At 44.5% G+C, this 60,948-nt stretch overlaps 1 protein-coding gene across 2 annotated transcripts; it reads left to right on the top strand.

The window, feature by feature from the left end:
• The first annotated feature begins 16,060 nt into the window (after positions 1-16,060).
• Positions 16,061-59,059, top strand: LOC137384057 (26S proteasome non-ATPase regulatory subunit 13-like). Of its 2 annotated transcripts, XM_068057619.1 has the most exons (13): positions 16,061-16,235; positions 18,730-18,808; positions 20,541-20,575; positions 23,576-23,631; positions 27,604-27,647; positions 28,704-28,790; positions 34,286-34,457; positions 38,502-38,581; positions 43,888-44,013; positions 46,858-46,920; positions 55,412-55,492; positions 56,425-56,541; positions 58,804-59,059. In XM_068057619.1, the coding sequence occupies exons 1-13, from the start codon at positions 16,138-16,140 to the stop codon at positions 58,897-58,899; spliced, it is 1,134 nt and encodes a 377-aa protein (XP_067913720.1). In that variant the 5' UTR covers positions 16,061-16,137; the 3' UTR covers positions 58,900-59,059. The 2 variants fall into 2 exon arrangements, with proteins under 2 accessions (XP_067913720.1, XP_067913721.1); XM_068057620.1 differs by lacking the exon at positions 55,412-55,492.
• The last annotated feature ends 1,889 nt before the right edge of the window (positions 59,060-60,948 follow it).

Raw genomic sequence — 60,948 nt, 5'->3', positions numbered from 1 at the left:
TAGAGAAATCTCCAAGCCTGTTTGTGAAGAAGACACTGAGACTAGGATGCTTTGGTGTAGATTGTTTATTGCTTGTCACAGAGCTTACTTCTACTCTTCAAACAACACCACCAGCCTGTGTTGGCTGGCTCTTCTTTATATATACACAGTTGAATACAATTAACTAATTGACACCCAACACCTGATCACCCTATTATCTTGACCTACCAGGTATTTACCATCCATTAACAGAACTTCAGACCTTAACATCACATAGGTCAATGCTCAGTATCCTGGCAGCAGTCAAGATGCCTTCATTCCACTGTGCCAGCTGCATTCCAGCTACTACAGTAAACCAAAGGATGGCTACTGGGTGACAAGAGCTATCCACTGAGAATATGGCTCATGACTCTGGTTTGCAACCCAAGCATGCACGTGCACAGCAGTATACAATGGGAGAAATCTAATTCTGCTCGCTGCCTGGACTGCTCAGGAGAAACCCAGCTGTACTTGGCTGAGCATGTCTCAAGATTTGCAGTGGTATGCTGCATGCTGCACAACCTCGCCATCATGAGGGAACAACCCACGCCAGCATCTATCAGGCGAGAAGCTGATGAGCAGGGACATGAGGAAGAGGAGGAGTAGGAAGAGGAGGCTGATGAAGAGGAGAAATGAAAGAGGACAAACAGGAAGGGAGGCTGCAACCTAGACAACCCCTTTCTGCCCAGGCTGGACATGAGGAACTAATTCAAGTGTGATACCAGCAACATCAACTGCAATTCCCCTTCATCAACAGTCTCACACTCCTTACCTTCCCTCTGTCAGTGACCATCACATCGTCCTCTTGGCCACAATGAAAAAATCAAACCCAACCTAAAGTACACATTTCAAACTAAATTTATAAATTAAATCGTGTCATATTGCCTACAAAATTAAACTAATCACCCTTGTTCCCTCAGTGCCCATCTTCCATGTGCTCTTGTTTGCTCCTACGAGGTGCTATGCCAGTGGCTGCAGTTTGGCTGGTGGAAGCAGTTGGTTTTAAGTAGTGGAGACTGCAGATGGCCTTGGAAGACAACCTTGAGCACCTCTAGGCCTAGAAGGCCCAGTTACAGGCCCAGCTATCTTGGCATGGGTGGCAGCAGTCTGGGTTGGCTGACTGAGAGGCAACAAGAAGGGCAATGGTAGCGTGGCAGATGTGAATACAACTGCTGTCATCCTGAGAGACAACAGCAGGTTTGTGCTCCATGGAGCCACTGTCACTTTCCTGGGGTGCTGCCTCAGGAAACCTTGTAATCTGTTGGAGGACAGATTACTGGACTGCTGTGAGACCCAACAGGTCCCTTTGTACACTGGTATCCACGGCCATGATAGCAGCAGTCTGAGCTTCCACTGCAGCACTCAGCAGACTGCTGCTAGTGCTAAAATGAACATACGAACATACGAATTAGGAGCAGGAGTAGGCCACTCGGCCCCTCGAGTCTGCTCTGCCATTCAACAAGATCATGGCTGATCTGATTGTAACCTCAACTCCACATTCCCGTCTACCCTCAATAACCTTTCACCCCCTTGTTTATCACGAATCTGTCTACCCCTGCCTTAAAAATATTCAAAGACTCTGCTTCCGCCTTTTGAGGAAGAGAATTCCAAAGACTCATGACCGTCTGAGAGAAAAAATTTCTCCTCATCTCTGTCTTAAATGGGCGACCCCTTATTTTTAAACAGTGACCCCTAGTTCTAGATTCTCCCACAAGAGGAAACATCCTTTCCATAACAACCCTGTCAAGACCCCTCAGGATCTTATATGTTTCAATCAAGTCACCTCTTACTCTTCTAAACTCCAGTGGATACAAGCTTAGCCTGTCCAACCTTTCTTCATCAGACAACCTGCCCATTCCAGGTATTAGTCTAGTAAACCTTCTCTAACCTGCTTCCAATGCATTTACATCCTTCCTTAAATATGGAGACCAACACTGTTCACAGTACTCCAGATGTGGTCTCACCAATGCCCTGTATAGGTGAAGCATAACCTCCCTACTTCTGTATTCAATTCTCCTCACAAGACATAACATTCTATTAGCTTTCCTAATTACTTGCTGTACCCGCATACTAACCTTTTGTAATTCATGCACCAAGACATCCAGATCCCTCTGCATTTCACAGCTCTGCAATCTCTCACCATTTAGATAATATGCTTCTTTTTTATTCTTCCTGCCAAAATGGACAATTTCACATTTTCCCACATTATAATGCCCACTCACTTAACCTATCTATATCCCTTTGTAGCCTCCTTATGTCCTCTTCACAGCTTACTTTCCAACCTATCTTTGTGTCATCAGAAAATTTAACAACCATACCTTTGGTCCCTTCATCCAAGTCATTTATATAAAATGTAAAAAGTTGAGGTCCCAGCACTGATCGCTGTGGCACACCACTCATTACATCTTGCCAACCAGAAAACTACCTATTTATCCCTACTCTCTGTTTCTTGTTTTTTTTATATATTTTAGAGAGACAGCACCGAAACAGGCCCTTCGGCCCACCGAGTCCGTGCCGACCATCAACCACCCATTTATACCAATCCTACATTAATCCCATATTCCCTCCATTCTCCTACCACCTACCTATACTAGGGGCAATTTATAATGGCCAATTTACCTATGAACCTGCAAGTCTTTGGCTGTGGGAGGAAACCAGAGCACCCAGCAAAAACCCACGCGGTCACAGGGAGAACTTGCAAACTCCGCACAGGCAGTACCCAGAATCAAACCTGGGTCGCTGGAGCTGTGAGGCTGCGGTGCTAACCACTGCGCCACACTTCTATCTTCTATCCATGCCAAAATGGATCCCCTACACCATGAGCTTTTATTTTCCGCAATAACCTTTGATGTGGCACCTTATCAAATGTCTTCACCAGCTCCCCTTTATCCACAGCACATGTTACTTCTTCAAAGAACTGTAATAAATTGGTTAAACATGATTTCCCTTTCACAAAACCATGTTGACTCTGCCTGATTACCTTGAATTTTTCTAAATACCCTGCTATAATGTCTTTAATAATAGTTTCTGACATTTTCCCTAAGATAGATGTTAAGCTAACTGGCCTGTAGTTTCCTGCTTTCTGTCTCCCTCCCTTTTTGAATAAAGGTGTTACATTCGTTATTTTCCAATCTAATGGAACCTTCCCCGAATCTAGGGAATTTTGGAAAATTAAAATCAATGCAGCAACTATCTCAGTAGCCACTTCTTTTAAGACCCTAGGATGAAGTCCATCAGGATCCGGAGACTTGTCAGCCCACAGCTCCAACAATTTACTCGGTACCACTTCCCTGGTGTTTCTAATTTTCTTGTGTTCCTCCCTCCCTTCCATTTCCTGATTTACAGCTATTTCTGGGATGGTACTAGTATCCTCTATGGTGAAGACTGTTGCAAAATATCTGTTCAATTCATTCCTTATTTTCCATTATTAATTCCCCAGAATCACTTTCTAAAGGGCCAACGCTTACCTTGTTAACTCTTTTCTTTTTTAAATAGCTATAGAAACTCTTACTATTTTTATATTTCTCGCCAGCTTTCTCTCGTACTCTAATTTTTCCCTCCTTATTAATCTTTTAGACGTTATTTGCTGCTTTTTATATTCTGTCCAATCTTCTGACCTGCCACCCATCTTTGCGCAATTATATGCTTTGTCTTTAAGTTTGATACTATCTTTAACTTTTTTAGTTAACCACGGATGGTGGTTAAGGTGATGAAGCTATTGGCCATCGGATGCTGCACCATGGTTGCTTCCACTAGTGCTGCCATGGAGTTGGTCACTTGTTCCATGCTGGAAAGGATGGGCTCTAAGCTCTGTGAAAAACCCTGTGCTAAATTGGTGTCGGATTCCTTGACGCTCCTTGATATTGAACGCAGGCTTTTTGGCAGGCTTGCCAATGCACCAAGCATTTCGGTATGCACACCCTTCAGCCTCCTTCTGTAGTCTGGGCTTTGGAAGTCCTCATCTGAGTTCTCTGCAACAGAACTCGAGTGCAACCTCTCCCTATGGTGATCTGGCACCTGCGTTATCCTTTCCCACTTCCCTGACTCTAGCATACTTGTGCCCGGGGTCTCAATACGTGCAGATCTCGCCTCTATACTATCCCCTAAAATACACACATTGTCAGTATCTCAATTGGTGGTTGCAAGTGTGAAATTAAGTGGCATTGAGTCTTCATCATCAGACTATTTCTGTTCTTCCTTCACTGCAGTTCTTGGGTCTCAAATGAAAAAGGGACAAGGGTTGGTTCAGGGTGAGGGGAGAGGAGAAACTTTAAAGTGCATGTTTACATCATCTGCAGCTTGTAAGTGAGAAGAGAGTGAGGGATGAGAGAGAAGGGGGATGTGAGAAAAAGGATTAGGATACAATCATGTTTATTGGATTCAGCACAGCTGCTGGCTATGGCCATGGCCACAGCAATGGCTGTTTCCATAATGGCCAGCACCATGGGGATTAGAATATGCAGGCAAACCTGTCTCCCAGTTAGCACCTGCCGCCTCCACTTGTTCACCTGGGGAGGTGGTGGCATAGTGGTGATGTCACTTGACTGGCAATCCAGAGGCCCAGGCTAATGCTCTGGGGGCACAGGTTCAAATCCCACCATGGTAGCTGGTGGAATATAAATTCAATTAATAAATTTGGAATTGAAAAAGCTAATCTCAGTAATGGTGACTATACAACTATTGTCGATTGTTGTAAAAACCCATCTGGTTCACCAATGTTCTTTAGGGAAGGAACACTTCTGTCCTTAATAAAAACAAGAAATGCTGGAAATACTCAGAGTTCAGATGAAAGGACATTGATCTGAAACGTTAACTCTGCTTCTCTCTCCACAAATGCTGCCAGACCTGCTGAGTATTTCCAGCATTTCTTATTTTTATTTCAGATTTCCAGCATCTGCAGTATTTTTCTTTTATTTTAGTGCTTAAACCTCTGTCCTTACCTGCTCTGGCCTACATGTGACTCCAGGCCCATGGCAATGTGGTTGACTCTTAAATGCTCCCTGAAATGGCTTAGCAAGCTACTCAGTGGTACCAAACCACTAGAGAAAAGTCAAAAAGAAATGAAACTGGACAGACCACCCGGCATTGACCTAGGCACCGGAAACAACAATGGCACACCCAGCCCTTTCGACCCTGCAAAGTACTCCTTACTGGGGGCTTGTGCCAAAATTGGGAGAGCTGTCCTATAGATTAGTCAAGCAACAGGCTGATATAGTCATACTCACAGAATCATACCTTGCAGACAATGCCCAGCTGCCACCATCAACATCCCTGGGTATGTCCTGTCCCATCAACAGGACAGAGACAACAGAGGTGGTGGTACAGTGGTATACAGTAGTGAGGGAGTTTTCCTGGGAGTCCTCAATATTGGCTCTGGACCCAATGAAGTCTCATGGCATCAGGTCAAACATGGACACAGAAACCTCCTGCTGATTACCACCTACCGCCCTCCCTCAGCTGATAAATCGGTACTCCTCCATGTTGAACACCACTTGGAAGAAGCACTGAGGGTAGCAAGGGCACAGAATATACTCTGGGTGGGGGACTTCAATTGGGAGAGCTGTCCTACAGACTAGTCAAGCAACATTGTCAGGTTGTTGAAGAAATTTGATTGTCAAAGAAATTCTCCGGACTCAGACCTTGAGCATTAACAAATTTTATTGCATGATATCATGGGGATCACACCTTTCCTAATCACGGTCCGGTGCTACTCCAAAGCGCTCCAGATCTCCGCGGATTTATATAGTACAACAGATGCCGAGCTGACAGTTTCCCAATTAGTTACAAAACCACAAGATAAGCACAGGACGGCCTGCGTGACTATACACCATGCAGAATCCGAGGTCAGCTTCGCATAAGGCTGTACAGAACAAGCTATTATTTTCCTTAAGTCAATGCATACTCCAGATACCACATTCGCCCGTTGATAACATCTGTGTGGGTTGCGGTTTTGCTTAGCAGGTTGCTGCAGACAAACGAGTCATTAAATCAAAGAACTGTAGACCCCAATGTCAGCAAAACTGCTACCACAATCACTCCTTTTTGATCATAAGATCAAAGGAGCAGGTCCTGGGGAATTATCCGGCGGTGGAGGCTTGGAATCAGAAGGGTAGTCCTCAGGGTCTGATTGGGGCACTGCCTTGTCATCCTCTCCTCAAGCAGTTTCTTATTCCCCTATCTCCCTGGGAACGTTAGGCTGAGCCACCCACGGACAAGGGGCGTGGGTTTGCCTGGTCAGTATGTTTCTCACACTAACTGTTCCTTAGGAATGTGTCATGTCTGGGTGATGAGATAAGAAGAGTGTTGCTGAAGCACAATGTCTCTCTCTGCTATTGCGCTGTACCAGCTGCAAGGCCAAGTTGCCTCTGCAGCCCTGAAGTTATGAAGTCATTTCTGATAAGCTGTCCCTCCCTGCAGCACTGAAGCTAGCTTGTTAGCAATACATGATTGATTAATTATTTCATCTTAAATGTCCCCATAAAATTCTGTTCTTAAAATTCTGTTCTCACAGTCCCCCCTTTGATTCTTCAAAATACTTTTAAGAATCCTTCCCTTGATCCCACCTAGGTGCCTTTGATGGTCTCTATTTGTCTAGAAACAGCCTTCAACATCCGGAGGGGTCGCACTCAATACGTTGCCTGCTTGTGCCACAAGAGGGGCCTGCGGGAACTCTGTAAAGGCATAAGTTTTGCAGGGGCTTCAATTACTTGTTTACAACATAAAAGGTGGTACACTTGTACAATTACAATTTCATTTAAGCATCACTGTTACATAATCGATTGTACAAACATAATACAATTCCACTCTTAGAGTACATTGATCATTCATTAATTCATTTTAAGTATATATGAAAAGGTTATACAATTACCCTTTTATGGCATAACTAATTGTCCCCCCTTTGACAAGTTCGAACACTAATTGCTTTTCGGGTAGCTGTCCAACCTGTGTTCATACATCCTCTTACATCGCCTAATTAATTTCTAAAGTTGCCAAATTAAGTAGGTCACATACAACACCATGATACCCAAAACCACTATCAGGACATGGGAGATAATTCTAAACCAGGGGTGTATCTGCACCTCTGACCCCCAGTTCCATAAGTCCTCCTGCCATTTATCTCGTCAATCTCATCTTGTAGCATCTTCGACTGTTGTTCCAGATTGTAGTACACTACAGCAATGACTTCTAGCTGCTGTCTCTCTTTACCCAAGACTGTGGGCAATGGCTGAATAGTATATTCATAGTCCTGGAGGTAATTTGTCAAATCCTCCTTAATACTTTCTGTCACAGTTATCGTTTCTGTCTTTTGTTTATGTATCTCTACCAACTCCATCTTCCCTACTCGGGTTGGTATTTGTGGGTTGAACCAAAATGTACTGTTGCTCACCGGCCAAGTCCGTTTATGTCCATACTGGTACTCCTTCGCTGTGGTGGTTAAGCAATATCTCCCCTTTTCCATATAGGCCACATGGGTTAACCCTGACAATGCTTTCCTAGTCTCCATGGTGCAATTTACAGTGGCATTAAATCCACATTTTGATTCTGCCATTTTATTTATAGGATGAGGACATATGACCACCTGGTTTTCCAGACTATACTCAGACAATGGACAATGTTGTTCCAATTACCTCTTTTCCAATTTCCATAACATTTCCATAACATAGGGTAATATATCATAGTATTTTATGTAATCTTTTCCCCTCATCACCCCTATATTTTCTACTTTGTATAATTGCATCCCTAACTTATCTCAGAATTACAGGTATTCCCAACACTACTCCAATACTCATAGATCCTGTATTTACTCACTCCTGACCTTTCCATACCTTAAGTTTTCTGAGTTGGCACCTGGTAATTTTATCATTTGTGTGACTAGCTAAATCCTCCAACTGGGTGTCATTGATCCAAACTGGCACCTGTCCTGCATCAATTTGCCTCCAATCTGAGATATTCAATAATACCGGTACCAACTCAAGCTTTATATTATCAATTACAATTTCATTAGTTTTTATTATCGCAAGTCCATTTTCTGGTCCTGCAGTTAAGGCAGGGCAAGGGAGACCAGTCACGTGACTGCTGGGTCGTAACCTTACTCGTCAGTAATTCGGATGTGGGGATAATCGTGGGGGTTGGTGCTTTTTGTCTGTTTAATCTCACAACCTGGAATAGGAACTGTCCTTTTTTTTTAGAGCTTTAATATCTTGCGCTAGGGGGAGTTCGAGGATTGTCTGCACTCACTTTTGCTCTATCTCATGCTTTCCCTGTGTTACTACTATTCCCAAATAAGAAACCTTTTCCTTCATTATCTGTGCCTTTTTCAGCTTAACTTTCACTCTGACCTTCTGGAGGAAGGTGGAATATCGATCAATTATTATAAAATCCCTGGGAGAGACACATCCAGGTGAACTGTTGTCCCTGGAACGTAAACTTAAAGAACCCAATGCTAATATCCAACACAGTAAACCACTTAGACTGTTTGTTTTTTTATTTTCTAAAACTTTGATTGTCCTCTTAAATATTAGATAAATTTTCCTTTGAGTGCTTTAAATAACCACTCATATCAATTAAATTTTGTTTATTGATTCCAATTTCTTATGCCCAGACTTGGTTGTACTTTTTGTACGTTAAAGACAGAAGTGCTTGCAACTATCTCTCCTTCTCAAGCACTTTGTCCCATTGATAAAGATGCTATGGCATTTGATGTCTGCAATTAAATTCTTAAGTTCTCAAAGCTGCTGGATCTCTTGCTGTGGCATCAGTTCTCACATGGCCTTGGAACCTGCCGTCACCTGCTTTTAAAAAAACACAAAGAATCCATTGTGGCTCTGCCCCTGAGCCCAATGGGTTAATTTGTCCACTTATATCTGTCAATTTAGAAATTTAAAATTTAACAATGTCCAATATGTATAAATTTTACTCTCAGCAATGCAAAAAGCTGCAGCAGGGTTAAGTTCTTTGTTTGTCTCCAAGGGGGCAGAGCAAAACATTCTCAGCTGCGTCACTTTACGTAACCTTTCTTTTCTGGTCGAAAAGAACTACTGTCCATTTTAAACTTTTTTTTCAATCCTTTTGGTATCCTTAGGAATTGAAAACAACAAAATCATTAGTAACATTATCAACTTCAAAGGAAAACATCTCCTTCAGGAAAGACAGCATTTTAGATCAAACTGCAATTGTTTTCAAATTTTTAGCATCTTTTGTAAGAGGTTTCTAATGTCAGGATTTTTTTTATAACAAAGATGATTCCAAATTCCAATTCACTGCAATTAATATTTAAAAACCAAAACTACCGATGTTATATGAACGAGTCTTGTGTCCGGAACTGAAGGCTCCTCCAAAACTTGACATAATAAACTTGAAAGTTCATTGTGGCCACAAATGAAATTTTCAGTTTTTCAACTTAACAGGTCAATTAACCTTAACAGTATTAATTTAATTCAGATTTATTAACTTATAATACTTATTAACTACACTCAGAACAGAATAGCATGTGCTTATTTTAAAAGATAGGTAAATTACGTCACTTTTCTTGTTCTTCAGGCGCCTTTTCAAATGACTGTAATAAAACCAAAAACTAAAGAAAAAGTTATTTAACATTCTTATAACAAAAGATTTAACACCAGACAGAATCTTTCCTATATCTCCTTTGTTTATCCACCTCTCTCTTAAACCAATATCCAATTCCTGACATTTGCTACTTAAAACAGTCAATGAAACATGTCTTTAATTTAAACTCCAGAAACTAGAACAGATTTTAAACTGGAACTCCAATTAAAGCAGGAGTTGTAAACTTCAAATTGGATTTCTGCCAAACATCTTCAGACCTTTAAGGCTGAAGCTTATCTCTTAGAAAATTGTTCATTGCCTTTTCACAGTTGCAAAACCAACTTTTAAAATAATAAAACTTTAACTTAAAATATAATTCAAGTTTATATCCCATTCCTGGGTGCACAATCTTAAATCGAAATGAACACACTCAACAATCACTTTTCACACTCATTCAATTCCAAACAACTTAATAGACTGATGCTTTCAACACTAAAGCCAGACAACAAAGAGTTAATGACAGACAGTTCTATGGAACACAATTTGTACAGAACACAAGCTGTACATCCCAGACATTCAATTCATTCGTGGACACTTCCAACATTCACACATTCGAATCAAAGACACAGTAACTTGTTTTTACTCTAAAACATAGTCTTTTATGTCACTCTGCCATAAACTTTGTCAATGATTTTCTTCTTTCTTCAGGCTTAGGGGGCTGATGGCCTTTCGCAATTCTTTAAATTTATCTAAACACCGGAGCATGTAAGCATTATCCCAGGAGGGGTCGCCGCACCCACTCTCAACACATGTCCTGCAGTAATCAACCTTTTCCAATTTAAAGGAGCCTCCATAAGGCCAGTTGCCGTATAGATCGGAAATGAAAGGGTTAACATATCTACTGTCACCTGTCTCCTTTCAAACAATATCAGCCGGTGACCCTGGCAGAACCAGGGGGTCTCCTACCTTCGTTTTACATTGCACGTATTTACCGTGGCGCTTCTGCGTCTTCCTCGAGGGGGCAAACGGACGTGGGCCGCCCTTCTCAGCGGGACATGGTTTACTTGTCCCCGGGGGCAGCCTTTCTTTCTTACGTTTAGAACTCATCCTTTAATCACTTCCTCAGTTCCGAAGCGCGGACCTACGATCTGTGGAGAAATGAACAACAAACCAAGCAAAGACAAACTTGCGCTGGCGCCGTTGTCAATCCCTCAAGGTCGCCTTAATTGTTTTACTATTCCCGGCGTTGTACGGCAGCGGTCTTTCCAGTTCCATCTTGTCACAGCGTCTTTCCCTAACTTGGGATCAGCCTGTGGACTCAGGTCAGGATCACGCAGCCAGCCGGTTCTATATTTTAGATTCGCTCAGGATCCCGTAATTAAGGGATCCTGCCGACTACGCCAGATTGTTGAAGAAATTTGATTGTCAAAGAAATTCTCCGGACTCAGACCTTGAGCATTAACAAATTTTATTGCATGATATCATGGGGATCACACCTTTCCTAATCACGGTCCGGTGCTACTCCAAAGCGCTCCAGATCTCCGCGGATTTATATAGTACAACAGATGCCGAGCTGACAGTTTCCCAATTAGTTATAAAACCACAAGATAAGCACAGGACGGCCTGCGTGACTATACACCATGCAGAATCCGAGGTCAGCTTCGCATAAGGCTGTACATAACAAGCTATTATTTTCCTTAAGTCAATGCATACTCCAGGTACCACATTCGCCCGTTGATAACGTCTGTGTGGGTTGCAGTTTTGCTTAGCAGGTTGCTGCAGACAAACGAGTCATTAAATCAAAGAGCTGTAGACCCCAATGTCAGCAAAACTGCTACCATACAGGTAGATGCCAGTGTTGTAGCTGTACTGGAACAGCTTGGCTAGGGCTGCGACCAGTTCTGGAGCACAAGTCTCGGCAGCACCACAACTGGCCAAGTCCTAAAGGGCATAGTTGCTAGACTGGCTCTGCGGCAGGTGGTGAGGGAGCCAACAGGATGGAAAAATCTATTTGACCTCATCCTCACCAATCTACCTGTTGCAGATGCATCTGTCCATGACAGTATTGATAGGAGTGACTACCGCACGCTCCTTGTGGAGGCAAAGTCTCATCTTCACATTGAGGATACCCTCCATCATGTTGTGTGGCACTACCACCGTGCTAAATGGGACAGATTTTGAACAGATCTAGTAACTCAAAACCGGGCATCCATGAGGCTCCGTGGGTCATCAGCAGCAGCAGAATTGTATTCAACCACAGTCTGTAACCTCATGGACAAGCATATCCCCTATTCTACCATTACCAAAAAGCTGGAGGATCAACCCTGGTTCAATGAAGAGTGCAGGAGGGCATGCCAGGAGCAGCAACCTGGCATACCTCAAAATGAGATGTCAGCCTGGTGAAGCTACAACATAGAACTACATGCATGCCAAATAGCGGAAGCAGCATGCAATAGACAGAGCTAAGCGATCTCACAACCAATGGATCAGCTCTAAGCTCTGCAGTCCTGCCTCATTCATGTGAATGGTGGTGAACAATTAAATAACTAACAGGAGGCGGAGACTCCATAAATGTCTCCATCCTCAACAAAGGGGGAGCCCAGCACATCAGTGTTTGCAATCATCTTCAGCGAGAAGTGCCGAGCGGATGATCCATCTCGGTCTCCTCCTGAGGTCCCCAGCATCATAGATGCCAGTTTCAGCCAATCCGATTCACTCTGCGTTATATCAAGAAATGGCTGAAGGCACTGGATACTGCAAAGGCTATGGGCCTGACAACATTCCAGCAATAATACTGGAGACTTGTGCTTCAGAACTGGTCACAGCCCTAGCCAAACTGTTCCAGTACAGCTACAACACTAGCATCTACCTGACAATGTGGAAAATTGCTCATGTATATCCTGTACACAAAAAGCAGGACAAGTCCATCCCAGCCAATTACCGCCCTATCAGTCTACTCTCAATCATCATCAAAATGATGGAAAGCGTCGTAGACATTGCTATCAAGCAGCATTTGCTCAGCAATAACCTGCTCACTGATGCTCAGTTTGAGGTCCCCCAGGGCTACTCAGCTCCTGACCTCATTTCAGCCTTGGTTCAAACATGGACAAAACAGCTGAGCTCAGGAGGTGAGGTAGAGTGATCAAGGCAGCATTTGACCGAGTATGGCATCAAGGAGCCCTAGCAAAACTGGACTCAATGGGAATCAAGGGAAAAACTTTCCGCTGGTTGGAGCCATATCTAGCACAAAGGAAGATGGTTACGGTTGTTGGAGGTCAATCATCTCAGTCTCTGGATGTCACTGCTGGAGTTCCCCAGGGCAGTGTCCTAGGCCCAATCATCTTTAGCTGCTACATTAATGACCTTATCTCTATCATAAGGTCAGAAGTGGGGATGTTCGCTGATGATTGTGCAATGTTCAGCACCATTTGCGACTCCTCAGATGCTGAAGCAGTTTGTGTCCATACGCAGCAAGACCTGGACAACATTCAGACTTGGGCTGATAAATGGCAAGTTACATTCGTGCCACACAAGTGCCAGGCAATGACCATCCCCAACAAGAGAGCATCTAACCATCTCCCTTTGTCATTCAATGGTATTACCATCGCTGAATCCCCCACTATCAACATCCTGGGGGTTACCATTGACCAGAAACTGAACTGGACCAGCCATGTAAGTACTGTGGCTACAGGAGCAGGTCAGAGGATGGGAATTCTGTGGCGGGTAACTCATCTCCCGACTCCCCAAGGCCTGTCCACCATCTACAAGTCACAAATCAGGAGTGTGATGCAATACTCTCCACTTGCCTGGATGAGTGCAGCTCCAACAACACTCAAGAAGCTCGACACCATTCAGGACAAAGCAGCCTGCTTGATTGGCACCTCATCCACTACCTTAAACATTCACTCCCTCCACCACTGATGCACAGTGACAGCAGTGTGTACCACCTATAAGACGCACTGCAGCAACTCGCCAAGGCTCCTTCGACAGCACCTTCCAAACCTGCGACTGCTACCGCCTAGAAGAACAAGGGCAGCAGACACATTTGAACACCACCACCTGCAAGTTCCCTCCCAGCTACACACCATCCTGACTTGGAACTATATCGCCGTTCCTTCACTGTCGCCGGGTCAAAATCCTGGGACTTCCTTCCTGACAGCATTGTGGGTATGTGGCTTGCAACAGAGGTATCTGTGTGAGGGTGAGGTAAAGCATATAAATGTTAGATATGAGTCCTGATTGATGGAAATCTTTGGTAGATAACTGAAGGCGTTGTAATTAATTGAGCAGTGGCTGAGGCCAGTGGTGCAGTTGGTAGGATATGTCATTTGAACATTCATTCCCTAATCTTGACTACTCATGTGAGGTCATTAAACTTCTTGCGGCACTGCATCCAGGTCCTTGGGTCTAATCTACTGGAACTGACCTCTGTGACTATCTATTCCCATCCTCTGACCTGCTCCTGTGTGTCTGGAGGGCATCCTGCACCCACTGAAGATACAGAACATCTTTTCTCCTTTCCAACTCTTCTATCAAAACCGCCAGTGCAGCATCTGGAAAACCTGGAGGCCCACTCAGTCACATGGTTAGCTGTTCTACATTTTTTCCCAGGTACATTTCCATTGCAGAATGATTCCCAGCACTTGCTCAAGCCACAATACAGCTCCACTTTAAAAGGTGCAGACTAGATTTAAGTAGTGCAAGTCACTTATGATATTGGGCCCGCCATTGCTGCGGGCAGCCAATGTACAACACAGGCTGCATGCAGAAATCATTATAATGTGCAGGAACCATGGATTTGACATGCTGTCTGCAGTACACAGAATGAGCCTGGTTAATCATGCATTAAGATCCCCACACCCTCTTCTGGCCAATCCAGTTTAAATCTGATGAACTCATACAGTCATGGCAAGAATTTTATGCTCTCCCCTGTGATGGGTTTGGAGGTGGGGAGAGCATAAAATCGGGTGGGATGGTGGTGGTGTAGGGTTCCTGCCACCATTGCACCTCCACCAAAATTTAGTCCAGGGCGGGAAGGCCTGTGAATGGCCTTCCTGCCCCGCTGCCAATTGAGGCCCTTGACTGGGCAATTAACCCCCAATTAAGGGCCTCTTTCCGCCGCAGCTGCAATTAGCTATGCAGTGGGCGGCCCTATTGCTGCACGGGAAGCACGGCAAGAAACACTGAGCGGGCTGCTTCCCAGCTCCGTGGCAGGGGTGGAGGGGGGTTGTTCCTCGTTAAAAGTCACTTGGTGCCTGAACAAGGGACCCGGCATCAGGAAGTGGGAGGTATGGGGCTGCTGAAAGCCATCCCTACCCTTGCTAATGAGCCTCCTACACAACCCCCCCACCCGTCCTACCTCTGGCCTGGGTCCAGGGTCGCTTCTGGACCTCGGGTAGGTGCTCCTCCAGCAGCAGCCACCATCTCCGCAGTAGCGCTGCTCAGTGGAAGAGCTGCTGGCCTCTGATTGGCTGGCAGCTTTGCAAGGGCTTGCTTGGCACTAGATTCAGCGAGTTTTCCGGAGAAGAGGTAACGCAGTGTTGTTTTCTCCGGACGTCGAGACCCCCATCGCAAGCATAAAATTCCAGCCATAGACATTGAGTCATAACGGTACAGAAGGACGCTATTCGGCACACACCAAAATTAACTGAAAATCAAATGAAAACATTACGATGTGACTTAAAGAGTCATTTCAACAAAAATATTCCAACAAACTGTTCACTAACTCTGAATGTTATAAAGGAATGTACCTGTGCACACTAAGGGTATCAGGTCCCAGCTTTATCCAGGGCACCTTTTGCCAACACTGGGAGGGTAGCAAATTCTCTCGTTACTGACAACGCACACACGCAAGGGAGAAAAACTGTCTCCAGGACAAGTGGGGCGCAGTGACAGCTGAATTGGCAATTACCAAGGCAGCAAGGGCAGGGTGAGGGCAGACTGACAAAATCTTTGGAATTCTCTCCTCCGAGAGCTGTGGACGTTCAAGATAATGATGATGATCAATAGATTTTTGGGCACAGAGGGAATCAAGGGATATGGAGATAGGACAGCAAAGTGGCATTGATGTGGAAGATCAGCCATGATCTTATTAAATGGTGGAGCAGGCTTGAAGCACCAAATGGCCTACTCCTGCTCCTATTTCTTATGTTCTGATGAGACTGGGGTTGATAGTTGCCATGGCAACTGGGAGGCCGGTTAAAAGTCAGATTAAAAGTTGCTGGCACAGCAGGGGCGGGCGAAAGTTGGATTGACAGTTACCAGGGCAGCAAGGGGCGGGGCCGAGCCAGTTACTCGAACAGCAGGAGGCGGGTCCAAGCCGATTCCCAGGGCGGCAGGGGGCGGGGCCGGATCGGTTACCAGGGCAGCAGAGGGCGGGGCAGAGCCGATTCCCAGGGCAGCAGGGGGCGGGCAGAGCCGGTTATCAGGGGGCGGGGCCGAGCCGAGCCGGTTACCAGGGCAGCAGGGGGCGGGCAGAGCCGAGCCGAGCCGGTTACCAGGGCAGCAGGGGGCGGGGTCGAGCTGAGCCGGTTACCAGGGCTAGGCTGCAGTGCGGCTGTGGAGAGCAGAAGGATGAAGGATCCGGTGGGTTTCCTGAGGCGGCAGCAAGAGGCGGACAACGGGGATGCGGCCGAGCGCTGGCAGCGGATGGAGACCTACTACAACAGGAGGTAACGGCCAGTTTATTCCCCTCACCCACCCCTGTTCCGTCCTCACATGGCTCCCGGCGCTAGGCCGGATTCAGGGGCAGCTCCATCCGCTACCATGCTAGAGGAGGGCGGGCTGCAGCTGGAGCCAGCACGATAAACCATCCCACCATTGGGTAAGTGGTTCCCCCCCTCAACCACCCCGTCCCGTCCCATCAGCTCCCCCCTCGTTCCCATCAGCTCCCCCCTCGTTCCCATCAGCTCCCCCCTCGTTCCCATCAGCTCCCCCCTCGTTCCCATCAGCTCCCCCCTCGTTCCCATCAGCTCCCCCCTCGTTCCCATCAGCTCCCCCCTCGTTCCCATCAGCTCCCCCCTCGTTCCCATCAGCTCCCCCCTCGTTCCCATCAGCTCCCCCCTCGTTCCCATCAGCTCCCCCCTCGTTCCCATCAGCTCCCCCCTCGTTCCCATCAGCTCCCCCCTCGTTCCCATCAGCTCCCCCCCCGTTCCCATCAGCTCCCCCCCCCCTGTTCCCATCAGCTCCCCCCCCCCCCCCTCGATCCCATCAGTCCTTTTCCCCCCTCCCCCCCCCCCCCCCACCGGTCCCATCAGCCCTTTCTCCCCCCCCCCCCCCCCCCACCCCCGGTCCCATCAGCCCTCCCCCTCTCTCCCCCCCCCCCCCCTTTCTCGGTCCCATCATCCCTCCCCACCCCCCCTGTCCGTCCCATCTGCCCCACCCCCCCCTCGGTCCCATCCGCGTCCCCCCCCCCCCACCCCCGTCCGTTCCATCAGCCCCCCACTCCGGTCCCATCAACCTGCCCCCACCCCCCCCTCGGTCCCATCAGCCCCACCCCCCCCTCGGTCCCATCAGCCCCACCCCCCCCTCGGTCCCATCAGCCCCACCCCCCCTCGGTCCCATCAGCCCCACCCCCCCTCGGTCCCATCAGCCCCACCCCCCCTCGGTCCCATCAGCCCCACCCCCCCTCGGTCCCATCAGCCCACCCCCCCTCGGTCCCATCCGCGTTCCCCCCCCCCCCACCCCCGTCCGTTCCATCAGCCCCCCACTCCGGTCCCATCAGCCCTCCCCCACCCCAGTCCCATCAGTCCTCCCCCCCCACTCTGTCCCATCCGCCTCTCCCCTCCCCCCCCCCTCGGTCCCATCCGCCCCCCCCCCCCCCATCCGTTCCATCAGCCCCCCACCCCCCACTCCAGTCCCATCAACCTCCCCCACCCCCTCGGTCCCATCAGCCAGCTCCCCCCACCTCGGTCCCATCCGCCACCTCCCCCCCCCCCTCGGTCCCATCCGCCACCTCCCCCCCCCTCCACTCCGGTCCCATCAACCCCACCTCCCCCCCCTCCCCCCTCGGTCCCATCCGCCACCTCCCCCCCCCCCCCCCCCCCCCCCTCGGTCCCATCCGCCACCTCCCCCCCCCCACCCTCGGTCCCATCCGCCACCTCCCCCCCCCCCTCGGTCCCATCCGCCACCTCCCCCCCCCCCTCGGTCCCATCCGCCACCTCCCCCCGGTCCCATCCGCCAACTCCCCCCCTCCACTCCGGTCCCATCAACCCCACACCCCCTCGGTCCCATCCGCCACCTCTTTCCCCCCCCCCCCCCCTCGGTCCCATCCGCCACCTCTTCCCCCCCCCCCCCCCCCCTCGGTCCCATCCGCCACCTCTCCCCCCCCTCCCCCCCCTCGGTCCCATCCGCCACCTCTCCCCCCCCCCCCTCCCCCCCCCCCTCGGTCCCATCCGCCACCTCCCCCCCCCCTCGGTCCCATCCGCCACCTCCCCCCCCCCCCCCCCGGTCCCATCCGCCAACTCCCCCCCCCCCCCCTCGGTCCCATCCGCCACCTCCCCCCCCCTCGGTCCCATCCGCCACCTCCCCCCGGTCCCATCCGCCAACTCCCCCCCTCCACTCCGGTCCCATCAACCCCACACCCCCTCGGTCCCATCCGCCACCTCTTTTCCCCCCCCCCCCACCTCGGTCCCATCCGCCACCTCTTTCCCCCCCCCCTCGGTCCCATCCGCCACCTCTCCCCCCCCCTCCCCCCCCTCGGTCCCATCCGCCACCTCTCCCCCCCCTCCCCCCCCCCCCTCGGTCCCATCCGCCACCTCCCCCTCCCCCCCCCCCTCGGTCCCATCCGCCACCTCCCCCTCCCCCCCCCCCTCGGTCCCATCCGCCACCTCCCCCTCCCCCCCCCCCTCGGTCCCATCCGCCACCTCCCCCCTCCACTACGGTCCCATCAACCTCCCCCCCCCACCACCACCCCCCCCTCGGTGCCATCAGCCCATATCGCCCCCCCAGTTTTCTCCTCTTCGCCGCACCCCCCCCCCCCCCCCCCCCCCCGGCCCTTTCCTCCCTCCCCACTCCCCCCAGCCCCTCTGGCTCCCTCCCCACTTACCCCGGCCACTATGGCCCACTCCCCACCACCCCCCACCCCGGCCCCATATGAGCACAGTATTGTGTAATATGCTGCTTCCTTAAAAAATTAACCCTTTCCTTTCTCTGTTTTCACTCCAGGCTCTGGCATCAGCTCACAGTGGAACTGCTGGAGTTCACACTGATTCCATGTTTCCCATCTGGAGATAATCTGTTACAGGTAGGAGAGATATTTGAAGGATTATCAGTACTTTAGGCTAACCTTCAAAGGGGCACTTAAAGTTAGATGTTTCATTAACATGATTGTTGTTTGGGGGTTGGCGGAGTATGGGCAGGGATTTTGCTGTCCTCTTCTGAAATGGAGTGGCAGTTATGTATCTGCAGTCGCAAAACATAATTGGAAGATATTTGACTGTCACAGTCAGTCTTTTATCCTGCTGCTTGTCAGACATCCAGTATTGGAGGACATTTCTGCTCATCCAACTAAATATCTGGAAGCCTAAAGTCATTGTCTTTGGTCCCCGTCATAACCTCAATTCCCTGGCCACCAGTTCCATCCCATCTCCTAGTAACTGTCTGAAACTGAGCTAGATCATTCGCGACCTTGATGTTGTGTTTGACCCCGAGATGAGCTTTTGGCCACGTATCCACTCCATCACCAAGACTTTTTTTTTATTCTTTCATGGGATGTGGGCATCGCAGGCCAGGCCAGCATTTATTACCCATCCCTAATTGCCCTTGAACTGAGTGGCTTGCTAAGCCATTTCGAGGGCATGTAAGAGTCAACCACATTGCTGTGGATCTGGAGTCACATGTAGGCCAGACCAGGTAAGGACAGTAGATTTCCTTCCCTAAAGGACATTAATGAACCAGATGGGTTTTTACAACAATCGACAATGGTTTCATGGCCATCATTAGACCAGCTTTAAATTCCAGATTTATTAATTGAATTCAAATTCCACCTTCTGCATGTCCCCAGAGCAATACCTGGGTCTCTGGGTTACTAGTCCAGTGACAATACCAGTACGCCACCGCCTCCCCAGCAAGACTGTCTGCTTTCACCTCTAATGTCTCTCTGATCTGACCCTGCCTCAACTTATCTGCTACAGAAACCCTTGTCCATGTCTTTATTACCTCTAGAATATTCCAGTGCTCGCCTGGCCAGTCTCCCATCTTCCAACATCATCCAAGCTCTGCTGCCCATATATTAACTCACCCCAAGTCTTGTTCACCCATCAGCCCTACGCTTGCTGCCCTATGTTGGCGTCCGGTCAAGCAACATGTCAATTTTAAAATTCTCATTCTTGTTTTCAAATCCTTCTATGGCCTTGTGCCTCCCTATCTCTGTAATCACCTGCAGCTCTCCAAGCCTTCGAGGTTCTCTTTGAGGCCCCACTTCTAGTCTCTTGTGCAGCCCTTATTTTAATTGCTCCGGCATTGGCGGCCGTACCCTCAGATGCCAAGGCCCTAAGCTCTGGATTTCCTTCTCTTTCTACCCCTCTCTCCAACTTTAAGATGATCCTTAAAACCTACCCATCTCAGGATTTGGTCATCTGTCCTGATAATCTCCTGTGGCTTGGTGTCCAATTTTGTTTGATGACATTCCTGTGAAGCACCTTGGAATATTTTTCCGTGTTAAAGACATAATATAAATGCAAGTTGTTAATGATGTCTTTTATAGGAGGCTATTAGTTTTGATATGAGCATTTCCTGTTGGTAGAACCAGGTTTGAATATTAAAAAAACAACTTCACTTCATTTGTGTTTTCATCGGCCCTTGGTTATTAGAAATACCTTCTGCCTTGCACCATTGACATTTAGTAATTCAGAATAAAAACAGTGACTGTACAAACATGGCCAGCTGTGACAAGCCTGCTGACAGAACGGTAACATTTATTCATACCAGACGTGTAGGCTCCAAATAAAATGCTACCTTTTTCTATTCTTTTGCAGTTGTATGAAAACTTCATAAGTGACTTTGAGCACAGGTAAGCATTTGGCAAGATGACTAATGCAGGCCTGGGACATGATTGCAGACAAGTCTGATTCAGCCAGGTCTGGAAGGTGATCTGTTTTTCTAAGGTTTCTAAAAATGAGCTGAGTTTAGACTGTTGGAGTCTGCTCTACTGGCTAGAAGCATTGATGGGGATTAATGGGACTCTGGTGACTGCAAAGTGTCAATGGCGGATGGGTGTTTGCACACTCTGGCCTGTAATATTCACCCTGGTTTACTATGTAAGTGGTACTGTCATTGAACTAGTAGTCCAGTGACCCAGGCTAATGCCCCGGGAACACGAATTCAGATCCCGCCATGGTGAAATTTAAACTCAATTAATTAATAAAAAAAATCTGAATTGAAAACTAGTATCAATAATGGTGCCATAAAACTATCATTGATTGTCACTAAGAACCTATCTGGTTCTCTAATATCCTTTAGGGAAAGAAATCTGCCATCCTTACCTGGTCTGGCCTGCATGTGACTCCAGACCCACAGCAATGTGGTTGACTCTTAACTGCCCTCTGAAGTGGCCGAGCAAGCCACACAGTTGTCAAGGGCAATTAGGGAAGGGCAACAAATCCTGGCTTTGGCAGTGACGGCCACATCCTATGAAAGAATAAAAAAAATATTTTGAATAGATTCCCAGCGTCATATCTCTTTGACTCTCAAGTGTTTTTTTAAATTCACTTTCGCATTGCAAGCAAGACTGGTATTTATTGCTTGTCCCTAGTTTCCCTTTAGAAGGTGGTGGTGAGCTGCCACCTTGAACCGCTGTAGTCTGTGTGGTGAAGGTGCTTCCACAGTGCTATTGGGTATGGAGTTCCAGGATTTTGACCTAACAATGATGGATGGATGGCAAGATATTTCTATATCAGGATGGTCTGTGACTTGGGGGTGAGGGAGGAAGGAGCTTAGAAGTAATGATATCCTATGCAGCTACTGCTTTTGTCTGACATTGGAGCACTTCATTTTGTCCTGACTGATTATAATTGTCCCTTCAAGATGAAATGACCATTAAGTTGTTGGATTGTTGTAAAACGACAATTGTTCATTCATGTCCTTGAGGGAATGGAACCTGCCACCCCTACCCAGCCTGACCTATAAGTGACTCCAGTACCATATGGCGTGGTTGACTCTTAATGCCCTTGGGGCAAATAGGGATGGGCAGCAATAGAAATATAAGATTTACAGCACAGAAGGAGGCAAGTTGTCCCATTGTGTCTGTGCCAGCCAAAAAGAGCGACCCAGCCTAATCCCACCTTCCAGCTCTTGGTCCGTAGTCCTGTAGGTTACAGCACCTCAAGTACATATCTTAGTGGTTTTTAAATATGGTAAAGATTTCTGCCTCTACCATCCTTTCTTGCAAAGTGTTCCAAACCCCCACCACACAGAGTGGAAAATCCTCCCAATTACTTTAAATCTGTGCCCCTGGTTATTGACTTCTCTGCTAAGGGTAATAGGTCCTTCCTATCCACTCTTTCTGGGCCTTTCATAATTTTTTACACCTCAGTTAAATTTCCCTGCAGCCTCCTCTGTTCCAGAGAAAACAACCATCTTTCCTCATAGCTAAAATTCTCCATTCCAGGCAACATTCTCATAAATCTCCCCTGTATCCTCTCTAGTGTGATCACATCATTCCTCTACTCCGGTGACCAGAACTGTACACAGTACTCTCTTTCTTTCTTTCTTTCTTTCTTTTGGGCCTCCTTATCTCGAGAGACAATGGATACGCGCCTGGAGGTGGTCAGTGGTTTGTGAAGCAGCGCCTGGAGTGGCTATAAAGGCCAATTCTGGAGTGACAGGCTCTTCCACAGGTGCTGCAGAGAAATTTGTTTGTTGGGGCTGTTGCACAGTTGGCTCTCCCCTTGCGCCTCTGTCTTTTTTCCTGCCAACTACTAAGTCTCTTCGACTCGCCACAATTTAGCCCTGTCTTTATGGCTGCCCGCCAGCTCTGGCGAATGCTGGCAACTGACTCCCACGACTTGTGATCAATGTCACACGATTTCATGTCGCATTTGCAGACGTCTTTATAACGGAGACATGGACGGCCGGTGGGTCTGATACCAGTGGCGAGCTCGCTGTACAATGTGTCTTTGGGGATCCTGCCATCTTCCATGCGGCTCACATGGCCAAGCCATCTCAAGCGCCGCTGACTCAGTAGTGTGTATAAGCTGGGGATGTTGGCCGCTTCAAGGACTTCTGTGTTGGAGATATAGTCCTGCCACCTGATGCCAAGTATTCTCCGAAGGCAGCGAAGATGGAATGAATTGAGACGTCGCTCTTGGCTGGCATACGTTGTCCAGGCCTCGCTGCCGTAGAGCAAGGTACTGAGGACAGTACTCTACCTGTGGTTTAACTAGTGTTTTATACCGTTCCAGCATAACCTCTCCGCTCTTACATTCTGTGCTTCAGCCAGTGAAGGAAAGTACCCAGTATGCCTTCTTGACCACCTTTTCTACCTATACTGCTACCTTCAGAGATCTGTGGACATGCAGTGCAAGGTCCTCTATACTTCTCAGAATCTTACCACTTATTGTGTATTCCTTTGCTTTGTTTGTCTTTCCCTAATGCAATGCCTTACACTTTTCTGGATTGGATTCCATTTGCCATTTTCTGCCCACCTGACCAGCCCATTGATATCTTCTGCAGTTTACAGCTTTCTTCCTATCAACAACATGGCCAATTTTTGTATCAACTGCAAACTCCTTAATCATGCTCCTACATTTAATAAGGATGTTGCCCACATCCCAAAACAAATCAAATTCCCAGAAGCATATGCAGCTTTCTCCACTGCAGATGACCTGCAAATAGTCAATGCTGTCAGTGGATGCATACTTGAGAGCTGCCCTTCACCTGAGTGCAAACATTTAGCAAAATGGGCAGGGTTGGTGGCCAGTCCAAAGATTTTATTTCAATCTACTCTGAAATTGGGTATAGAAGGGTCACTATTATAGCACTAACACTGGGATGAATGTGTTCTCTCACACAGAATAAACCCGTTGTCCCTGGTGGAAATTATTCTACGTGTGGTTCGACAAATGAGTGGTATGTTTCTGAACTCCATTTCGCTGTATCTATTTGTCCTGTCAGTTTGTATTTTACCATATTAAGCCCACATTTCTGTGTTTGCACCCCACATTTTACAGATTTTAAATCATAATGTAACTATCCTGAATTAACAAATTTGGAGGGAACACAATGTTTTTTTTTTGCTGTTTGCTGCAATAGGCTGAGAGGGTACACCGCCACCTTGGCCCCAAGTAAGATTAACAGGCATTAGTTTATGCAATGATTTTAATATACTGGGAGAATGATGGTACGGCAGCTGGAAGATGTTAAACTATAAAATATAAATATATACTATGTTTCTTAAAAAAAAAAATTCAGATTAGTTTTGCATTCGGGACTAGGAATATCTGTTAAACGTATGAAGGCTTTATGCATTAATTTCGCTATATTATCTGTCTTGTATGCAGTTCACTGTTTGAGTCAGACCCCTCACAGTAAAAGCTACTGCCACGTCTGGAGCACTGTTCAATACACTGCTACTAACCAACTGTGACTAATTGCATTTCTGATCAGTGAGTTAAAAAGATGAGTAACATACACTGTTGGTCATTTCTCAATACTGATGCACACAGTATACAAATGTGAACATAAGAAATAGGAGCAGGAGTAGACCTTTGGCCCCTCAAGCCTGCTCTGCCATTTGATACGATTGTGGCTGGTCTTCTATCCCAACTCCACTTTCCCACCTGCTCCACATAGACCTTGATTCCCTAAGAGATCAAAAATCTGTCTTTCCCAGCATTGAATATACTCATTGACGGAGCAATCATAGCCCTCTGAGATTGAGGATTGTGAATCTTTTGGAATTCTCTGTGAATAAATTTCTCCATCTCAGTTTTAAATGATCGACCCCATATCTTGAGGCTGTGAACTTTAACCATCCTGTTTGTTGTAACGTGGTAAGATGAAAAGCAGAATGGGACATTTTTTTTCATTGTGAGTGCTTTATTTCCTTGGTTACTGGATGGTAGTAGAGTTTGTAAATATAACATGTGATGTACATTACCTGTATTGTATGAGTATGTATGTAAGGTGTTTTTGACTAAAATCAGTGTATGTGGCTGAAACAGTTACTCTGCAACCACACTGTTGTCTAGTCAGTGATTCTGATTCAACAGCACTGTACAAGAGACTGAATTTTAATGGCCAGGGTTAATATTTTATGGCAGTACTGTTCATTTTCATTTAAAACAAAATATTTTTGAGTTTGTGAAGTGCAGCAACGTTCGTGCTCAGGAATAGATCCCATTTCAGGCAGTCAGTGTCAGCACTGAGTACTCTCAGGTCAGTTACAGCATGGCCAGATGCAGCATAAAGCTGCTTCTGCTCTGCATTAATAACAAGCCTCAGCCTCACTGAATGCCCCCTACTGTACTGATGTGATATTTATCTATCATTCTGATAAGCCGTCAATTAAAGATTGTGAATTAGTGTCGTATAGGTTTTGCTGTAGGGCTATGTCGACTATGTACTGGATGCCATCTCATTTCATAGCCAACAGACAGTGGAATCTTCCATCTTTTAAGACTGTATGAACTTGGAACTAGGTTCTAGAGGTTAAAATCCAGTGTCTTAACTCACTCAATTCGCTGGTTCCCGTTAGGATTTAACCTCACATAAAATTATGCTCACAAGGGTGAACCTAATACAACAGCAACTTGAATTTATATGGCGCTATAGAAAAATGTCCCAAGGCACTTCATAAGAGTGTTATCAAATAAATGTTGACACCCAGCCAAATAAATCTTAGGATAAATGACAAAAAGGGTCAAAGAAGTAGGTTTTAAGGACCTTTTTAAAGGAACTAGAGAAGTGGAGCGGTTCAAGGAGGGAATTCGAGTTCAGAGCCTAGACAGCTGAAGGCATTGCTGCCAATGGTGGATTAAAATCTGGGATGCTCAAGATGCCAGAATTGGAGCAGCACCAATATCTGAGAGTTGTAGGGTGTTAGAGATGGGGAGGGGCAAGACCATGGATGAGATTTGAAAACAAAGATGAGAATTTTAAAATTGAGGCGTTGCCAGACTGGTGCCTTAGGTGCTCCTGTTGACACAATAACAGTTGGGAAAATAAGCCAGTGGATGTTTATGACAGGACCTTTACTTTATCCCTTTGCTTTTCTGAAGGAGCTGACTGCTGCTCGCTTTTTGTGCTACGGCTGCTCGCTGCACTCCAGTACCTCTGTTCATGTGAACCTTGACAGCGAACAAGCTGATAATCATGTAAGGCATCACATAGAATCACAGAAAAGTTACAGCACAGAAGGAGGCCATTCAGCCCATCATGTCTGTGCCAGCTGAAAAAAACTAGCCGTCCAATCCCACCTTCCAGCACCTGGTCCATAGCCTTGCAGGTTACAGCACTTCAGGTGCAGCTCCAGGTACCTTTTAAATGAGTTGAGGGTTTCTGCCTCCACCACCAATCCTGGCAGTTAATTCCAGACACCCACCACCCTCTGGGTGAAAAGGTTTTTCCTCATGTCCCCTCTAATCCTTCCACCAATCACCTTAAATCTGTGTCCCCTGGTAATTGACCTCTCTGCTAGGGGAAACAGGTCCTTTCTGTCTACTCTATCTCGGTCCCTCATAGTTTGTACATGAAGACTCAAGCTATCTAGCAGGATCAATTCGTAATAGTTGGACCTGGGAAACCCTGCAAGTATATTTATATTTTTTCCTTCTGCAGCCCTTCTGCTCGACCCAGAAGTTCTAAGAGCAGTAGTAGAATTCCAGCTGAGATTGGTTAGCTCAGCACAGACCAGCTGCTGACAAGGCAGTAGGATTGGGCGATTATTCATTATTGAAAGTGCATTAAATTCTGTACACAGCAAAAACTCGTTCACCAGGGGATAACCAGATGGTTTGGTGAGTTAATAGGCTTTCAGGTTCTATACTGAGCCATGTGCAGCAGAAGATTTAGTCACTGATCTGTGCCATTGGCTCACCTGAGCTGTGACAGCTGTTGAGTTGCAACAATCTGTTTTTGATCGCCAAGACAAAGGGGGTGAAGGGTGAAGCTATCCTGAATTCCTACTTCTCAGTGTAATCCATTGACCCCTGCTTGAAAATGCAAGTCTGTGGAAGTTGAAAGAATGAAAGAACTTGCATTTATATAGCACCTTTCACAATCTCTGGATCTCCCAAACATTTTACAGCCAATGAGATACTTTTAAAATGAAGTCATTTTGTACTATAGGAAATGCTGCAGCCAGTTTGTGCACAGCAAGCTCCCACAAGTAGCATTGCGAAAATGACCCAGATAATCTATTTTAGTGATGTCGGTTGAAGGATAATTATGAACCAGGAAACCACTTCTCGTCAAGATAGTGATGTGGGATCGTTCACCTAAGAGGGCAGACAGGGTCTCGGTTTAATGATTTATTTGAAAGATGGCACCTCAGACATTGCAGCATTCCGTTGGTACCACACTGGAGTCTTAGCCTGGATTATGTGGTCAAGTCTCTGGAGTGGGGCTTGAACTCATGACTCTGAGCCACAAGCGAAAGGTTTACGATTGAGCCACGGCTGACACCGTGTGTTGACTGCGGATGAGATCGAGATCGGTCTCAGCTCACAATTGAGAAGCCTTTCCACGCTTCCTGTCTTGAATACTTTCCCTTATGAAGACTGCTGGCAACTGCATATCAGCGAAACCCAGCACTTCTCGGGAGGGAAGTAAGATTGTGGTGTGGTAGGGCCCTGAATTACCAGCGATGGGTAGGTGGTGACAGATGATCTTCATCTAAAAAAAATCTTTCAGGCGCTTCTCTCATTAGTTTGTTAAATGAGTTATCGCATAATAATCATGTCCAATGGTTTTGTGTAAAATGCCATCACAGTGGAATGGAGAGTTAAAGTGATAGGAGACTAATTAAAGGCTTGATTAGTGCCCACCCTGCAAACTGGAGATTTGTATCTTGACTTTGGTATCTTTGTGTTCCTTCCTCAGATGCTCAAATGGCTTTGAATCTACTAGAGAAGACATGGGAGAAGGTAAGGTGCAAAAGGCAGGGTATTAAACAGCTTCAGTACTTAAATATCCAATTTATACTGTGCACTTTCATTCCTTGTACTTTCATTTGAAACTTTCAGAATCTGCTGATGTGTTGCAGGCTAACAGAACCAGATAATGCTTTTTCATGTTTGATCCTTTTCCATGGGGGCGAGGAGTGAATCGGGTTAGGTAAGGTTCATCACAAACTGGGAGTGGGTCAAGTTTGCGTAAGGTTCCACAGGTACTGAGAGTGGGTCAGGTTTTGATATGGCTTCAGGGGGACTGGGAGTGGGTCAGGTTTGGGTGCAGTTCCACAGAAACCGGCAGTGTTTCAGATTTGGGTGTGATTGCACGGGGACCAGGAGTGGGTCAGGTTTGGGTGTGATTGCACGGGGACCAAGAGTGGGTCAGGTTTGGGTGTGATTGCACGGGGACCAGGAGTGGGTCAGGTTTGGATGCAGTTGTACGGGGAGAGGGAGTGGGTCGGGTGCTGGTTTCTAGATTTCTGCTGGAAAACTGGTAGAACCAGCACTGAAGACAAAAGTGGACAATTGTCCCAGAGCCCATGAGGTGTGGAAGAGTGTTGGGAATGGGATGGGTGGATGTGGAACGACAAACCAGCAGGAAAAGAGATCTGTTAAGAGATCCAGTAGGAAGGGAGCAGATGGGTGGGTGAATTTTGGGAAGCGGGTCGAGTGGACATCTCAGGGTGGGAATAGGAGGATGTCTCTGCAGGGTTCCAAACTAGGATTCTAGAAGTGAAGAAAACTTCCACTTTGCACTACCTATCTGTAATACTGAGGTTAAATATAATGGTAAGTGTGCAAACCTCTAGCGCAAAACTAAACTGTAGGAGTGACAGAAATAACATGAATGACCTTCCTGTCAGCACTTTTAGTTATATACATCTTTAAAGATACAGAGCATGCGCATATACTAACTTGATTTCTCAATAGAAAACCAGCCTGGAGTAAAACTGCCTTGGAAATAACTAAAAGCCACCCATGCGAAGTGTCCCAGGAACTGATCACAACCATGTGTCTTTAATTTGATAGGTGAAAGGTAATGATGAAGCCATGATTCTCTGTAGGACTGCCATCGCTGCTATTAAAATCAAAATTGGGGACCTTCAGGAAACTAAGGTAAGAAAGGACACGAGAATTCCACATCGGGCAGGTAGGGCTGGCGGAAGAAACAGTGTTAGTCTTAGGGGCGTAAAAAGTGTATGATTTGAAACAGGATATCACTGGTTCTTTGCTAATGAGATGTGACTTAGATTTTCAACATGGACTATCTAATGAAAATACTGGTTGTGAATGGAAGAGGATAACCAAGAGTGAGAGACAAACAGAAAAAAGGGTTTATTTGCTTTTATTTTGGAGAATGTTTCCAGATTATAGTTAGTTGTTTTAGTGCTGTTGGATATGTCTTTTTGTTTTTAGATATTGAACCAAAGCTTTAATATTGCCACATTTGCTAGAGCCGCTCCCCTGAGAAAAACAGCTGTCAGCGGAAAGGTTTACTTCTCTGATTGTTTGCAAGAAGGCAGAGCAAAATATTCTCATGCATGCAGTTGCATCACTTCACAAAAACAATTTCAGATTGAAAACAAACCAAACACTTTTCAACTGTTCCCAAGTGTTCGTACCTTTTTAAACTTGCACAAATTTTTGTCCTTGGGAATTGAAAACAAAAATCTTTAGCATTATCAATTTCAAAGAAAAGCATTCTCATAGCGTCATGGTGGCACAGAAGGAAGCCATTCAGCTCATCGAGTCCTGTTGCCTCTCTAGAGCAATCCAGTCGGTCCCATTCCCCCGCTCTATACCTGTAGTCCTGCAAGTTTATTTCTCTCAAGTGCCCATCCAATTTCCTTTTGAAATCATTGATTCCAACACCCTCATAAGTTCTTGTGTGGCACCTTATTGAATGCTTTTTGAAAATCTAAATACACGACATCCACTGGTTTCCCCCTTACCTATCCTGCTAGGTACAACCTCAGAAATTGCCAACAGGTTTGCTATGCAGGATTTCCCTTTCATAAATCCATGTCAACTCTGCCTAATCATATAATTTTTTATGTGCCCTGTGATCACATACCTAATGACAGATTCTAGCATTTTCTCTGTTATTGATGTCAGGCCAAGGGCAGAAATGTGGGCATGAGAGCAGAGTGGTGAGTTGAAATGGCAAGCAACCGGAAGCTCGGGGTTCTGTTTGGTCTCCCCAATGTAGAGGCAATCGCATTGTGCGCAGCGAATACAGTAGAATAAATTGAAGGAAGTAAAAGTAAGTCGCTGCTTCACCTGGAAGCAGTGTTTGGGGCCTTGGATGGTGAGAGAGAGGAGGTAAAAAGGGCAGGTATCACACCTCCTGCAATTGCATGGGAAGGGGACTAGGAGTCTGGGTAATGGAGGAGTGGACCAGGTTGGAACAAAGGGAGTGATCCCTTCGGAATGCTGACCAGCCGGGGAGGGGAAAATGTGTTTGGTGATGGCATCATGCTGGAGGTGGCAGAAATGGCGGAGAATGATCCTTTGGATGTGGAGGCTGGTGGGGTGGAAAGTGAGGTCAGGGAAACCCTGTCATGGTTCTGGGAGGAAGGGGAAGAGGTGTGGACAGAAGTGTGGGAAATGGGTCGTACACAGTTGAGGGCTCCGTCAACCACAGTGGGGGGGAATCCTCGGTTGAGGAAAAAGAAGACATATCAGAAGCGATGTTGTGGAAGGTTGCATCAGCAGAACAGATGCATTGGAGACAGAGAAACTGGGCGAATGGGATGGAGTCCTTAAAGGAAACAGAATGTGAACAAAGGAGCCGTCGGAGTCTGTGGGCTTATAATAAATATTAGTAGGGGAAGTGTCGGAGATCGACCATGTAAAGGTCTACTATCCCTGCAGCCCCACTTTTAAAAGCCTAGGATGTAGGCCATCAGGGGATTTGTTGGCTTTTAGTCCCTCTTTAATCCTCAGTCACCACCTCCCCATGGTCAAACTTTCTCTAGGCCCTTTTCTTGCTCCCAATATTCTTGAATGGTTTGTATTTGTCCTTTTTTAGATTCCTGTCACGTTCCCTCTTTGCACCTCATCACTTTCTTGGTCTTGCTGTCCCGGACTTTGTAGTTCTTTCTATCCTGTTGATTTGAGCACATTTCAGAATTTTATATATCCGTTTTTCCTCCTTTTGCTGCTAATTGTGTTTAATTATATACAGGTGGTGGGCATTATCTAGGCATTCACTTGAGCCCCCTATAAATAGATACAGACTGAAATTGTGGTTGTTGGGGATAGGAGTTGTATGCTTGTGATGTGTAATATAAATAACGAAAAAAGTGTATAACGATTGGCTCCAGTTCTGTCCTTCAGCTGGCTTTCTGAAATAGAACAATTGCCTTCCAGGACTTATCTTTTCATACTTGTCTGTTTGGTCTCCTTTTAGGTCCTCAACTTGTATTTTCAGAATAAAAGTGATAGTCCCTTCACAGAGACTTTAATGAGGAATGAAATCAAACTGGCCCATATAGAGAAAAAAAAATCAGAAAATGCTACAAGTGGAGAGGTTCATCAGCATCAGAGAGCAAAAACGCTGATTAAACATTTCAGCTGGAATTTTCCATGAAAATCTACAGGAGAAGACTGCATTTCAGATTTAACTCCAGTTGTTTCCAAATTTTTTAGCAATTTTTTTTTAACGACCTTTCCAACTCAATATTTTCTAGTACAACCATGGTGATTAAACAACCAGAATCACCCCAAATGTCCCAAATTCCAATTCAAATCATTAAGCATTTAAGAAATTCAAAACTCTCAATTTTTATATGTGGAAGCCTCAAATCCTGCGCTAAAGCCTCTCACGTAATTTAGCATAATAACCAGAATTTCGTGGTGACCACAATGAAAGTTGGGTTTTCACAACCTGACAGGTTAGCTAATCTTAATTCCGATTTAATTCAGACCAACATTTATTAACTAAACACAGAACAGAATAACATGTTTACAAAAAGATAAATTGCATAATTTTTCCTGTTCTTCTGATGCCTTTCCAAATTACTATAATAAAGCTAAAGAAAAAGTTAGCATTCATGGTTAAATAAAACCTTCAACATTCATAACCAAAGGGTTAAAGAGAGAGGAACTTCCCACCACTTGTGGGCTCTAAACATTCACACCAGTGTTTTAAAGAGACAACACTGCAACCTTGCAATCTTTAGTAGTAGAAAAGGGGACAGAGTCTTTCCCAATTCTCTTTTATTCCATTATAGATTAATTTATCCTTTCCTTTCAAACCAATTTTTAATTTCTGATGTTTGTTTTTCCAAACATTTAGTGAGACCAGGCACCTTTTAATTTAAGCTGCATAAAGCAATAGCAAATAAAAAAGAACTGTAGTCCTATTAAAGTGTTTTGAACAGTTCAAATTGAATTTCTACCAGACATCTTAGCAAACATAATTTCTGTCCTCTGCCTCCTCCAGTGTTCCAAAGAGGCTCAATGTAAGCTCGAGGAACAGCACCTCATCTTTTGATTAGGCACTCTACTGCCTTCTGGACTCAACATTGAGTTCAACAATTTCAGATCATAATGTCGCCCCATTTTCCTTTGTAGGTTTCGGGATTTTCCCTCAGCAGCTCATGGTTGTCATCCCAGCTGCACTGCACCCAGTCTGTCCCCCACACAGTTACAGTTGAGACCTCAGCATCTTCCCTTAGTCTGATTTTTTTTTTTCCCCCACACTCATCACTTCCTGAGTCCACCGTTCTGCCTCATACTATAAATGTTCTTAACACAAAAAGTCCAATAATAGGTCGAGTTCTTTGTCTAAAACAATGGGGTAAAAGCCTGTCTTGAGTTACCTTTCACCTTCCATTGCCTGCGATAGCCTCTGCATGTACAGCATGTTCAGGGCTGCTTTCCTTATCTTTTTCTGTTTCCCACGGCCAGTTCCACAACACCCTCGACTTTCAAAGGCTTTATTGTTCGTATTTGCCTGTTATCAGTTATTTATGATGCACACTAATTAACTTATGCATTTCGGCAAGCATCTTAATTAGGCAAGGTTAACTAAAAGACTTAACACAGCCTTGAAGTATGATTGTTTTTAGTTTTTCTTAATGGTCCTTAGGCCTCTTATCTATGAAAGGCAGCTTGAAACATTCAGCAGCTTTTACTTTGAAAAGGTATTTTGGCCTTGTGAAGCATGCTGGTAAAATTTGGTCAATTTTTGCATTTGGTCAAATTATCTCATGCCAAGTTTAAGAATACAGGTTTGAGTTAGGTTAAGTGTAGCAGAGTTTTGGATGTGCTCAAGTTTAGAGGGTGCACGGTGGAAGGCTGCCCAGGAGAGCATCGGAATAGTCACGTATATAGATAACAAAGGCATGGGTGAGTGTTTCAGAAGCAAATGAGCTGGCAGGGATGGAGATGGGCAGTGTTATGGAGGTAAAAGTAGGTGATCTTGGTGATGGAGAGGATGCAGGGTCAAATAAGACGCTAAGGTCGTAGTACTCCAATGAACGTTAAAACTAAGGCCCTGTCCGCCTGTTCAGGTTGGTGTAAAATATCTCTTGGTATGTGAAGAAGAGCAGAAAGTTCTCCTGTTGACGTGGCCAATATTTATTCCTCAACCAACACCTCTAAAATAGACTAACTCTGTTTCTTTGTGTCTCCTCAATGTGTAAATTAGCCTATATAACAGTGACTACACTTCAGAAGTAATGTATTGGCTGTGAAGTATTTTGGTGCATCTTAAGCATGTAAAATGTATTATATGAACTCAAATTCTGCCTTCCTGGCACTTGAACCTCTCCAACATTACCATCTTGTGATCAGCTGGGAGTGATTACAGGGCAGTGTTCTTACCAAGGGGTGTGGATGATGTCAAGTACATTAGAAATTCTTTGAATTTCAGACAACATCACTCAAGTGTTATTTTTGTACTGGGATGTTGTTGGGACATCTGTTTCTGTGTGAAAATGTGCTCACTGAAAGATTAACAGTTGTGAAATAATCCAAGAGTTTCAAGGATGATCTGAATCTTATACAGATGCAGTGATTGTTCTCATATGTGAAACCTGTATAAATGAATACTTATTGAGACACCCACATAACTTAGCTGTTAAAATATATAAGAAGCAATCTGAAACCACAGGCATTCACGAGTTATGAACTATGGACAGCCTTCAATTCACAAAGCTCTTTTACAACTTAAAACGTGGGCACTTTAGGTCATTGTGAGACAGCAGTACGTTTTGTGAAAGAAGCTCTTTACTCAACATCTATAGCAGCAGAGAAACCACTCTGTCTGTGGGATTGAATGTTTTCACAGTTCTGCCGCTGGGTTAGAACAATTTCTCTGCTGTTATGGGTACTGGGTAAAGAACTCCCATTCTACTGAATTTTTTCAATATATACAATGACCATTTTGAAAATTAAAACAGCCAAAAAAAACTGGACCCTTAATTGTCTATAAATTACAGATTTCACTGTATATCAGTTGGGGGTAGCATAGTTAGTTGTAAGAGGTGTGATCCTCCTGTGTATATTCCAATATGTTATCTCTTCCTCGTTTTCTTTAGGGATAATTACTGGAAGCTATTTTTCCCAATCTAACCTACTGCATTGATCCTTCTGCTTGTTAGAAAATCATTGAAGAAGTTGACGAGATGTTGGAGAAGTTGCCAGGAGTGACGTCTGTCCATGGCCGGTTTTACGACACTTCCAGCAGTTACTATCAGGTGGTGGGTGACCACGCTGCTTACTACAGGGAGGCTCTGCGGTATCTTGGCTGCACCGAACTCTCCGATTTGTCAAGTAATCGCTGCTCTGCTCCTTTTAGAAAAGTTACAATTTATCTCTTGCAGTGACTGCTGGATTTTAGGGAGCTGATTGGCTCTGCTCTCTCTAATTTCTTGCTCTTTCCTCATTCCTCCTTTTAAAATTTTTCTTTCTCAATTATTTATCCACAAATCTCTTACAAACTATTAGAGATTCTGCTTCCACCACTGTTTCTGGTTTGGTATTCCATGTCCTTTATGCAAAAAAGTAAATAAATAAATTCTCCTAACCTCTCCCCTAGTTCTTTCTGGTGATGATCTGCATTTTACTGACTGAATAGTGTTTTTCCTGAATGACATTGTCAAACTTCTCAATTTTGAACCCCTCTATCAGATTTCTCCTTAACTTCTGTTCTAATGATATGAGCCGCAGTTTCTCCAGTTGTTCCTCATAACTATTGCCTCTCAAGCAAAAGTCTCCATATCCTTCCAAAGGAGAGGAAGTTCTCTTTCAAAAGGGAATTGGATACCTACTTAAAAAGAAAATATTTTCATGGCTATGGGGAGAGAGCAGGGGAGTGGGACTAATTGGATAGCTCTTCCAAGGAGCCAGCAAAGGCCCAATGGGCTGAATGACCTCCTTTTGTGCTGTAAGTTTCTATGAAAGTAAGACGACCACAATGTTCTATCTCTACAGCTGCTTGTAAAACAGTTTGCTGATGACTTTTATATGGTGTGAGGTGATGCAACTTGTTCTGATCAGTGACCTTTTAAAAAAATTAAATTGAGTCAAATGGTCAAAAAAGTCTAATAAACAATCCTAAAAATAAAAGGGAAAAAAACTTGCATTTATATGATGTCTTTCACAATCACTGGATGTCTCAAAGTGCATTACAGCCAACGAAGTACTTTTTAAAGTGTACTTTTTAATGCAGGCAACATAGCAGTCAATTTGCACATAGCAAACTCCCACAAACAGCAATGTTTGACCAGATAATCTGTTTTTGTGATGTTGATTGAGGGATAAGTATTGGCCAGGACACCGGGGATAACTCCCCTGCTGCTCTTCTAAATAGGATCATTTACATCCAGCTGAGCAGCCAGGTGGAGCCTCGGTTTAACATTTCATCCGAAAGACAGCACCTCTGACACTGCAGTGCTCCCTCAATATTGCATTAGCATGTCAGCCTTGATTTTTGTGCTCAAGTCCTGGAGTGGCAATATAAAATATAATCAGGAAAAAAGCTGTATAATTATGAATCTTCTGCAATTTAAGAATCTGTCTCAGGACACAGTCAAACAATAGTGACTTTGATTAAATGAAATGGAAGTTGATTCACCTGATTTGCAAAGGATTTCAAATGCATTTTGCTACAAGATCCCTTATATCTGTGTGTGTATATAAATGTTCAGGCTGTTCCTGCATCAAGCAGAATTGAGAGCCTGGTTTAGAGTCTTCCTCTGTGTGCTACATGTAATAAAATTGTAAGCTTCTTTATAGAAGTACATGTTCTTGATTTTGCTACACGTAATGCACAGAAACCACTCTTGCCCCTTCTGCCAATTGGGAGTCAGCCATGGTGCAGTTGGTAGCACACTCACCTCTGAGTCAGAAGATTGCAGGTTCAAGTCCTACTCCAGAACCTGAGCACAAAACTCATGGTTGATACTTCAGTGCAATACTGAGGGGGTGCTGGACTGTCTGAGGTGCTGTCTTTCAGATGAGAAGTTAAACTGAGGCCCTATCTGCCCTCTCGGGTGGACATAAAAGATTCCATGACACTTCGAAGAAGAGCAGGGATGTTATCCCTGGTCAATATTAATCCTTCAATCGGCATCACAAAAACTGATTATCGGGTCGTTATTGCATTTCTGTTTGTTGGAGCTTGGTGTGCACAAATGGCTGCCATGTCTCTTGCATTGCAAAAGGGTCTACACTTAAAAAGTACTTCTGTAAAGCACTTTGAGACGTCTGGTGATTGTGAAAGGCATTCGATAAATGCAAGTCTTTTTTTAAAATTCTAGTCTGAGACTGTGATGTAGCAGTGTTTTATTTTCCATGTAGTCTACTTTTGAGCAAGATTGCCATGAAGTGATTGAGTTCTCAGCTCTTTTGTGCAGTGGCCTTGACAGCCAGTGCAGCTAGGTTGAGATTGCCCAAACTTATTTCACGTAGTTTGTGGATGCACACAGAAGAGACCACCCCCCGCCCCCGCCATCGGCCTGAACTGGATTTGAAATTGGTGAAAATCAGTCAGATGGTATTCTAAATTGGACAATTGTTGTTGTTGCTACTCCTCCCTCCTTTGAGTATTCCTTGAGAGGATGGGAAGTTCAGCTTTGTAGCACAATGGATGTATGAGGAAAGTTCAATATAAATAGGAGACTCTGATCACTGCTGACTGTGTTTGTTTTGTACACCATTTAGCACTGCTTATCACTGTCACTGTTACGTTAACTCCCAGAGCTGAATCACCCCTGCTAAATGCGCAATGACTTATGGAATCATAGAATAGTACAGCACGGAAGCAGGCCATCAGTTCCATCAAGTCTATGCCAGTTTTTTTGAAGAGCAATCCAGTTAGTCCCAGTCTTTCCCCATATCTCCATAATTTTTTTTCTCCCTCAGGTATTTATCTAATTCCCTTTTGAATGCTTCTATTGAATCTGTATCCACTTGCCTATGAGATCATGCATTCTAAATCCTATCCACTTGCATGAAAATTATTTTTCATGTCACCTCTGGTGCTTTTGCCAGTCACCTTAAATCTGTGCCCTCTGGTCTTTGACCCTACAGCCATGGGAAACAGTAACTCTTTATTTACTTTCTAATCTCCTCTTAACCTTCTGTGCTCTAACAAGAACAACCCCAGTTTTATCCGTAGAACTGTAATTCTTCATTCCTGGAACCATTTTGATAAAACTCTTCACGTCCTGAATTAGAGACAGTTCTCCAGCAGGGGCCAAACTAGTGTTTTATACAAGATTACTTCATGGCTTTTGTACCTTATGCCTGTAGTTATAAAGCTCGGGATCCCAGATGTTTTATTAACTGCTTTGTTTACCTATCCTGCCACTTTGAAAGATTTGTGTCGAAACACCCCCAGATCTTTCTGCCCTTGCACCTCCTTTAAAATTGTACCATTTAGCTTGTATTGTCTCCTCATTGTTCCTGCACTTTTTGCTTGAGTTTCATCTGCCATTCCACCAGCCTGTCTGTGTCCTCTTGAAGTCTATTACTGTTTACTAGATGTTCAAGCTTTGTATCATCTATAAATTTCAAAATTGTGCCCTGTACCCCCAAGTTCAAGTCATTAATGTATATCTAAAACAGCAGTGATTCCAGTACTGGAACCTGTGTAACACCACTGTGCCTTTCCCTCCAGTCTGAAAAACAGCCGTTCATCAGAACTCTGTTTTCTATCCCTTAGCCAGTTTTATATAGAACCAAAGAAAAATTACAGCACAGAAGGAGGCCATTCAGCCTGTCGTGTTCATGCTGTTACTCCCCTTTTCATCCCATAGACTCAGTTAGTCAAACATGACTTAACAAATTTCTGCTGGATCTCCTTTATTAGACCATGCTTATCCAAGTGGCTGTTAATTTTCCCCCAGATTATTGTTTCTATAAGGTTCCCACCACTGACATTAGACTGTCGTTAAACCTGTAATTGACAGGTTTATCCTTCTCCCCTTTTTGAACAAGGGTGTAACTTTTGCAATCCTCCAGCCTTTGGCACCATTCTTGTACCCAAGGAGCATTGGTAGAATGCGGCCAGAACCTACACAATTTCTACCCTTACTTCCCTCAGCAACCTAGGATGCATTCCCATCTGGATGGAGTGATATATCCACTAGAAGTACTTCCAGCCTTTCTAGTACCTCCTCTTTCATTTTATCTCATCCAGTTTCTCAACAGGCTCTTTGCTTACCATAGCTTTGGCAGAGTCCTCCTCCTTGGTGAATTTGAGATGTTTGTTTTTCTGGGAGACATAGTACTTGTTGCATTTAACTTGCATTTGTGCTTGGTATGAAGCAGTTCTTAAGCTAAGTTTGTAATGTATGTCTTCCTTCTTGCTAGTGGGTTCACAGCAGCAGAGAGCATTCACTCTGGGCCTGGCTGCACTATTGGGGGAAGGCATTTATAACTTTGGCGAGCTGGTGAGTATCAAATGAAAGTACTTGCAGAATCAGTCCTGACCTTACCCGTAAATTGACTTCCTGTGCTGCTTCAGAATTGTTACGGTTATTGACTGTGTAAATAGGATTCCCACTATATGTATAGTACATGTTTGTGTAATTTTCCATAATTATACAGGCGAATTGTTCAATAGTACAGTTCTTAAAAGCTGTAGAATTCAAAATCCGTGATATGAATTTGTTGTCATTACGTTGCTCATCACTTATTAGCGCCCTATGGTGTACTGTGTATTTGAATTTCTGTAGTGCATTGTGTGAAGCCCATTGTGTTTGCTCTTCTGATTTCATCAAACATTCCTGTTGATTATACCTTTTTCTGAATTGGTCAACTATTCCTTCTATCATACCTTCAATGTGGCCTCATATTTCAGTCACAGTGCACCTGTGGTCTGTGCGTGTGTTTTGTTCTCCATCTGTTTTGAATTGCACCTTCCTCATTACTGAGTTTTAAACAGCTTGGTGAGAGTTGGGTGAATCTGAAACAGAGTGGCGATGGGAATTTGGTGCAGAGAGGGAAGGAGGTGCTAAGTAATTAAATCCAAGATGCAACAGTTAACATATAAATAATTGATTAGACCCAAGACAATAAAATTAAAATGAACTAAGTAGTAGTTACCAATATTAAAGGGATCTGAATTGCATTAAGTATATATGTCTACTTTTCTGTCTACCTGTCTGACTGTCTACCCATCTAATCTAACTCTAACTTGCATATTACAGCAGGTGATCACACTGCAGGTACAATGTGTTCAGGAGGATATTAAGTGGGTGGCCATCCAGCAGGCGAGGAAGAAGCAGACAGTGCACAAATCCTCTAGGAGTGTGCAGAAGGGAGGGTGGGAGATTTCTGGGGCAAGAGGGACCTGTACAAGTTGGATGAGTTGCACCTCAGCAGGCTGGGACCAATGTCCTTGCAGTAAAGTTAAGTAGTGCTGTGGGGAAGGATTTAAACAAATTTGGCATTGGAGGGCCACCCTCCTAATAAAGCATTAGAGAGGAGCTACAAGGTGCACAGAGGAATGGGTGAGACCGGCAGCATCAGAAGAAAGAGTAGTTCAGAAATAGGAAATGCGGAGACCATGGTAAATGAGGTTGGTGAGCTGCAGGCACAAGTAGCTACATGGGATTATGATATTGTGGTAATAATGGAGACCTGGCTCAAGCAAAGGGAGGAATAGGCACTTAATATTCCTGGCTAAAATACTTTCAGGTAAGATGGGGAAGGAGAAAAAGGAGGTGTGATAGCCATATTGGTCAGAGATATTGTTACTGCACTGGAAAGGGAGGATGTACTTCAGGGTTCAAAAGCAGAATCTATTTGCGCTGAATTTAAAAAAAAAAAGCGGAGCAGCTGGTAGGCTGCTGGATGTATATAAGAGGCGATGAATAGTGGGAAAGAGATAGAAGGGCAAATTACAGAAAGATGCAAGAACTTTGGTAAGGGGGGGTCTTCAAATATCCTAATATAGATTGGATAGTAAAAGTGTAAAGAGCAAAGAGGGGAAGGAATTCTTGACAAGTGCACAACTGCTTCATCAGTGAGGAAGGAAGCAGTCCTGGATCTATTTTTGAGGAATGAAGTGGGGCAAATGGAGCATGTTTCAGTTGGAGAGCATTTGCGAAACATTGATTGCAATATAATTTGGTTTAAAGTAATTATGTAATGGTAAAGGAAAAATCAAATGGGGAAAAGTATTGAACTGGAGGAAGGCTCACTTAAATGGATCTGGCCCAGGTGGATTGGAATCAAATATTGACAAGTAAAACTAAATGAGCAATGAGAGGCCTTCAAAAAGGAAACAGTTCAGCTGTAGACTGGACGCATTCCCACAAGAGGTAAAGGAAGGGCATCCAAAGCTAGAAATGCCTGGATGACTAAAGATACAGAGATTAAAATGAACAGAAAAAGGAGGTTTATGATAAATGTTGGGTTCATAATTCTTTAGAGAACCAAGACAAATATAAAAAGTACAGCAGAGAATGGTGGGTAACAAAAAAGAATCCAAAAGCCTTTTATAAACAATTATTTCATAATTTTCAACAAATCTGCATTCTGTTGAGAAATAATTTCCATGGGAAAAGAGGTTAATCTGTGGCTAACTAAAGAGCTTAATAGTCTTAGATTACAAGAGGCTGAAAACATTGCCTAGATGTGTCATAAGCCTAAGGATTGGGAGAGCTTTAAATACCAGTAAGAGATGACCAAAAAAATTGATAGTGGAAGAAAATAGAGTAAATTAGCTTCTAGAAGAATATAAAAAGGAAGAGAGTAGCAAAAGTGAGCGCTGAAACAGGAGAAATTATAATGGGGAACAGAAATGGCAGACGTTAAACAGATATTTTATGTTTGTGTTTACAGCAGAAGACACAAAAAACCCCAGAAATTATGGGGAACTAAGCATCTAGGGACATAGCAAATAGGAGTAGGAGTGGAGTGGGCCATCCAGCTCCTCGAATCTGCTTCGCCATTCAACAGGATCATGACTGATATTCTACTTCAATGCCATCTTCTTGCACTATCTCCATATTCCTTGATATCTTCAATATTTAGAAATCTGTCAATCTCTATCATGAACATACTCAATGGCTGAGCCTCCACAGCCCTCTGGGAGATTCCCCATCCTTTGAGTGAAGAAATTTCTCCTCATCTCAGTCCTAAATGGCCTATCTTTTATTCTGAAACAGTGTCCTCTGGTTCCAGAACCCCCGGCCAGGGGGAACATTCTTCCTGTATCAACCCTGTCCATCACTGTAAGAATTTTGTATACTTCAATGAGATCACCTCTCATTCTTCTAAACTTTAGAAAGTAAAGATCCAGTCTCCTCAATCTCTCCTAATAGGACAATCCCGCCATCCCAGGAATCAGTCGTTAAGCTTTGTTGTACTCTGTCTATGGCAAGTATATCCTTCCTTGGGTAAGGAGCCCAAAACTCTATGCAATACTCCAGGTGCAGTCTGACCAAGGTTGTATACAATTGCAGCAAGACTTCTTTACTCTTGTACTCAAATCCTCTTGCAATAAAGGCCAACATACCATCTGAGTGAGGAACTTAAATTAAAGAAAAAGTACTGGAGTAATTAAGGGGACTGAAAGCTGACAAATCCCCTGGACCTGACTCTCTACATTCTTGGGTTTCTAAAAAAGGTGGCTGCAGAGATAGTGGATACATTGGTTGTGATCTTCCAAAATTTCCTAGATTCCGGAATGGTCTCAGTGGATTGGCAGGTAGAAAAAGTAGCATTGCTATTAAAAAATAAGAGGGAGTTAGGATAAAGTAGATAGAGGTACTAAAAAGGTTGGCAGCAATCAAAGTAGAATAGTCACCCATTCCAGTTATGGTGCATCCGAGATTGCTGAGGGAAGTAATGGTGGAAATTGTGTAAGCATGGGCCACAATCTTCCAATCCTTCTTAGTTATGGGAATAATGCCAGCAGACTAAAGGTTTGCAAATGTTCAAAAACCCAACAACTATAGGCTAGTCTGCCTAATATCGGTCATGGAGAAATCTTTTTGAAACATTAATCTGGGACAAAGTTAATTGGCACTTGGAAAAATATAGGTTAATAATTGAAAGCCATCATTGATTTATTGAAGGCAAATCATGGTTGAATAACTTGATTGACTTCTTTGAAGTAATGGAGAACGTTGATGAAGGTAGTGCAGTTGATATGTACATGATCTTTCAAAAGAAGTTTGATAAAGTACCACATAATAGACTTGCTAGCAAAATTGAGGACAAATGGGATTAAAGGGGCAGTGGCGCATAGATACAAAAGTAGCCAAGGGACAGAGTGCTGAGAGCAGTGGTGAATGGCTTTTAAGACTGGAGGGAAGTGTGGAGTGGTGTTCCCCAGAGGTCAGTTTTAGGACCTGTTTATGTCTTCCTATCCACTCTATCTAGACCCCTCATAATTTTATACACTTCAATTAAGTCTCCCTTCGGCCTCCTCTGTTCCAGTATTAGGATATTTTTGATATGTTAATAACCTGGATTTAGGTATACAGGGCATAATTTCAAAGCTTGAAGATGACAGGAAATTGAGGAATGTAGTAAACCGTGAGTATAGTAACCGACTTCAGGAAGACATAGACAAATTGATGAAATAAGCAGACATGTGGCAGGTGAAATTTAACTCAGAAATGTGAAGTGAGTTATTTTGATGGTCAGGATGTCGAAAGGCAATATAAACTAAATTGTACATTTTTAAGTGGGGGTGGGGTGGGTGGGAGGGTGCGCGACAGTGCAGGAACAGACACTCCAGGTGGTGTAAGTATACAAGACTTTGAAGGTGGAAGGACAAGTTGAGAAGGCTTTTGAAAATGCATACGGTATCCTTGATTTTAATAAATTGAGACACAGAGTACAAAAGCAAGGAAGTTATACTAAAGCTTTTATAAAACACTGTTTAGGCCCAGCTGGAATATTGTATTCAATTCTGGGCAGCACAATTTAGGAAGGATGTTGCAGTCTTAAAGAGGGTGCAGAGGAGATCTGTGAGAATGGTGCCAGGGTTATGAGAGAGTCTGGAGAAACTGGAGTTATTCTCACTTAGCACAGAGAAGTTTAAGGGGAGATTTTATAAAGTTCAAAAGCATGAAGGGTTTTAATAGTGTATATAAGATGCAACTACTTCCAATGGTGTAAGGCTCAGCAACCAAAGGATGCAGATTTAAAGTAATTGGCAGAAGAACCAGAGATAAGATGAAGACTTTTTATGCAGAGAATTATGATTTGGAATGCACTGCCTGAAAGGGTAGTGGAAGCAGATTCAATAATTTTCAGTAGGGAAATGAGAAAGATTTGCAGGGCTATGGGGAAAGAGTAGGGGAGTGGGACTAATTGGATAGCTCTTTCAATGAGCTGGCACAAGCACAATGGGCTCCTGTGCTGTATCATTCAATAATTACTGAAGTATGTGCATCTCCAAAGGCAGGGAGAATGATTATAGTGATATCGTTGTATGTCACTGAGAAGCAGAGGGGCAGAGACAATGACAAACAGAAGCCCTGAAGAAATGAATTGCAGCAGTGTTTAGTTGAGCAATGGAGGTTTGGGAAGGAAAATTAAATCAAAAAATAGGCTCGCTTCAAGTTTGTTTTACTGGAGCAGAAATTATGGAACTTCTTTTATGTTTGGAAGTTGTTTATAATTAGACACCATCCAAAACAAGCTTGGGATGATATAACTCGTGGAAGTCTCTTACTTTTATGTAGACTGTTGTTTTTCCTCTGTGTTGGTGATAAAGTTCATTCAATATTTGCAGCTGATGCATCCAATCTTGGAATCGTTGCGAGATACAGAGAACCAGTGGCTGATCGATACTCTGTATGCTTTCAACAGTGGGGATGTGGAGACCTTCTTCTGTCTGAAAACCTACTGGGGAGCTCAGGCAGGTTGATTCTTTGTCACTGTATAAAACTTAGCTGAATCCCTGAACAATGTGGCTTAAAGTTTTCAAATATAGTGGGATTTTGTTATGATGTAGGCTGCTGCAATCTTATTGACAAACAGTTGGGACAGACTGTGAACGAGGAGCCTGGTAAACTCCAAATTGAGAACCTTTGTCGGAAATGCAATTGGGGGCAGTGTCAGTACAGTGCCCTTCAGAGGCTAGTATCGGGAATAAAAACAAGAAATGCTGGAAATACTCAGCAGGTCTGGCAGCATCTGTGGAGAGAGAAGCAGAGTTGATGTTTCAGGCCCTTCTTCAGAACTGGGGCAGGTCTATTGAGAGCAATTTCAGGGCAGTGCCATTTGGGTGGGTGGAGGGGCAATACCATTCAGAGGGCAATGTAGGGAGATCAGAAAGGAGTACAGATGAATGAAGTAACCAGGCTATTTCAGAAAATGCAACAGTGAAATGAATTCATTCATCCCATTGTTGCTGCTGAGCTGACAGCATTACAACTATGCTATATAGGCATTTTGTAGCACACTATTTGGTAAACATATTTCTTGCATCTTGTGCTTATCTATGGAAAGATTGCTGATGAGCTGGTCTAGGGGAGGGGTCTTTGAAGGTATGGGCCAGAGCCAATCAGATGACAACTAATGATATCATAGTCGGATGTTTTGGGGATAAATGGTATTCTGAGTCACTTAGGCTGGGAAAATTCCTGACTTCATCACTAACTAGTACTGAGTTAACCAGTGGTAGTGCCAGGCTTGGCATCTATAGGCTAGCACAGAAAAATGTTGACCAGGGTTCTGGCTCATGATCATGATTCTGGAAATGCAAACCTGTGGCATTTGGATGAAGATGGAGTCTGCTGTGTTCTTGCTCTCCCTGCTGGCTAGAGTCTTGGTATTGGAGAGCCAGAAATGGGTTCAATGAGAGAGTGGGACTTGATGCAGGGTAGGTTACGGGGAGCAAGATGTGTTGAAGTTTGTAGAAGAATTTGTAGGATGGAAGGCTGGCCAGCGACCGTCAAGTCTGATGGTGACAAAAGCATGGATGAAGGTTTCCGTAGCAGATAGGCTGAGGTAGTGTAGAGATGGGTGATGATGTGGAAGATGTCTTCATGTTTTCACACTCTTCACTCGGGGGATAGTGTGAAGTAGTGGAAGGCTTTGCATGCTGCAATATGAATGCTCCTTCCATGGCTGTGACCATCTTCATCCCAGCCAACAGTTGGGGTTAGTCCTTTACAGCATGAAGATTTTTTTGGGTGCTCTCATTCCATATGATGAGGGTGGGGGAAGTTCCACCCACACCCACCAGGAGTATCCCACTGGATGTCAACCTGGATTGCAGAACTGAACCTCCAGTCTTCACTTACAGGGATTGTCTGGAGTAGGGTACAAGTGCGGTCCCTTCTGACTCGGGTGAGAATGATATCACTGAGCCAAAGGCTAACTCTGTTATGGAGGTGAAAGTAGGCAGTCTCTAATGTAGTGGATGTGGGTCAAATATTCCATTGTGTATGAGAATGTTTTCAATTAAAGAACAAAGGTAACCCTATAAATTACTTTCTCAAGCTCCATGTGCAAAATTATTGTTAAAGCCTGGGGACTCAGTTAAAGCCTGGGGACTTTTATAGACTCAGTGAAGATAACTTGCTGAATGCAACAGAGTCTGTATCATCAGAGACAAAGTAGGATCCAGAATTAATAGTGGAATCTACAAAGACAGTTTCTTTTCTATAAAAATATGGGTTGGAATTTTACGGTGGGCGGACAGGAACCGGCCTGCAATGTAAAAGTCGGTGGCGAACTCTCTTCCGCCTCATCTGGGGATCCGTTCCGTATTTTATGGGTCCCCAGGCTTTAATTGTGCTGAGGTGGGACTTCCACCTGCTTGAGGCTGGCAGCTCTTAGTCCCAGCAGCGCCACCGGGAGCGGCTGCCCCAGCTGCAGATGGATAGAAGAAGATGTGGAGCCGGGAGGAAAAGTAAGTTTTGGTTTGCCTTACCGGAGGTAATCGGTCGGGCCCCAGTGAGGCAAGGGAGGTTGGTTGGGGGCAAGGCGGTGGGTGCGTTGTGTGCTTGGGGTAGCGGGGGCACCCTGTGCCCGATGAGCAGGCTCCCCTCCCCCCACAGGATGATCGGCAGCTGTCTGGTTTTCCCAGGCGACTTTTCCTGGTTCCAGGACGCCCGCTTGCCATGCGTAAAGTCCGTTTGGAGGCAGTCTCCACTTAAGTGGCCACTTAAGGGCCTTGATTGGCCTGGGGTGGGTGGGCCGTTTTTCGACCCGCGCCGCTCCCCATGTAAAGGGAGCGGGTCGAGAAAGTCTCCCGGAACCTCCCGCTCCATTTTACGTCACACCCCGCCACCATCCTGCTTGTTGCGGTGGTGTAAAATTCCAGCCATGGTTTCCATTAATGTGTTGAGAAGTCACTTCTTGAACTGTCATCTAAAATCTGCTTGGTTCCTGTTGCTGCAGCTCAAGTCTTTCTACATCTTTTATCTGTGCCTAAAAATTCCATCATCACTGCTAAATTATTTTAAATAATTTTTCAGTGCTGTAGCAGTAATAGTTTATACAACAACTGAAAAAGAAACTCGAACTGTTCTGGCTGATGGAGGTAAAGTCTAGCAGCTCAGGCATTGTGTGTAGTTCACAACAAGGGGTGGGAGCAGCTGTTCTTCCTTTTGTTGATTAACTGAAGTAAAAGCAGAATATGATGTTTAATAAATGCAGGCAGAAAGACGGCAAGGGAACAGGGCCTGCTTAGTCATACCCTAGGCCCTTTCTCATGATATAAGCACTAATCCATCTTCTTTCTCTCTGACAGTCTGACCTGGCCAATAATGAACAGCGACTGAAAGAGAAGCTCCAACTGCTCTGCCTGATGGAGGTAAATTCTGCAGTTACCAGGTTGCTGTGTTAATGTTACAGGAGGAAATGAAGAGCAGAGTGATAGTTAATCTGAAGTAAACACTTCTTATGATTGTCGCTCCTGGAGTTGGGTGTAATGTTCCAAAGTGGGACTTATCTGACAGTGTTTCCATTCCTGCAGTTACTGTACTTTATAATGCAGACGTTATGTTACTTGACTAGTAGTCCAGAGGCCTGGACAAATAATCCAGAGTGAGTGTTCAAATCCCAGCACAGCAGTTTGAGAATTTAAATCCAGATTTTAAAAATGGTAAGAAAAAAGACAGGCATCAGGAAACGTGACCAGGTAGCTGTCAGATTGTCATATAAAACCTAACTGGTTCACTAATGTCCTTCAGGGAAGGACACCTGCTCTCCTGGCCTATATGTGACTCCAGTGCCTCATTAATGTGGTTACTGTTAAGTACCTGCTGAAGTGGCCTGGTAAGTCACTCAGCCATATCAAACTGCTACTTAAGGCAACTATGGAAGGGTATTAAATTCCAGCATTGCTAGCAGTGTTCATATTCCAAAATTAATTTTGGAAGTTTAGAAAAATAGATTTTTACTGATAATTTTATCAAGCTTCATAACACTGTTGTTTAGAGGGAATATTTATTTATTGCCATGTTCTCTGTTCCACTCTGTACCTCTGCCATTCTGGTGCTGACCACTAGGAGGTTTGAGAGTGAGCTTGGGCTAACATGTCTGCCAATTTTTCCCCTCTCCCTCTGTCTGGCCTCTTTAGCAGCTTCCCCAGGCACAGATAAAGGCAGTCTCTAATCCCCCTGGCACTGTGCCAAGTAAATGTGACAAACCTCAACTTGTACTGTGACTTTTCTTGTAAACAAGGGGAATGGCAGCATGATTCCTGGTCAAGGTGTGAGTGCCGATGATCCATTTTTATTAAAGCAAAAAAACCTGATAAGGTGATAAGTTGTGAAGCCAGGAATGTTGCAATCATTGCTGCTAGCTGCATTGTTAAAACATCTATCCCTGCTGTAAGCCATTAATCTGAATAGAAGACAGCACAGGGAACCAATTATTCATGATCCTAAGATTATTGGGTGTTTAACTTTCACAAATCACTGGGGAGGTCACTTGAAGAAGGAGCCTCAGTATCTCTGCTGCTTTTAGAAACTAATTGATTGGTCTGATTTTGAAATATGTTCGCAGATTGAGGATACAACTATCAGGAAAGATTGAGCAGGCCGGGGCTCTTTTCTCTGGGAAAGAGAAGGCCTGATAGAGGTCTTTAAAATTAGGAAGGGGTTCGAGACGATGGATGTGGGGAAACTATTTGCACATGTGGAGAAGTCCAGAACAAGGGGCTATGAATATAAGATGGTCAGTAACCGGACGAATAGAGAATTTAGGAGGAATTTCTTTACAGGTAGTGTAGTGAGAATGTGGAACGTGCTGCCAGATGGAGTGGTTGAAGCTTGATATATTTAAGGGGAAGACTGATTCACTCATGAAGCAGAAGAGAATAGAGGATTACGGGAACAGGGCAGGAAGAGGTGGTTAGAGTGGGAGGAGGCTTGTGTGGAGTACCAGTTGGGCCAATGGCTGATTTCTGTGCTGTAGATACTGTGTATTCCATATTCAATTTGATTTGTGATAGTGTGGTAGCATAGCATTCAAGGTTGGATGTTGGATGTGTGATGGCCTAGCCAGTGACTCCCAGATCCCATGAACGAATTTTAAAAAAATTGAAATACTACAAACTGTTTTTGAAATATTACTGATTAGGCAAAGTCAACACTATTTTATGTAAGAAAGTTTTTGTTTCACAAATGTTAGTTTTCTGAAAATGTAGCTAGCAGGGTAGATAAGAGAGAAGTAGTATACTTGGATTTTTAGAAGGCAGTTGATAAGGTGCCAAATGAGAGGTTGTTAAAAAATTGGGATTGGGGGTAACATTGGTTAAGAGACAGAAAACAGTAGGAATAAACAGATCATTTTTGTGATGGCAGGGTGTAACTGAAGTGCTACAAGGATCAGTGATTGGGCCTCCCTATTTACAATCTATATCAATAGCTTAGGGAGCTAAGATTATTATATTGAAGTTTGCTGACAAAACAAAGTGAGGTGGGAAAATAAGCTGTGGGGATGATGCAAAGAGGCTGCAAAGGGATATAGACCAGTTAAGTGAAGGGGCAAGGAGGTGGTAGATGGAGTCTGATGTGGAGATGTGTGGAAATTATCCACTTTGATAATAAGAATGGAAAAGCAGAATATTTTTAAACGGTGAGAAACTAGTAAATGTTGGTATTTGGAGGAAACTGGGGGTCCTTATACATGAATTACAAAGTTAACATGCAGGTGCAGGAAGTAATTAGAAAGGCAAATGGTATAGAGGCCTGCTCAGGTCGGGAAAAAAGAACCCAACCGAACCACAGCGGGCCCGAGTCCCTCCGATTTAGCCCCGGGCTCGACCCGACCTGAACCCACCTCGACCTGACCCAACCATCCGTTTACTTACCTTCCTGACACCGAACCTGCAGGAAGCTGCAGCGCGTGCGTGAGGACGTCATAGTAACGTCACTCGCTCATTGCACTGATTCCGTTTCGTCCTGGACTCCCAGCTCAGGTAAGTTCTTTAATTTCAATACTTAACAGCAGAGCACTTACCGTATGTGTTCGGCCCAACACAACCCGACTCGACCTGCACTCGGCTCGACCCGAGCCCGAAAGCCGTGCCTGAAAGATGGGCCCGACCCGAACCCGACACATGTCGGGTCCCGTCCGGTTCGGGTCAGGTAGCAGGCCTCTAAAACGGTATATTTGTCTTTATTGCAAGGGGGTTGGAGTATGAGTAAGGAAATCTTGCTGCAATTATATCGGGTTTTCGTGAAACCACACCGGGAGTACTGCGCATAGTTTTGGTTTTAGATATGCATGCCTTTGAGGATGCAACAAGGGTTCACTAAATTGATTCCTAGGATGAGAGGGCTATCCTATGAGGAGAGATTGAGTAGAATGAGTTTATAATCTCTGGGCCTACATTCTCTGTGGTTTAGAAGAATGAAAGGGGATCTGACTGAAATGCATAAAATTCTTAGCTTCTCAGCATCAAATCCTCTATCTCCCTTGCCTCGAGAGCCTAGAACTAGGGATCATAGTCTCCAAATATGGGATCAGACACTTCAGACCGAGATGAGGAGAAATTTCTTCGCTGAGGGTTGGAATCATGTACCCCAAAGGGCTTAGATGCTGAACCAATGAAAGACTGAGATCATATATGTAGAATGGCTACAGCACAGGAGGAGGACATTCGGCCCATTGTGTCCTTGCCAGCTCTCAGAGTCATAGAGTTATACAGCACAGAAACAGGCCCTTCGGTCCGTCATGTCTGTGCCAGCCATCAAGCACCGAACTACTCTAATCTAATTTTCCAGCACTTGGCCCATAGCCGTGTATGCTGTGGCGTTTCAAATGCTCATCTAAATACTTGTTAAATGTTGTGAGGATTCCTGCCTCTACAACCTCTTCAGGCAGTGCATTCCAGGTTCCAACCACCCTCTGAGTGAAAAATGTTTTCCTCACATCCCCTCTAAACTTCCTGTCCCTTACCTTAAATCTATGCCCCCTGGTTATTGATCCCTCCGCTAAGGGAAAATGTTTTTTCCTATCTAACCTATCAATGCCCCTCATAATTTTGTATACCTCAATCATGTCCCCTCTTTGCCTTCTCTGCTCTAAGGAAAACAACCATAGCTTATCCAGTCTCTCTTCATAGCTGAAATGCTTCAGCCCAGGCAACATCCTGGTGAATCTGCTCTGCACCCTCTCCAGTGCGATCACATCCTTCCTATAGTGTGGCGACCAGAACTGTACGCAGTATTCCAGCTGTGGCCTAACTAGCGTTTTGTACAGCTCCATCATAACCTCCCTGCTCTTCTATTCTATGCCACGGCTAATAACGGCAAGTATCCCATATGCCTTCCTAACCACCTTATCTAGCTGCGCTGCTGCCTTCAGTGATCTATGGACAAGTACACCAAGGACCCTCTGACCCTCTGTACTTCCTAGGGTCAAACCATCCATTGTATATTTCCTTGTCTTGTTAGTCCTCCCAAAATGCATCACATCACACTTCCCAGGATTAAACGCCAGTTGCCACTGCTCCGCCCATCTCACCAACCCATCTATATCGTCCTGTAACCTAAGGCTTTCCTCCTCGCTATTTATGACACAACCAATTTTCGTGTCATCTGCGAACTTACTGATCATACCTCCTATATTCACGTCTAAATCATTAATGTACACTACAAACAGTAAGGGTCCCAGCACCGATCCCTGTGGTACACCACTGGTCACAGACTTCCACTCGCAAAAGCATCCCTCAATCATTACCCTCTGCCTCCTGCCACTAAGCCAATTTTGGATCCAGTTTGCCAAATTGCCCTGGATCCCATGGGCTCTTACCTTCTTAACCAATTTCCCATTCGGGACCTTATCAGAAGCCTTACTGAAGTCCATGTATACTACATCAACTGCTTTAGCCTCATCTACACAGCTAGTCACGTCCTCGAAAAATTCAATCAAGTTAGTTAGATACAATCTCCCCCTGACAAAGCCATGCTGACTATCACTGATTAATCCCTGTCTCTCCAAGTGGAGATTAATCCTGTCCCTCAGAATTTTTTCCAATGGTTTCCCAATCACTGATGTTAGACTCACCGGCTTGTATTACCTGGTTTATCCCTGCTACCCTTCTTGAATAATGGTACCACATTTTCTGTCCTCCAATCCTCTGGTACCTCTGCTGTGGCCAGAGAGGATTTGACAATTTGTGTCAGTGCCCCTGCTATCTCCCTTGCCTTACCTAACAACCTGGGATACATCTCATCTGGGACTGGGGATTTATCCACTTTTCAGCCTGCTAAAACAGCTAATACTTCCTTTCAACACTAATATTTTCAAGTATATCGCAATCCCCCTCCCTGATCTCTACACCTACATCATCCTTCTCCCTAGTGAACACAGATGAAAAGTAATCATTTAAAACCTCACCTATGTCCTCTGGCTGCATACACAGATTGCCACTATGGTCCCTAATGGGCCCTACTCTTTCCCTAGTTATCTTCTTGCCCTTAATATACTTACAAATGCCTTAGGATTTTCCTTAATCTTGCCCACCAGTGTTTTTTCATGTCCGCTCTTCGCTCTCCTAATTACATTTTTAAGAAACCCCCTACACTTTCAATACTCCTCTAGTGCCTCCGCTGTTTTCAGTGCTCTGGATCTGCCATAAGCCTCTTTTTTTTTTTACTGATCCAATCCTCTATATCCCTTGACATCCAGGGTTCCCTGGACTTGTTGTTCCTACCCTTCACCTTAATGGGTACATGTTGGCTCTGAACTCACTATTTCCTCGTTGAATGACGCCCACTGATCTGATGTCGATTTTCCTACAAGTAGCTGCTCCCAGTCCACTTTGGCCAGATCCTGTTTTATCATAAAATCGGCCTTCCCCCAATTCATTACCTTTATTTCCGGTCCCTCTTTGTCCTTTTCCATAACTACCTTAAATCTTACAGAGTTATGGTCACTATCTCTGAAATGCTCCCCCACTGACACTTCTACCACTTGACTGGCTTCATTCCCTAGGATTAGGTCCAGTACCGCCCCTTTTCTTGTGGGACTTTCTACGTACTGGCTCAAGAAGTTCTCCTGTATGCATTTTAAGGATTCCGCCCCCTTTAAGCCTTGTGCACTAAGACTATCCCATTTGATGTTGGGGAAGTTGAAATCCCCTACTATTATTACCCTATTATTTTTACACTTCTCTGAGATTTGCCTACATATTTGCTCCTCTATCTCTCCCTGACTGTTTGGAGGCCTGTAGTACACTCCCAGCCAAGTGATTGCCCCCTTTTTGTTTTTAAGTTCTACCCATATGGCCTCATTTGAGGAACCTTCTAAGATATCATCCCTCCTTACTGCAGTAATTGACTCCTTGATCAACAGTGCAGTGCCACCTCCTCTTTTATCCCCTCCCCTGTCTGGCCTAAAGATTCTATACCCTGGAATATTGAGCTGCCAGTCCTGCCCCTCCCCCAACCATATCTCTGTGATAGCAATAATATCATAATTCCATGTGCTAATCAATGCCCTCAATTCATCTGCCTTACTAGTAAGATTCCTTGCATTAAAATAGATGCAATCCAGCCTTGCATTTTTCACTTGTGCCTTAACAAGTCTATATTTGCTCTGCCTTCCAGACTGACTCAGTTTCTCTTTTTTTTGGCTGTGCATCACACCCTACTGTACCTCCACGCTGTATCCCACCCCCCTGCCAAATTAGTTTAAAGTCCCCACCAACAGCACTAGCAAACCTCCCTGCAAGGATGTTGGTCCCGTTCCAGCTCAGGTGCAACCCGTCCAACTTGTACAGGTCCCACCTTTGCCAGAAACAGACCCAGAGATGCAGGAAACTAAAGCCCACCCTCCTGCACCATCTTCTCGGCCACGCATTTATCTGCTCTATCCTCCTATTCCTACACTCACTAGCACCTGGCACCGGGAGTAATCCAGATATTGCAACCTTTGAGGTCCTGCTTTTTAATCCGCTACCTAGCTGCCTAAATTCTTGTTGCAGGACCTTATCCCTCTTCCTATCTATGTCGTTGGTACCAATGTGTACCACGACCTCTGACTGTTCACCCTCACCCTCCAGAATGTCTCTGCTAGAACAACTCAACCAGCCCCACTCACCCACCCTTTCCCCAAAGTCTTGCAATTTTTTTCTCTTCAGGTGCTTATTCAATTCCCTCAAAAACCATGATTATATTGGCCTCCACCATGCTCAGGCAGTGCATTCCAGATGCTAACCACTTGCTGCATTAAAAAAGTTTTCACTCCCGTGGCCATTGGTTCTTTCGCCAATCACCTTAAATTGGTGTTTCTCCTGTTCTCAACCCTTTCACCAGTGGGAACTGTTTTTCTCTATCTATTCTGCCGAAGCCCTTCATAATTTTGAACACTATCCAACCTCCTCTCAACTTTTTTTTCTCTGAGGTGAATAACCTCAGTTTCTTTAATTACGCACATAACTGAAATCCCTCATCCCTTGAACCATTCTGAAAAATCTTTTCTGCACCCTTTCTAAAGTTTTCACGTCCTTCCTAAAGTGTGGTGCCCAGAATTGGGTACACTACTCCATTTGAGGCCAAACCAGTGCTTTATAAAGGTTCATCATAACTTCCTTGCTTTTGTACTCTTTGCCTCTGTTTATAAAACCCAGGGTCCCATATTCCTTATTAACCACTTTCTCAACCTGTCCTGTCACCTTCAATAATTTGTGCACATATACCCCCAGGCCTCTGTGTTCCTGCACTCCCTTTTAGAATTGTATCCTTTATTTTATATTACTGCTCCTACCAAAATGTATCATTCACATTTCTCTGCATTAAATTTCATCTGCCACGCGTCTGCCCATTCAACCAGCTTGTCTATATCCTCTTGAAGTCTATCACTATCTCCTCACAATTCATAATACTTCCAAGTTTTATGTCATCAGCAAATTTTGAAATTGTGCCCTGTAAACCCAAGTCAAAATCATATCTAGAAAAGTAGAGGTCCTTGTACTGACCCCTGGGGAGCCCCACTGTATACCTTCCTCCAAACTGAAAAACAACTATTCACCACAACTCTTTCCTTTTACTGAGCCAATTTTGTATTCATGCTGCCACGATTACATGTTGGGCACTGAGGGAACTGAGGGTTATGGGGTTAGGGCAGGAAAGTGGAGTTGACGTAGAAGTTCAACCATGATTTTATTGAATGTTGGAACAGCCTTGTTTATTCCTGCTCCTGTTTCTTCTTCCCTTATCATGCACTTGCTTTAGTAACCAGTGACATAGTACGCCACAAAAGAAGGTTGAAATATTATGGGCCAATCTTCCAGTCTGGTACTTTGCAGACTTGAGAATCAGGAAAGGTATCCTCGGTAAATTGTACATTTGATGTACCATGTTGATCAGTAGGGTCAGCAGTTTGATGCAAACTGATGACTCTGCAGTGAACCCCGCAGGTTTCTACACTGCCGTGTATCGTGTAATTACAGCTGTGATTATCATGATCCTTTGGAAATAGACCTGAAGGCAATGGATGGCTTGGAATCTCAGCAGTAACTAACTCCTCATCATACTGATCAGATCTGAAAACAGTTACAAAGAATTCGCACATCCTGTGGTTTGTGTCTAGATTCTTCTCCAAACCTCACCATCATTATTGAACTCTGGAAGTATTTTGCAATAAAAATAGCAAATGCTGGAAATACTCAGCAGGTCTGACAACATCAGCGAAGAGAGGAACAGAATTATCACTTCAGGGTGATCACCAACTGGCAGTGACCCCTCTACTCACCAAATGTGCACATTACACACACTGTGCCTAATCAGCTAGTTTCTGTTGTCTGTTGTCATTCTGTTGTTTTTATTGAAGTTCTTTGTATTTCTGAGATGGTGTTTACAAGACCAGCAAACCATCGGCAGATGACATTCCAGGAAATATCCCATCAGGCCAAGGTATCTGTCAATGAGGTGAGTCTGAGGCTGGATCATTATTAAAGTAGCCACTCAGTCATTGCCTGTTCTTAATAGTAAAGGGCCACCAACCCCATCCACCCACCTCCAGTTGCAGTTGACTCCCACCCCTATGGCAGAGGGCTCCAACTCTTCCATTTTCTCTTTTGCTTTTGAAATGTATAGCTTTACGTTAATGTGTAAATGACCTGGAAAGATCAAATCTTTCTACTGCCATCTCCTCTGAGAGCTGCTGTAAGTTTGTAGAATAAGACCTCATTGGCAATGTGAGCCACATGGCATCACAAAGATGTCAGCCCATGGGGGCTGTTGGGCCATCTCTTTCATATACAGAGGTTCCGCTACATTTAAAGGATAAGGGAAACTGTAGTAGAAGTTGATAGAATGTGCTCTACTAAATAACACTACATAACTAAAATGCCTAAAGTTTTGCCCAGCTCTGTCATTACTATTTGCAAGGCAGTTTGTCACTTGTGCTTCTGTGTTATATCAGCTTATTTCTGAATCAGAATCCAGGTGAGAACTGATCCTTGTGATGAACCAAACTCCGTATGGGGATCCTGAGATTTGAGCCTTTGTTTAGGTGATTCGCATCACTAAAATGTGTGCAAAAAGCTCCATTTGCCTTGAGGCCAAAACAGCTATGAGGTTAATGGGACTGATATCTGACTGTATCACCCAGACATCTGCTGCGAGCATGCATAGGAAGATTACTTTGCTCTTTCCTTCAGTTTAATGGAGAGCTCAACATGGCAAGTTAGCCAATGATTGACCCAACCCCACCCCATGTCATGGTCCTAGTAGGTGAGGCTGTGTGACCGGCGAGCATTGGGAAGGTTTGCTCTGGCGAGCAGCATGTGAGAGTGGATTTGTTAAGCTTGTTGACATGTAGTTCCTATACCATTTTATTCCCTGTTCTGTTTTATCAGGTTGAAATGCTGGTGATGAAAGCGCTGTCTGCGGGCCTAGTGAAAGGGAGCATTGATGAGGTAGACCATAAAGTTCACATGACATGGGTTCAGCCGCGAGTCATGGACCTGCAACAGGTAAAGCCCATCAGATAGTAACTCCCAGTGTCGCAGTATACATAAACATACTCCAAGCTTGTTGCTTTTTTAAATTGAAGCTCTGAAATCAGGATACATGTTTTTCAACAAAGTTTGGTGAAAATTTGGAACTCTTCCCCACAAAAGCTCTGTATGGCTTGGCCAATTGAAACGTTAAAGACTGAGATGCATACCGATTTGGTAGATATCGGTGACAAGGCAGGGAAAGAGGTTCAGAGCAGCCATGCTCTAATTAGAGGTACAGGCTTGAGGGGTTGAATGGGGCACAGTCTTGTTCCTATGTTTCTCTTCTGCCTTAGTTATAGATGTTGATTCCAAGCAATCGAGCTTGGTACTGGATGGAAAGAATTTGTTCACTAGCTTATTCCTCTTGTCTGGGATACATCTTCATGCTGTATTCTGTTCCTCAGGCTTAAAAAAACAGCAGAAATCATTTAGTGAACCCCAAACCAGCAGCATTCATTCATTCATTGTGGAATTAAGTCACATCAATTTAGGCTCACTATCTAAAGTGAGAACTTGGAATTTTCTAACTTCAGATGGAGATTAATATTTTATGTAGAGCTGAGATTGTGAGCTGGATGAGTTTGCTACCTGTTAGTTCAAAACGTGCAGCAGCATAAAGGAGAATCACAGTTTATAAGAGTCAGCCATGGTTCAGTGCTATCTCTCACTTCTGAGGCAACAAATCATGGGTTCAGGAACTCTCATATATAATCCAGGCTGACGCTCCCAGTGCTGTAGTGAGGGAGTGCTGCACCATTGGAGGTGCTGACTTTCAGAAGAGATTACAAACTAAGGCCCTCCTGTTTAAATAGATGTAAAATATGCCATGCATTTGCCCTGGCCAGCTTTTAACCCTCACTGACCTGTGGTTACATAACCGTACTAACAGCAGTTCCAAAGTAATCCATTGTTTGTGAAGCATTTTAGGGCAGTCTGAGACGTGAAACTTGCTATATAAGTGAAGGTTTTTTTTTTATAAATACACAGTCTATGATTTCCAATATTTTCTGGAAGTAAATCCAGTAATTAGTACACTGATGACTCACTGGTTGTTGCAACACTTCAACTTGTGACCTAAAGTTTTTTTTTTAGCAAATAATTTAAATGATGAACTTTAAGACAGAACGAATTGAAGACCAAGAAATTGAAAAAGTGACTGAATACAAATATCTGGGCCCAATTTTAAGAATGGAGGATTGTACAAATGAAGAGGTACTGAGTAGGATTAGGGCAAGATGGAGTTTTTTTCAGGAGATAGAGCTATTCTGAGAGATAAAATACCACTGGCAGTAAGGAGGAAGGTGTGTGATCATGACATATGGGGTGGAATCATGGACATCTACAAAATATAAAGAACAGAAAGTGTTTAGCTCAGAGAAATGGAAAAGCAAATGTTACACATCTCCCTTCGTGATAAAATCAGGTGTAATGACAAACAGTAGAAAATCAGAGTTAAGGAGATAAAATTCAGAAGATAAAAGAAGCCAAATGAAGATGGGCTGGGCATGGTGCTCGAAGAAATGATAGCAGGTGAACGAAAAGGCTACTGGACTGGCAGCCAAGAACAGGCAAAAGAAGGGGGAGACTGAGAAAAAGATGGAGAGACGACATTTAGCTAGGGACCACATGGGTGAGATCAGCAAGGGATAGAGGTAAATTGAAAAGGCATGAATAGGATTACATCCAACAGTGGATAAACACAGCCTAAATGATGAATGACTTAAATCTAGTCACTTGTGATCAGTGTTTCAGAACATTCAACAGCATTCCTTCAGGGAGACCCCAAGCCAGCAGCATTCCTTCAGGGAGACCCCAAGCCAGCAGCATTCCTTCAGGGAGACCCCAAGCCAGCAGCATTCCTTCAGTGAAGGCTCTATAATTACATTTTTCCCAGTGTTTTGATACTCTAGGATGAGGGGGTGGTTTTTCTGCTGCAGAAGCTAATTGAAATTTGTTAAAGTTCATTTGTATATGAGGAAACTGGACATTTGTGGGCTACCTCTCCATCATATTCTCTACCTGTTCTATATTGCTAGCCGCTGTATCTAAGTATGCAATCAGGATATCACAGTGAATCTTATTAACCTATAGCCTTGGGCAGATGGGGATTATTCAGGGTGTTAAGCACCCCCGGTATATCTTTTCAATGGATGTCCACATGAGGCAGTGGTGTCCTGCTGATGATTTATGGTTATATCCAGTATGTGAATATTTGACCATCCTTTTAACCACTAGGTATCTGCCATGAAGGAGCGGCTGGAAGCCTGGTGTGCTGATGTGAAGAACATCTCCATCCTAGTTGAAGACCATGCACATGAGGTTCTTGGCTGAAACCCCACCATACTTACTTGTGGCTTGCATTTCAGTGTTCGTTCATGCAAAAATTTAAAAAAACTGTTTTAATGTTTTGTGTTTGCTGCAGAAGCAAGTTAATCCCGTTATTTCCTTGTGAAATTTAAATAAACATATACAATTTTGTGTGTTTACACAAGCCATGAAGTTTGTTAATTCAGTTTCTTTACATAGAGTTGTTAAAGTTATAAATGTCTTAAATGTGCATTTACAAAATGTGTCCAAGAGGACTTTCTGGATCAGTGTTTCCAGCCCAGTGAGGAAGGAAGCAATCCTGGATCTAGTTCTGGGGAATGAAGTTGGTAAGTGGAGTATATTTCGGTGAGGAAGCATTTGGACAATAGTGATCACAATACATTAGGTTTAGAGTAGTTATAGAAAAGGACAAGGAAAATTCAAATACCCAAAAAATTCAACTGGAGGAAGCCTAATTTCAGTGAGCTGAAAAGGGATCTGGCCCAGGTGGATTAGAATCAACGATTGGCGGGTAAAACTGTAAATAAGCAATGGGAGGCCTTCAAAGAGGCGATAGCTCAGGGACAGACTGGACCCATTCCCGAGGGGGGAAAGGAAAGATAATCCAGGAAATTATAGGCCGGTGAGCCTTACGTCAGTGGTAGGGAAACTATTAGAGAGGATCCTTCGGGACAGGATTTACTCCCATTTGGAAACAAACGAACTTATTAGCGAGAGACAGCATGGTTTTGTGAAGGGGAGGTCGTGTCTTACTAATTTGATTGAGTTTTTTGAGGAAGTGACGAAGATGATTGATGAAGGAAGGGCAGTGGATGTTGTCTACATGGACTTCAGTAAAGCCTTTGACAAGGTCCCGCATGGCAGACTGGTACAAAAGGTGAAGTCACATGGGATCAGAGGTGAGCTGGCAAGATGGATGCAGAACTGGCTCGGTCACAGAAGACAGAGGGTAACAGTGGATGGGTGTTTTTCTGAATGGAGGGATGTGACTAGTGGTGTTCCGCAGGGATCAGTGCTGGGACCTTTTCTGTTTGTAGTATATATAAATGATTTGGAGGAAAATGTAGCTGGTCTGATTAGTAAGTTTGCGGACGACACAAAGGTTGGTGGAGTTGCGGATAGTGATGAGGATTGTCAGAGGATACAGCAGGATATTGATCGGTTGGAGACTTGGGCGGAGAAATGGCAGATGGAGTTTAATCCGGACAAATGTGAGGTAATGCATTTTGGAAGGTATAATGCAGGTGAGAGGTATACAGTAAATGGCAGAATCCTTAGGAGTATTGACAGGCAGAGAGATCTGGGCGTACAGGTCCACAGGTCACTGAAAGTGACAACGCAGGTGGATAAGGTAGTCAAGAAGGCATTCGGCATGCTTGCCTTCATTGGTCGGGGCATAGAGTATAAAAATTGGCAAGTCATGTTGCAGCTGTACAGGACCTTAGTTAGGCCACATATTGTGTGCAATTCTGGTCGCCACACTACCAGAAGGACGTGGAGGCCTTGGAGAGGGTACAGAGGCGGTTTACCAGGATGTTGCCTGGTCTGGAGGGCATTAGCTATGAGGAGAGGTTGGAAAAACTCGGATTGTTTTCACTGGAACGACGGAGGTGGAGGGGAGACGTGATAGAGGTTTACAAAGTTATGAGCGGCATGGACAGAGTGGATAGTCAGAAGCTTTTTCCCAGGGTGGAAGAGTCAGTTACTAGGGGACATAGGTTTTAGGTGCGAGGGGCAAAGTTTAGAGGGGATGTGCGAGGCAAGTTTTTTTACACAGAGGGTGGTGAGTGCCTGGAAGTTGCTGCCAGGGGAGGTGGTGGAAGCAGATACGATAGCGACGTTTAAGAGACATCTTGACAAATATATGAATAGGAAGGGAATAGAGGGATTTGGGCCCCAGAAGTGCAGAAGGTGTTAGTTTCGGCAGGCATCAAGATCGGCGCAGGCTTGGAGGGCCGAATGGCCTGTTCCTGTGCTGTACTGTTTGTTCTTTCTTTGTATCCAAAGCTGTAATTCTCTGGATCATTAAAGATATAGAGGCTAAAGCAAAAC

Source organism: Heterodontus francisci, chromosome 25 (assembly GCF_036365525.1).
Source record: "Heterodontus francisci isolate sHetFra1 chromosome 25, sHetFra1.hap1, whole genome shotgun sequence".
Taxonomy (NCBI): domain Eukaryota; kingdom Metazoa; phylum Chordata; class Chondrichthyes; order Heterodontiformes; family Heterodontidae; genus Heterodontus; species Heterodontus francisci.
This window is presented reverse-complemented; position numbering and strand designations above follow the sequence as displayed.

Coding starts and splice junctions, on each gene's coding strand:
- LOC137384057 (XM_068057619.1), top strand. CDS start 16,138: ATGAAGGATCCGGTGGGTTTCCTGAGGCGGCAGCAAGAGGCGGACAAC. Junction 16,236..18,729: donor GAGACCTACTACAACAGGAG/GTAACGGCCAGT, acceptor TTTTCACTCCAG/GCTCTGGCATCAGCTCACAG. Junction 46,921..55,411: donor AACTGCTCTGCCTGATGGAG/GTAAATTCTGCA, acceptor TGTATTTCTGAG/ATGGTGTTTACAAGACCAGC.